The following is a 72,089-nucleotide window of genomic DNA, read 5'->3' as shown; positions in this document are numbered from 1 at the left end:
TATCAGACCAGGCCATGTCAGTCATCTTTCTCCTGCTTCTCTGTTCTTCTCATATCAGACCGGGCCATGTCAGTCTTTTCACATTTTCTTTATCATTTATTTTGTTCATGGCAGACGTGTGCAGTGAGCTCCAGAACACCCTCTGCTGATCTTCTCCTCTCCCCCTGTCATCCTTTGGCTTAGGAACAAAGGATGATCGATTTAACTTCTATGCTTAGAGTGTTATAGGGAATAGTGGTGATGCAGGAAGACAGAATGTTATAGTGAACAGTTGGGATGCAGGAAGACAGAGTGTTTTAGTGAACAGTGGTGATGCAGGAAGACAGAGTGTTATAGTGAACAGTTGGGATGCAGGAAGACAGAGTGTTTTAGTGAACAGTGGCGATGCAGGAAGACAGAGTGTTATAGTGAACAGTGGTGATGCAGGAAGACAGAGTGTTTTAGTGAATAGTGGTGATGCAGGAAGACAGAGTGTTATAGTGAACAGTGGTGATGCTGGAAGACAGAGTGTTTTAGTGAACAGTGGTGATGCAGGAAGACAGAGTGTTTTAGTGAACAGTGGTGATGCAGGAAGACAGAGTGTTATAATGAACATTTGGGATGCAGGAAGACAGAGTGTTTTAGTGAACAGTGGTGATGCAGGAAGACAGAGTGTTATAGTGAATAGTGGTGATGCAGGAAGACAGAGTGTTTTAGTGAATAGTGGTGATGCAGGAAGACAGAGTGTTATAGTGAACAGTGGTGATGCTGGAAGACAGAGTGTTTTAGTGAACAGTGGTGATGCAGGAAGACAGAGTGTTTTAGTGAACAGTGGTGATGCAGGAAGACAGAGTGTTATAGTGAACAGTTGGGATGCAGGAAGACAGAGTGTTTTAGTGAACAGTGGGGATGCAGGAAGACAGAGTGTTATAGTGAACAGTGGTGATGCAGGAAAACAGAGTGTTATAGTGAACAGTGGGGATGCAGGAAGACAGAGTGTTATAGTGAACAGTGGTGATGCTGGAAGACAGAGTGTTTTAGTGAACAGTGGTGATGCAGGAAGACAGAGTGTTATAGTGAACAGTGGTGATGCAGGATGACAGAGTGTTATAGTGAACAGTGGTGATGCTGGAAGACAGAGTGTTATAGTGAACAGTGGTGATGCTGGAAGACAGAGTGTTATAGTGAACAGTGGTGATGCAGGAAGACAGAGTGTTATAGTGAACAGTGGTGATGCAGGAAGACAGAGTGTTATAGTGAATAGTGGGGATGCAGGAAGACAGAGTGTTATAGTAAACAGTGGTGATGCAGGAAGACAGAGTGTTATAGTGAACAGTGGGGATGCAGGAAGACAGAGTGTTATAGTGAACAGTGGTGATGCTGGAAGACAGAGTGTTATAGTGAATAGTGGTGATGCAGGAAGACAGAGTGTTTTAGTGAACAGTGGTGATGCTGGAAGACAGAGTGTTATAGTGAATAGTGGTGATGCAGGAAGACAGAGTGTTTTAGTGAACAGTGGTGATGCAGGAAGACAGAGTGTTATAGTGAATAGTGGTGATGCTGGAAGACAGAGTGTTATAGTGAACAGTTGGGATGCAGGAAGACAGAGTGTTTTAGTGAACAGTGGGGATGCAGGAAGACAGAGTGTTATAGTGAACAGTGGTGATGCAGGAAGACAGAGTGGTATAGTGAACAGTGGGGATGCAGGAAGACAGAGTGTTATAGTGAACAGTGGTGATGCTGGAAGACAGAGTGTTTTAGTGAACAGTGGTGATGCAGGAAGACAGAGTGTTATAGTGAACAGTGGTGATGCAGGATGACAGAGTGTTATAGTGAACAGTGGTGATGCTGGAAGACAGAGTGTTATAGTGAACAGTGGTGATGCAGGAAGACAGAGTGTTATAGTGAACAGTGGGGATGCAGGAAGACAGAGTGTTATAGTGAACAGTGGTGATGCTGGAAGACAGAGTGTTATAGTGAACAGTGGTGATGCTGGAAGACAGAGTGTTATAGTGAACAGTGGTGATGCAGGAAGACAGAGTGTTATAGTGAACAGTGGTGATGCTGGAAGACAGAGTGTTATAGTGAACAGTGGGGATGCAGGAAGACAGAGTGTTATAGTGAACAGTGGTGATGCTGGAAGACAGAGTGTTATAGTGAATAGTGGTGATGCAGGAAGACAGAGTGTTTTAGTGAACAGTGGTGATGCTGGAAGACAGAGTGTTATAGTGAATAGTGGTGATGCAGGAAGACAGAGTGTTATAGTGAATAGTGGTGATGCAGGAAGACAGAGTGTTATAATGAACAGTGGGGATGCAGGAAGACAGAGTGTTATAGTGAACAGTGGTGATGCTGGAAGACAGAGTGTTATAGTGAATAGTGGTGATGCAGGAAGACAGAGTGTTATAGTGAACAGTGGGGATGCAGGAAGACAGAGTGTTATAGTGAACAGTGGTGATGCTGGAAGACAGAGTGTTATAGTGAATAGTGGTGATGCAGGAAGACAGAGTGTTTTAGTGAACAGTGGTGATGCTGGAAGACAGAGTGTTATAGTGAATAGTGGTGATGCAGGAAGACAGAGTGTTATAGTGAATAGAAGTGATGCAGGAAGACAGAGTGTTATAATGAACAGTGGGGATGCAGGAAGACAGAGTGTTATAGTGAACAGTGGTGATGCAGGAAGACAGAGTTTACACCCTTAGAAAAAAGGGTTCCAATAGGGTTCTTCTGCTGTCCCCATAGGAGCACCCTTTTTGTTTCCAGGTAGAACCCTTTTTGGTTCCAGGTAGAACCCTTTTGGGTTCCAGGTCGAACCCTTTTGGGTTTCATGTAGAACCCTCTGTGGAAAGGGTCATACATGGAACCCAAACAAGTTCTACCTGCAACCAAAAGGGCTCTTCAAAGGTTTGTCCCACGGGGACACCCGAAGAACAATTTCTGTTTCTAGATAGCACCTTTTTTTCTAAGAGTGTCGTCCCAAACCACCATCACCACCACCACCATCACCACCACCATCACCACCACCATCATCACCACCACCATCACCACCATCATCACCACCACCATCATCACCACCACCATCATCACCACCACCATCACCACCACCACCACGGGAGAGTTATGTGAACATTGGCTCATTCTGCCTATGTTTCTCTCGCTGTCTGTGTCACACACACACACACACACACACACACACACACACACACACACACATTATATCATACACCCCCACCCTCTTCTCTCTCTCTCCAATATGTCCAGAATTATGGGTATGAATCCAAAAGGTCATGATCTTTCAGAACCATAAAGACGTTCCCTGCTGCTGCTGCGGCTTATAGCCCTCCCACTAGTCATTCTGACAACACCATGCTCCAGGGTGAAGTGTCCCTGAGGTACAGATCTAGGATCAGCTTCCCCTTTTCCAATCCTAACTTCAACCATTACTGCAGAAAATGCTAAACTGACTCAAGTTCAGCGTCTAAGGGCAGCACCCATAGGTCAGTTTCCTGTGAGCAAAGACATGGGTGCGTCCTAATAATATCTCATTCAAGTGGTTTGGTTTTGTCAAGGGATTTGTAAATAAAGGCACATGTTGCGCGCACAGATATAATTAGAAAGACAGACACAAGGGTTGAAGCTGATAGTTCCACAACAAGGGTTCCCACTTCCTCAGTTTGACACATGGCTGGGATCAGGAGTGTGAAGACAGTCTGGCGTGGAGTGATGTTGTGTCAGATACAATACAACATATCTTGTTTCAGCTCCCCTTGAACTATTTGTGGCGTCTCATTCGGAGAAGTGTTTCTGGGACAGTCATTGTCGCTGTCTCTGGTGGTTACTCAAAGCAACTTTGATGAGATGCACTTTGTGACAGCTTGTAACTGACAGTGAGATATCTTCATGCAAATCTCTCGGACGTCCTCCAAGAACATTTCTGTAACATAAAACCAAGTCTATGTGCCTCTGCATAATGATGAGCTACTAGAACACTGTATCAAATCAGATTATACAGTTGGATTTTTCTGCTGGAGGTAGGAGATTTATTTAGACACAGATCTATGATAAGATTATTCTTCCTAAATCCTAAACTTTGTTACTTTTTAGTGGGGGAAATTAGTAATTGAGCTCAGGTCAGTGTCTGAGGGTATGTCCCAATTACCCATCCTGCCTCCGGAAGTGTGCACTTGTTCATTTCTCTTCACTGATTTTAATGGAGATGCCAGGTAAAATATATATGGTGTAAACAAGACCATGCTGTCAATATATATGGTGGAAACAAGACCATGCTGTCAATATATATGGTGGAAACAAGACCATGCTGTCAATATATATGGTGGAAACAAGACCATGCTGTCAATATATATGGTGGAAACAAGACCATGCTGTCAATATATATGGTGGAAACAAGACCATGCTGTCAATATATATGGTGGAAACAAGACCATGCTGCCAATATATATGGTGGAAACAAGACCATGCTGTCAATATATATGGTGGAAACAAGACCATGCTGTCAATATATATGGTGGAAACAAGACCATGCTGTCAATATATATGGTGGAAACAAGACCATGCTGTCAATATATATGGTGGAAACAAGACCATGCTGTCAATATATATGGTGGAAACAAGACCATGCTGTCAATATATATGGTGGAAATAAGACCATGCTGTCAATATATATGGTGGAAACAAGACCATGCTGTCAATATATATGGTGGAAACAAGACCATGCTGTCAATATATATGGTGGAAATAAGACCATGCTGTCAATATATATGGTGGAAACAAGACCATGCTGTCAATATATATGGTGGAAACAAGACCATGCTGTCAATATATATGGTGGAAACAAGACCATGCTGTCAATATATATGGTGGAAACAAGACCATGCTGTCAATATATATGGTGGAAACAAGACCATGCTGTCAATATATATGGTGGAAACAAGACCATGCTGTCAATATATATGGTGGAAACAAGACCATGCTGTCAATATATATGGTGGAAACAAGACCATGCTGTCAATATATATGGTGGAAACAAGACCATGCTCTCAATATATATGGTGGAAACAAGACCATGCTGTCAATATATATGGTGGAAACAAGACCATGCTGTCAATATATATGGTGGAAACAAGACCATGCTGTCAATATATATGGTGGAAACAAGACCATGCTGTCAATATATATGGTGGAAACAAGACCATGCTGTCAATATATATGGTGGAAACAAGACCATGCTGTCAATATATATGGTGGAAACAAGACCATGATGTCAATATATATGGTGGAAACAAGACCATGCTGTCAATATATATGGTGGAAACAAAACCATGCTGTCAATATATATGGTGGAAACAAGACCATGCTGTCAATATATATGGTGGAAACAAGACCATGCTGTCAATATATATGGTGGAAACAAGACCATGCTGTCAATATATATGGTGGAAACAAGACCATGCTCTCAATATATATGGTGGAAACAAGACCATGCTGTCAATATATATGGTGGAAACAAGACCATGCTGTCAATATATATGGTGGAAACAAGACCATGCTGTCAATATATATGGTGGAAATAAGACCATGCTGTCAATATATATGGTGGAAACAAGACCATGCTGTCAATATATATGGTGGAAACAAGACCATGCTGTCAATATATATGGTGGAAACAAGACCATGCTGTCAATATATATGGTGGAAACAAGACCATGCTGTCAATATATATGGTGGAAACAAGACCATGCTGTCAATATATATGGTGGAAACAAGACCATGCTGCCAATATATATGGTGGAAACAAGACCATGCTGTCAATATATATGGTGGAAACAAGACCATGCTGTCAATATATATGGTGGAAACAAGACCATGCTGTCAATATATATGGTGGAAACAAGACCATGCTGTCAATATATATGGTGGAAACAAGACCATGCTGTCAATATATATGGTGGAAACAAGACCATGCTGTCAATATATATGGTGGAAATAAGACCATGCTGTCAATATATATGGTGGAAACAAGACCATGCTGTCAATATATATGGTGGAAACAAGACCATGCTGTCAATATATATGGTGGAAATAAGACCATGCTGTCAATATATATGGTGGAAACAAGACCATGCTGTCAATATATATGGTGGAAACAAGACCATGCTGTCAATATATATGGTGGAAACAAGACCATGCTGTCAATATATATGTTGGAAACAAGACCATGCTGTCAATATATATGGTGGAAACAAGACCATGCTGTCAATATATATGGTGGAAACAAGACCATGCTGTCAATATATATGGTGGAAACAAGACCATGCTGTCAATATATATGGTGGAAACAAGACCATGCTGTCAATATATATGGTGGAAACAAGACCATGCTGCCAATATATATGGTGGAAACAAGACCATGCTGTCAATATATATGGTGGAAACAAGACCATGCTGTCAATATATATGGTGGAAACAAGACCATGCTGTCAATATATATGGTGGAAACAAGACCATGCTGTCAATATATATGGTGGAAACAAGACCATGCTGTCAATATATATGGTGGAAACAAGACCATGCTGTTAATATATATGGTGGAAATAAGACCATGCTGTCAATATATATGGTGGAAACAAGACCATGCTGTCAATATATATGGTGGAAACAAGACCATGCTGTCAATATATATGGTGGAAATAAGACCATGCTGTCAATATATATGGTGGAAACAAGACCATGCTGTCAATATATATGGTGGAAACAAGACCATGCTGTCAATATATATGGTGGAAACAAGACCATGCTGTCAATATATATGGTGGAAACAAGACCATGCTGTCAATATATATGGTGGAAACAAGACCATGCTGTCAATATATATGGTGGAAACAAGACCATGCTGTCAATATATATGGTGGAAACAAGACCATGCTGTCAATATATATGGTGGAAACAAGACCATGCTGTCAATATATATGGTGGAAACAAGACCATGCTCTCAATATATATGGTGGAAACAAGACCATGCTGTCAATATATATGGTGGAAACAAGACCATGCTGTCAATATATATGGTGGAAATAAGACCATGCTGTCAATATATATGGTGGAAACAAGACCATGCTGTCAATATATATGGTGGAAACAAGACCATGCTGTCAATATATATGGTGGAAACAAGACCATGCTGTCAATATATATGGTGGAAACAAGACCATGATGTCAATATATATGGTGGAAACAAGACCATGCTGTCAATATATATGGTGGAAACAAAACCATGCTGTCAATATATATGGTGGAAACAAGACCATGCTGTCAATATATATGGTGGAAACAAGACCATGCTGTCAATATATATGGTGGAAACAAGACCATGCTGTCAATATATATGGTGGAAACAAGACCATGCTGTCAATATATATGGTGGAAACAAGACCATGCTGTCAATATATATGGTGGAAACAAGACCATGCTGTCAATATATATGGTGGAAACAAGACCATGCTGTCAATATATATGGTGGAAATAAGACCATGCTGTCAATATATATGGTGGAAACAAGACCATGCTGTCAATATATATGGTGGAAACAAGACCATGCTGTCAATATATATGGTGGAAACAAGACCATGCTGTCAATATATATGGTGGAAACAAGACCATGCTGTCAATATATATGGTGGAAACAAAACCATGCTGTCAATATATATGGTGGAAACAAGACCATGCTGTCAATATATATGGTGGAAACAAGACCATGCTCTCAATATATATGGTGGAAACAAGACCATGCTGTCAATATATATGGTGGAAACAGGACCATGCTGTCAATATATATGGTGGAAATAAGACCATGCTCTCAATATATATGGTGGAAACAAGACCATGCTGTCAATATATATGGTGGAAATAAGACCATGCTGTCAATATATATGGTGGAAACAAGACCATGCTGTCAATATATATGGTGGAAACAAGACCATGCTGTCAAATGGTGTATTGTAGGCGAAGTCAGGTGCAGGAGAGCAGAGTCTAATGAACGGGCACACTTTTATTATTGTTCCAAAAACGAGAGCACTACATAAATCAAACGCGCTCAAAAAACGAAACATAAAAGTAAAGCGCCTAAACTAACACCACATAACATGAAACAATTACACACAAAACATGATGGGAACCAGAGGGTTAAATACAAGTAGATTGATTGGGGAAATGAAAAGCAGGTGTGTATGGAAACAAGACAAGACAAATGGAGATATGAAAAGCAGGTGTGTATGGAAACAAGACAAGACAAATGGAGATATGAAAAGCAGGTGTGTATGGAAACAAGACAAGACAAATGGAGATATGAAAAGCAGGTGTGTATGGAAACAAGACAAGACAAATGGATATATGAAAAGCAGGTGTGTATGGAAACAAGACAAGACAAATGGAGATATGAAAAGCAGGTGTGTATGGAAACAAGACAAGACAAATGGAGATATGAAAAGCAGGTGTGTATAGAAACAAGACAAGACAAATGGATATATGAAAAGCAGGTGTGTATGGAAACAAGACCAGACAAATGGATATATGAAAACCAGGTGTGTATGGAAACAAGACAAGACAAATGGAGATATGAAAAATGGAGCGGCGATGGCTAGAGAGCCGGTGATGTAGATCGCCGAACGAACAAGGAGAGGAGTCCACTTCGGCGGAAGTCGTAACACATGCCTCCACCAATCCAATGCTTCTAGATGTGTGGGAATTAGTTAACAAGTGCACACTTGAAGAGAAAGAACATAAACTCAGCAAAAATAGAAACGTCCTCTCACTGACAACTGTGTTTATTTTCAGAAAACTTAACATGTGTAAATATTTGTATAGACATAACAAGATTCAACAACTGAGACATAAACTGAACAAGTTCCACAGACATGTGACTAACAGAAATGGAATATTGTGTCCCTGAACAAATGAGGGGTCAAAATCAAAAGTAACAGTCAGTATCTGGTGTGGCCACCTGCTACATTAAGTACTGCAGTACATCTCCTCCTCATGGACTGCACCAGATTTGCCAGTTCTTGCTGTGAGATGTTACCCCACACTTCCACCAAGCCACCTGCATGTTCCCGGACATTTCTGGGGGGAATGGCTCTAGCCCCCCCCTCCGATCCAACAGGTCCCAGACATGCTCAATGGGATTGAGATCCGGGCTCTTCGCACTGGCCATGGCAGAACACTGACATTACTGTCTTGCAGGAAATTATGCACAGAACGAGCAGTATGTTCTGGTGGCATCATGCTGGAGGGCCATGTCAGGATGAGCCTGCAGGAAGGATACCACATGAAGGAGGAGGATGCCTTCCCTGTAACTCACAGTGTTGAGATTGCCTGCAATGACAACAAGCTCAGTCCGATGATGCTGTGACACAACGCCCCAGACCATGACGGACCATCCACCTCCAAATCGATCCCGCTCCAAAGTACAGGCCTTGGTGTAACGCTCATTCCTAAGACGATAAACGCGAAAACGAGCATCACCCCTGGTGAGACAAAACCGCAACTCATCAGTGAAGAGCACTTTTTGCCAGTCCAGTCTGGTCCAGCGACGGTGGGTTTGTGCCCATAGGCAACGATGTTCGGATGTGCCGATCCTGTGCAGGTGTTGTTACACGTGGTCTGCCACTGCATCTCACAGTACAGACATTGCAATTTATTGCCCTGGCCACATCTGCAGTCCTCATGCCTCCTTGCAGCATGCCTAAGGCACGTTCACGCAGATAAGCAGGGACCATGGGCATCTTTATTTTGGTATTTTTCAAAGTCAGTAGAAAGGCCTCTTTAGTGTCCTAAGTTTTCATGACTGTGACCTTAATTGCCTACAGTCTGTAAGCTGTTAGTGTCTTAATGACCGTTCCACAGGTGCACGTTCATTAATTGTTTATGGTTCATTGAACAAGAATGGGAAACAGTGTATAAACCCTTTACAATGAAGATCTGTGAAGTTATTTGGATTTTTACCAATTATCTTTGAAAGACAGGGTCCTGAAAAAGGGACGATTCTTTATTTGCTGAGTTTATTATTGAGACATCATCCTTCAATTTTCTCCCCCTTTAGTTGACCTTTAGTGTCAAGTGACTCATGCAAGCCCCTCTCTCACTTCCTGGTTATTGCCATGGTTACCACCTCATATTGAGTCCCAGCACATTCTCTCTGGGAGGCCTCTGATGCAGCCCTACTAAATTATTTACAACTATCCATATACAGTGCCTTCAGAAAGTATTCATACCCCTTGACTTATTCCACATTTTGTTGTGTTACAGCATGAATTCTAAATGTATTAAATACATTTTTTCTCACCCATCTACACACAATATCACATAATGACAAGTGAAAACATGTTTTTTGAAATTTATGGAGAAGAAAAATCTAATTTACATAAGTATTTACACCACTGAGTCAGTACATGTTAGAATCAACTTTGGCAGCGATTACAGCTGTGAGCCTTTCTGGGTAAGTCTCTAAGAGCTTTCCACACCTGGATTGTACAATATTTACACATTATTCTTTTTTAATTCTTCAAGCTCAGGTAGTCTAGTGGTTAGAACGTTGGGCCGGTAACCAGCAGGTAGCCTAGTGGTTAGAGCGTTGGGCCGGTAACCAGCAGGTAGCCTAGTGGTTAGAGCGTTGGGCCGGTAACCGAAAGGTTGCTAGAATGAATCCCCGAGCTGACTAGGTAAAAGTCTGCCTTTTTGCCCCTGAACAAGGCAGTAACCCACTGTTCCTAGGCCGTCATTGTAAATAAGAATTTGTTCTTAACTGACTTGCCTAGCTAAATAATGGTTAAATAAAATAAAGTTGGTTGTTGATTTTTTTTATTTTTTTTTATTTCACCTTTATTTAACCAGGTAGGCTAGTTGAGAACAAGTTCTCATTTGCAACTGCGACCTGGCCAAGATAAGGCATAGCAGTGTGAACAGACAACACAGAGTTACACATGGAGTAAACAATTAACAAGTCAATAACACAGTAGAAAGTCTATATATACATTGTGTGCAAAAGGCATGAGAAGGTAGGCAAATAATTACAATTATGCAGATTAACACTGGAGTGATAAATGATCAGATGGTTATGTAAAGGTAGAGATATTGGTGTGCAAAAGAGCAGAAAAATAAATAAATAAAAACAGTATGGGGATGAGGTAGGTGAAAATGGGTGGGCTATTTACCAATAGACTATGTACAGCTGCAGCGATCGGTTAGCTGCTCAGATAGCAGATGTTTGAAGTTGGTGAGGGAGATAAAAGTCTCCAACTTCAGCGATTTTTGCAATTCGTTCCAATCACAGGCAGCAGAGAACTGGAACGAAAGGCGGCCAAATGAGGTGTTGGCTTTAGGGATGATCAGTGAGATACACCTGCTGGAGCGCGTGCTACGGATGGGTGTTGCCATCGTAACCAGTGAACTGAGATAAGGCGGAGCTTTACCTAGCATGGACTTGTAGATGACCTGGAGCCAGTGGGTCTGGCGACGAATATGTAGCGAGGGCCAGCCGACTAGAGCATACAAGTCGCAGTGGTGGGTGGTATAAGGTGCTTTAGTGACAAAACTGTGATAAACTGCATCCAGTTTGCTGAGTAGAGTGTTGGAAGCAATTTTGTAGATGACATCGCCGAAGTCGAGGATCGGTAGGATAGTCAGTTTTACTAGGGTAAGTTTGGCGGCGTGAGTGAAGGAGGCTTTGTTGCGGAATAGAAAGCCGACTCTTGATTTGATTTTCGATTGGAGATGTTTGACACCTAGGTACTTATAGATGTCCACATATTCAAGGTCGGAACCATCCAGGGTGGTGATGCTGGTCAGGCGTGCGGGTGCAGGCAGCGAACGGTTGAAAAGCATGCATTTGGTTTTACTAGCGTTTAAGAGCAGTTGGAGGCCACGGAAGGAGTGCTGTATGGCATTGAAGCTCGTTTGGAGGTTAGATAGCACAGTGTCCAAGGACGGGCCGGAAGTATATAGAATGGTGTCGTCTGCGTAGAGGTGGATCAGGGAATCGCCCGCAGCATGAGAAACATCATTGATATATACAGAGAAAAGAGTCGGCCCGAGAATTGAACCCTGTGGCACCCCCATAGAGACTGCCAGAGGACCGGACAGCATGCCCTCCGATTTGACACACTGAACTCTGTCTGCAAAGTAATTGGTGAACCAGGCAAGGCAGTCATCCGAAAAACCGAGGCTACTGAGTCTGCCAATAAGAATACGGTGATTGACAGAGTCGAAAGCCTTGGCAAGGTCTATGAAGACGGCTGCACAGTACTGTCTTTTATCGATGGCGGTTATGATATCGTTTAGTACCTTGAGCGTGGCTGAGGTACACCCGTGACCGGCTCGGAAACCAGATTGCACAGCGGAGAAGGTACGGTGGGATTCAAGATGGTCAGTGATCTGTTTGTTGACTTGGCTTTCGAAGACCTTAGATAGGCAGGGCAGGATGGATATTGGTCTGTAACAGTTTGGGTCCAGGGTGTCGCCCCCTTTGAAGAGGGGGATGACTGCGGCAGCTTTCCAATCCTTGGGGATCTCAGACGATATGAAAGAGAGGTTGAACAGGCTGGTAATAGGGGTTGCGACAATGGCGGCGGATAGTTTCAGGAATAGAGGGTCCAGATTGTCAAGCCCAGCTGATTTGTACGGGTCCAGGTTTTGCAGCTCTTTCAGAACATCTGCTATCTGGATTTGGGTAAAGGAGATCCTGGAGAGGCTTGGGCGAGTAGCTGCGGGGGGGGGGGGGAGCTGTTGGACGAGGTTGGAGTAGCCAGGCGGAAGGCATGGCCAGCCGTTGAGAAATGCTTGTTGAAGTTTTCGATAATCATGGATTTATCGGTGGTGACCGTGTTACCTAGCCTCAGTGCAGTGGGCAGCTGGGAGGAGGTGCTCTTGTTCTCCATGGACTTCACAGTGTCCCAGAACTTTTTGGAGTTGGAGCTACAGGATGCAAACTTCTGCCTGAAGAAGTTGGCTTTAGCTTTCCTGACTGACTGTGTGTATTGATTCCTGACTTCCCTGAACAGTTGCATATCGCGGGGACTGTTCGATGTTAGTGCAGTCCGCCACAGGATGTTTTTGTGCTGGTCGAGGGCAGTCAGGTCTGGAGTGAACCAGGGGCTATATCTGTTCTTAGTTCTGCATTTTTTGAACGGAGCATGCTTATCTAAAATGGTGAGGAAGTTACTTTTAAAGAAAGACCAAGCATCCTCAACTGACGGGATGAGGTCAATGTCCTTCCAGGATACCCGGGCCAGGTCGATTAGAAAGGCCTGCTCACAGAAGTGTTTTAGGGAGCGTTTGACAGTGATGAGGGGTGGTCGTTTGACTGCGGCTCCGTAGCGGATACAGGCAATGAGGCAGTGATCGCTGAGATCCTGGTTGAAGACAGCGGAGGTGTATTTGGAGGGCCAGTTGGTCAGGATGACGTCAATGAGGGTGCCCTTGTTTACAGAGTTAGGGTTGTACCTGGTGGGTTCCTTGATGATTTGAGTGAGATTGAGGGCATCTAGCTTAGATTGTAGGACTGCCGGGGTGTTAAGCATATCCCAGTTTAGGTCACCTAACAGAACAAACTCTGAAGCTAGATGGGGGGCGATCAATTCACAAATGGTGTCCAGGGCACAGCTGGGAGCTGAGGGGGGTCGGTAGCAGGCGGCAACAGTGAGAGACTTATTTCTGGAGAGAGTAATTTTCAAAATTAGTAGTTCGAACTGTTTGGGTATGGACCTGGAAAGTATGACATTACTTTGCAGGCTATCTCTGCAGTAGACTGCAACTCCTCCTCCTTTGGCAGTTCTATCTTGACGGAAGATGTTATAGTTGGGTATGGAAATCTCAGAATTTTTGGTGGCCTTCCTGAGCCAGGATTCAGACACGGCAAGGACATCAGGGTTAGCGGAGTGTGCTAGAGCAGTGAGTAAGACAAACTTAGGGAGGAGGCTTCTGATGTTGACATGCATGAAACCAAGGCTTTTTCGATCACAGAAGTCAACAAATGAGGGTGCCTGGGGACATGCAGGGCCTGGGTTTACCTCCACATCACCCGCGGAACAGAGAAGGAGTAGTATGAGGGTGCGGCTGAAGGCTATCAAAACTGGTCGCCTAGGGCGTTGGGGACAGAGAATAAGAGGAGCAGGTTTCTGGGCATGGTAGAATATATTCAGGGCATAATGCGCAAACAGGGGTATGGTGGGGTGCGGGTACAGCGGAGGTAAGCCCAGGCACTGGGTGATGATGAGAGAGGTTGTATCTCTGGACATGCTGGTTGTAATGGGTGAGGTCACCGCATGTGTGGGGGGTGGGACAAAGGAGGTAACAGGGGTATAAAGAGTGGAACTATGGGCTCCATTGTAAACTAAAACAATGATAACTAACCTGCACAACAGTATACAAGGCATATTGACATTTGAGAGAGACATACAGCGAGGCATACAGTAATCACAGGTGTTGAATTGGGAGAGCTAGCTAAAACAGTAGGTGAGACAACAGCTAATCAGCTAGCACAACAACAGCAGGTAGAATGGCGATTGATTAGGCAGAGAGGGTCGGATTAACTACACACAGAGCCTAAGTGCGGCTGGGGCCGACAGATAAAACATAAACAAGCAGAATGGATTACCGTGATTAATGGACAGTCCAGCATGCATCAGCTATGTAGCCAAGTGATCAGTGTCCAAGGGGCAGCGGTGGATGGGGCAGGGAAGCTGGACTGGCGAGTGTTATCCAGGTTAGAAAACTAACAATGACCAAATAGCTTGTAGCCAGTTAGCTGGTTAGCTTCTGGAGGTTCTTGAGTGTGTTCTAAAAATGTAAAGATAATAGCGGTTCCGTATCACATTGGGTGAGGCAGGTTACCGGAAGGTATAAACAAATTAAAAATCGAGAAGGGATAGAAAGTAAATATGGGTTCAGTGAGTGTTTGGGACGCGGCGATTCAGACGGTTAGCAGGCCTGTGCTAACAAGCTAACAGTTAGTAGACGGTGCTAAACACGGTAGCAGTTAGCGGACCGGGCTAAACAAGCTAGCAGTTAGCAGGCCGAATTTGCAAGCAAGGAGATAGCAAGGGCTAGAGAGGTTAGCCTTTGGGGACGTCGCGATGGGGGTATCTGTTTATTCCTCTTCATGCAGTGACATCGATGGACCGGTCGTGGGTCTGGATATTGTAGCCCAGGAGCTCAAAATGTTCCGTTTGCGATGGGAATCCGGGGATGAAAAATAAAATAAAATAATAAATAGGTCCGTTATGCTCTGGTTAGAGTCGCGTTGTTCGAACTGGCGAGAGCTTTCCGAGCTAAAGGTTAGCTGATGACCGGTTAGCTGAAGACCGCTAGCAATGTTTTGCTGAAGCTGGTAGTTCGTTGGCTAGCTTCAGTTGAGGGGTTCCAGGTCCGAAGTAAATATAAATACTTTAGGAAAAATAGCTACGTTGGGTGAGGCGGGTTGCAGGAGAGTATTTAGAAGAAGTTGAGGTTCAGCAAAAAGTTTTAAAGATATGTGAAGAAAAAAAACGAAAACAAACGATATATACAAGGGACACGACACGACAATACGTCCTACTGCTAGGATCATAGAAGATCATTGCTAGACAGCCATTTTCAAGTTTTGCCATAGATTTTCAAGCCAGTTTAAGTCAAAACTGTAACTAGGCCATGCAGGAACATTCAATGTTATCTTGGTAAGCAACTCTAGTGTACATTTGGCCTGTTTTAGGTTATTGTCCTGCTGAAAGGTGAATTCATCTCCCAGTGTATGTTGGAAAGCAGACTGAAGCAGGTTTTCCTCTAGGATTTTGCATGGGCTTAGCTCTATTCCATTATTTTGATTCTAAAAAACTCCCTTGTTTTTGCCGATGACAAGCATACCCATAACATGATGCACCCACAACCATGTTTGAAAATATGAAGAGTGGTACTCAGTGATGTGTGGATTTGCCCCAAACATAACACTTTGTATTCAGGACATGAAGTTAATTTCTTTGCAATTTTACTTTAGTGCCTTATTGCAAACAGGAATATGTTTACTATGTACAGGCTTCATTCTTTTCATTCTATCATTTAGGTTAGTATTGTGGAGTAACTACATGTACATCATTTAGCAGATGTTCTTATCCAGAACAACTTACAGGAGCAATTTTACTTTAGTGCCTTATTGCAAACAGGAATATGTTTATTATGTACAGGCTTCATTCTTTTCATTCTATCATTTAGGGTTAATTGACTTGCTCAAGGGCACCTCGGCAGATTTTTCACCTAGTCTGCTCGTGGATTTGAACCAGCAACCCTCCAGTTATTGACCAAACTCTCTTTTTTTGTTGTACTTTTTACCCCCTTTTTTCTACCAATTGGTAGTTATTGTCTTGTCCCCTCGCTACAACTCCTGTACGGACTCGGTAGAGGCAAAGGTTGAGAGCCATGCATCCTACGAAACACTACCCTGCCAAGCTGCACTGCTTCTTGACACACTGCTCGCTTAACCCGGAAGCCAGCTGCACCAATGTGTCAGAGGAAACATCGTACAACTAGCGACCGAAGTCAGCATGCATACGCCCTGACCGCCACAAGGAGTCGCTAGAGTGCAATGGGACAAGGACATCCCGGATGGCAAAACCCTCCCTTAACCCAGCTGGGCCAATTGTGAGCCGCCTCATTGGTCTCCCGGTCGCGGCCGGCTGCGACACAGCCTGGGATTGAACCTGGGTCTGTAGTGATGCCTATAGCACTGCGATGCAGTGCCTTAGACTGCTGCGCCACTCGGGAGGCAGGTCCAACGCTCTTAACCACTAGGCTATCTGCTGCCCTACACTGTTGTTGATCCATCCTCACTTTTCTATCACAGCCATTAAACTCTGTAACTGTTTCTAAAGTCATCATTGGCCTCATGGTGAAATCCCTGAGCGGTTTCCTTCCTCTCCGGCAACTGAGTTAGGAAGGATGCCTGTATCTTTGTAGTGGCTGGGTGTATTAAAACACCAGCCAAAGTTTATTTAATAACTTCACCATGCTCAAATTGATATTCAATGTCCTTTTATGTTTTTACTGAATTACCAATATGTGCTCTTCTTTGCGAGGCATTAGAAAACCTTCCTGGTCTTTGTGGATGAATCTGCACTCGAAATTCACTGCTCGACTGAGGGACCTTGCAGATAATTGAATGTGTGGGGTACAGAGATGTTAAACATTATTATTATTGCACACAGAATCAGTCTATGCAACTTATTATGGGACTTGTTAAGCAAATCTTTACTTCTGAACTTACTTAGGCTTGTCACAACAAAGGGGTTGAGTACTTTATTGACTCAATACATTTTTTGTAAACATTTCCACTTTGACGTTATGGGGTATTGTGTGTCGGCCAGTGACACAACATCTAAATGTAATCCATTTTAAATTCATGCAGTTACACAACAAAATGTATTTTACTTTATAAAATGCTTCAGAAGCTTGTAATTTCCACTTTGAAATTTCAACCCCTAAAGAAATGTACATTAATTATAATCAACATAATAACTCACATTTCCTTTTGATTTCCTGCTGTAGAAAACTGTCTCAAATTAAGATCCTACACATGTACTCTTCCTGGGGTCTTCGGGGGTCTTCTTGTGGTCCACACTCTTCCTGGGGTCTTTCTGGAGGCCATCTTCTAATACCTTCATGAACCTTGTAGGGAGTCTATCTCTCTTCAGTTGTTTAAAGCTGGACGTAAAAATGATTTCCCCATACAATAATGCCTCCCCCACACACACAATTACCTACTGTACTGCATGCACCAAGTATTCTGACATGAGATTATCAGGCTGTTATTCCCAGCAAAAGGAAAGGAGGGATTTGTGTGTGTGTGTGTGTATTAATTCCCCCCCCTTGTCCTCCATTTCTTCCATTCACGTTAATCGGTGTTGTGCTCATGCTGTGTGACTTTATTGGGTCAGTGTTCACCTCTAATTGAAATAAATGCATCCAATTTATCTACGTTCTCTGTCCACTGATTTACGAGGCCCGCAGACCAGAGAAGAGGAATGTGGGAAAGTGTGTGTGAGTGTGTTTCACGTTTTATTAGTGGTATGTACAGGATACACATGGTATACATCGTTCAACTGAATGCTTACTTGCTGGTTCCTTCTCCACAATGCAACAACAATAAGAAACGATAAAATATAAGAATGCTAAGTAAAAGTAAAAGTAAATGGCACAGTAGAATATAATAAACATTTTAACATCAGTATAATACAGGAAGGCACAATTTACAGTCCAATATTTACAAGTGTATTTGGGAAGGGGGCATGGGGGGGCAGTGTATAAACAGGAATATAATAAGAGTCTGGGAGCAGCAGTTCTGATGTGTGTAGCATGTGTGTGTGTGTGTGTGTGTGTGTGTGCGTGCGTGTGTGTGTGTGTGTGCGTGTGTGTGTGTGACTGCACACGTGTGTCTGTGACACATTGTTCCGTGCATGTGTTTGAGGATGAATGAACAGACCAGAGATTGGACGGTTGTTAAAACCCAGATTGAAAATGCCTTCACAAGCCATACAGCCATTCCATCACCATTAGGGCTCTATGGACTCTGGTCAAAGGTAGTGCTCTATATAGGGAATTAGGGGACCATTTGGTACTCAGCCATTAGCTCTCCTCCATACTGCCATGGCCCTCCGTACTGCCATTAGCTCTCCTCCATACTGTCATTGCCCTCCGTACTGCCATAGTTCTCCTCCATACTGTCATTGCCCTCCGTACTGCCATAGTTCTCCTCCATACTGTCATTGCCCTCCATACTGCCATTAGCTCTCCTCCATACTGCCATAGTTCTCGTCCATACTGTCATTGCCCTCCGTACTGCCATAGTTCTCCATACTGTCATTGCCCTCCATACTGCCATAGCTCTCCTCCATTCTGTCATTGCTCTCCAAACTGCCATTAGCTCTCCTCCATAATGTCATTGCTCTCCATACTGCCATAGCTCTCCTCCATACTGTCATTGCCCTCCATACTGCCATAGCTCTCCTCCATACTGTCATTGCCCTCCGTACTGCCATTAGCTCTCCTCCATACTGTCATTGCTCTCCATACTGCCATTAGCTCTCCTCCATACTGTCATTGCCCTCCATACTGCCATAGCTCTCCTCCATACTGTCATTGCCCTCCATACTGCCATAGCTCTCCTCCATACTGTCATTAGCTCTCCTCCATACTGTCATTGCCCTCCATACTGCCATAGCTCTCCTCCATACTGTCATTGCCCTCCGTACTGCCATAGCTCTCCTCCATACTGCCATTAGCTCTCCTCCATACTGTCATTGCTCTCCATACTGCCATAGCGCTCCTCCATACTGTTATTGCCCTCCGTACTGCCATTAGCTCTCCTTCGTACTGCCATTAGCTCTCCTTCGTACTGCCATTGCCCTCAGTACTGCCATTGCTCTCCTCCGTACTGCCATTGCTCTCCTTCGTACTGCCATTGCTCTCCTTCGTACTGCCATTGCTCTCCGTACTGCCATTAACTATCTTCCTTACTGTCATTGCCTTCCTTACTGCCATTACCCTCTGTACTGCCATTGCTCTCTGTTGCCACTACTTCCCTGTCTCCTTCACATCGATTCCACATTGGTCCAACACACTGTACCCTTCCCTTCATCACCCCTGTCAATACGGCTGTGTTTCAGTTCTCTGAAGAAGCTATATGAATGACTCATGATATGATTATGTAACCTGAACAAGCTATATGAGTCATGATAATACAAAGAATTAAACAGATTTCTATTTCAAGGTCAACTTGACCAGAGAAAGTGATCAGGCAGGACACGAAGAAATATATGAGACAAGATGTGAGACAAGCCCCTGATTATTGAGCTGATGGCAGGTTATATTGAAGCCGACTGTGGTTCTGTGCCCCCATTTAAACAGAAACCCGACCAACATTCAGCTTTATCTGTGCTGAGTGCGGTCAGGCGTATACTGTAAGAAAATTACATTGTGACATTTATATTCAACCATATCTCTCCCCATCACTGCCATTCTCCTGTTCTGTCACTCGAGACATACAGTAGAGAACGTGTTCGCGAAATCTACCTTGTTAGAAATATTAAATAATTATACAGTGCCTTGCGAAAGTATTCGGCCCCCTTGAACTTTGCGACCTTTTGCCACATTTCAGGCTTCAAACAAAGATATAAAACTGTATTTTTTTGTGAAGAATCAACAACAAGTGGGACACAATCATGAAGTGGAACGACATTTATTGGATATTTCAAACTTTTTTAACAAATCAAAAACTGAAAAATTGGGCGTGCAAAATTATTCAGCCCCCTTAAGTTAATACTTTGTAGCGCCACCTTTTGCTGCGATTGCAGCTGTAAGTCACTTGGGGTATGTCTCTATCAGTTTTGCACATCGAGAGACTGAAATTTTGTCCCATTCCTCCTTGCAAAACAGCTCGAGCTCAGTGATGTTGGATGGAGAGCATTTGTGAACAGCAGTTTTCAGTTCTTTCCACAGATTCTCGATTGGATTCAGGTCTGGACTTTGACTTGGCCATTCTAACACCTGGATATGTTTATTTTTGAACCATTCCATTGTAGATTTTGCTTTATGTTTTGGATCATTGTCTTGTTGGAAGACAAATATCCGTCCCAGTCTCAGGTCTTTTGCAGACTCCATCAGGTTTTCTTCCAGAATGGTCCTGTATTTGGCTCCATCCATCTTCCCATCAATTTTAACCATCTTCCCTGTCCCTGCTGAAGAAAAGCAGGCCCAAACCATGATGCTGCCACCACCATGTTTGACAGTGGGGATGGTGTGTTCAGGGTGATGAGCTGTGTTGCTTTTACGCCAAACATAACGTCTTGCATTGTTGCCAAAAAGTTCAATTTTGGTTTCATCTGACCAGAGCACCTTCTTCCACATGTTTGGTGTGTCTCCCAGGTGGCTTGTGGCAAACTTTAAACAACACTTTTTATGGATATCTTTAAGAAATGGCTTTCTTCTTGCCACTCTTCCATAAAGGCCAGATTTGTGCAATATACGACTGATTGTTGTCCTATGGACAGAGTCTCCCACCTCAGCTGTAGATCTCTGCAGTTCATCCAGAGTGATCATGGGCCTCTTGGCTGCATCTCTGATCAGTCTTCTCCTTGTATGAGCTGAAAGTTTAGAGGGACGGCCAGGTCTTGGTAGATTTGCAGTGGTCTGATACTCCTTCCATTTCAATATTATCGCTTGCACAGTGCTCCTTGGGATGTTTAAAGCTTGGGAAATCTTTTTGTATCCAAATCCGGCTTTAAACTTCTTCACAACAGTATCTCGGACCTGCCTGGTGTGTTCCTTGTTCTTCATGATGCTCTCTGCGCTTTTAACGGACCTCTGAGACTATCACAGTGCAGGTGCATTTATGCGGAGACTTGATTACACACAGGTGGATTGTATTTATCATCATTAGTCATTTAGGTCAACATTGGATCATTCAGAGATCCTCACTGAACTTCTGGAGAGAGTTTGCTGCACTGAAAGTAAAGGGGCTGAATAATTTTGCACGCCCAATTTTTCAGTTTTTGATTTGTTAAAAAAGTTTGAAATATCCAATAAATGTCGTTCCACTTCATGATTGTGTCCCACTTGTTGTTGATTCTTCACAAAAAAATACAGTTTTATATCTTTATGTTTGAAGCCTGAAATGTGGCAAAAGGTCGCAAAGTTCAAGGGGGCCGAATACTTTCGCAAGGCACTGTATTTCTTTGTTTGAACTATTTTTGCTTTATCTAGTGAGTCATTGAAAACACTTGTTTCCGATAATGTCCTGGGTTTCCCTAAACCTGTGTATCTAACATGGATGTTTACTGGATGACCCAGGCCAAAACCTGGGTCATCTCTAAACCTGTGTATCGAACATGGATGTTTACTGGATGACCCAGGCCAAAACCTGGGTCATCTCTAAACCTGTGTATCGAACATGGATGTTTACTGGATGACCCAGGACAAAACCTGGGTCATCCCTAAACCTGTGTATCTAACATGGATGTTTACTGGATGACCCAGGACAAAACCTGGGTCATCCCTAAACCTGTGTATCTAACATGGATGTTTACTGGATGACCCAGGACAAAACCTGGGTCATCCCTAAACCTGTGTATCGAACATGGATGTGTACTGGATGACCCAGGACAAAACCTGGGTCATCCCTAAACCTGTGTATCGAACATGGATGTTTACTGGATGACCCAGGCCAAAACCTGGGTCATCCCTAAACCTGTGTATCGAACATGGATGTTTACTGGATGACCCAGGACAAAACCTGGGTCATCTCTAAACCTGTGTATCTAACATGGATGTTTACTGGATGACCCAGGACAAAACCTGGGTCATCCCTAAACCTGTGTATCTAACATGGATGTTTACTGGATGACCCAGGACAAAACCTGGGTCATCCCTAAACCTGTGTATCGAACATGGATGTGTACTGGATGACCCAGGACAAAACCTGGGTCATCCCTAAACCTGTGTATCGAACATGGATGTTTACTGGATGACCCAGGCCAAAACCTGGGTCATCCCTAAACCTGTGTATCGAACATGGATGTTTACTGGATGACCCAGGACAAAACCTGGGTCATCTCTAAACCTGTGTATCTAACATGGATGTGTACTGGATGACCCAGGACAAAACCTGGGTCATACCTAAACCTGTGTATCGAACATGGATGTGTACTGGATGACCCAGGACAAAACCTGGGTCATCTCTAAACCTGTGTATCTAACATGGATGTTTACTGGATGACCCAGGACAAAACCTGGGTCATCTCTAAACCTGTGTATCTAACATGGATGTGTACTGGATGACCCAGGACAAAACCTGGGTCATCTCTAAACCTGTGTATCTAACATGGATGTTTACTGGATGACCCAGGACAAAACCTGGGTCATCTCTAAACCTGTGTATCTAACATGGATGTTTACTGGATGACCCAGGACAAAACCTGGGTCATCCCTAAACCTGTGTATCTAACATGGATGTGTAGTGGATGACCCAGGACAAAGCCATGGAACTCGTACAACAGCTGCTTTGTTTCACAAATGCCTTTCCTTCATGTACAAAGTATAGATTTTTTAATTGTTTCTCTTTGTGCAGCTGGGATGTTCGTGGAGAGAAGTGGAGAGAAGTAACGCTCCACGTAAGCTCTGAGGCTTTCCTAAATCTCTGCACATGTCAGTCAAGAGGTGAACAGTTCAACAAATGAGGGACAATGCACTATGGCACAGTATTTCTTCTGTTTGTGGAATTGCACCAAACGTTCCTTGAGTCATGTGAGGATTGGAATCTGTTTTCAGCCAAAGTATAACTTCGTCTCTCTCTCCCCATGTCTGTGTTTCTGGTATTGGACATGTGACTGATAGCGCTGTCAGCCGGCCCTGCAATTGGCTCTCCTCCCGTCACCGACTTTATAGACTGCCCTGTCTGGGAGAATGTATTCAGCCATGCATTAAATAGAGCAAGCCGCAAACAGCTGCTGACAACAGCAGAACAAAACAAATAGAACTGGGAATGTTGTTGCTTTCATATTTTCTGGTCACAATATGTTCGGAGTAGGATGGAATTAGATTTTCAATTCTTGAATTGGAGCGTTTGGGAGCGAATCACAATGTTAGATTTTTGTCTGGTTTTATGAGAAAAAAGAGCTCTTGTTAATTTTGAGCTCAAATCAATACAAATGTTAGCCCCTTGGCTAGCATGAGAAGAGTCTTGTTTAAGGTCTGACTGCTGTACCCATAGAACCCTTCTCCAAGCAGTGAACGCCGTCTTCTACGTGAACGCCTGTTTCTAGCTACTTTGGCTTATCAGGCACAAATCTGTCCAAAGGCAGTGGACTCTCTCAACATAATAACTTTAACTTCAACGGCCTCCCAAGTGGCACAGCATTCTAAGGCACTGCATTGCAGTGATAGCTGTGTCACTACAGATCCTGGCTCGATCCCAGGCTGTGTTGCAGCTGGTCGCGACTGGGATACCCATGAGGTGGCGCACAATTAGCCCATCGTCATCCGGGTTAGGGGAGGGTTTGGCCAGCCGGGTTGTCCTTGTCCCATGGTGTATGCTGTCTGTATGCAGGGTAGAGCTGGTGTATGTTGGGTAGAGCTGGTGTATGCTGGGTAGAGCTGGTGTATGCTGCTTGTATGCAGGGTAGAGCTTGTGTATGTTGGGTAGAGCTGGTGTGTGCTGCCTGTATGCAAGGCAGAGCTGGTGTATGCTGGGTTGAGCTGGTGTATGTTGCTTATATGCAGGCTAGAGCTGGTGTATGCTGGGTAGAGCTGGTGTATGTTGGGTAGAGCTGGTGTATGCTGCTTGTATGCAGGGTAGAGCTTGTGTATGCTGCCTTTGTGCAGGGTAGAGCTGATGTATGCTGGGTTGAGTTGGTGTATGCCGTGTAGAGCTGGTGTATGTTGCTTATATGCAGGCTAGAGCTGGTGTATGCTGGGTAGAGCTGGTGTATGCTGCCTGTATGCAGGGCAGAGCTGGTGTATGTTGCTTATATGCAGGCTAGAGCTGGTGTATGCTGGGTAGAGCTGCTGTATGCTGCTTGTATGCAGGGTAGAGCTGGTGTATGCTGGGTAGAGCTGGCGTTTGCTGCCTGTATGCAGGGTAGAGCTGGTGTATGCTGTGTAGAGCTGGTGTATGTTGTCTGTATGCAGGGTAGAGCTGGTGTATGCTGGGTAGAACTGGTGTATGCTGCCTGCATGCAAGGCAGAGCTGGTGTATGCTGGGTAGAGCTGATGTGTGCTGCCTGTATGCTGGTGTGTGCTGCCTGTATGCAGGGCAGAGCTGGCGTATGCTGGGTAGAGCTGGTGTGTGCTGCCTGTATGCAGGGCAGAGCTGGCGTATGCTGGGTAGAGCTGGTGTATGCTGCCTGTATGCAGGGTAGAGCTGGTGTATGCTGGGTAGAGCTGGCGTATGCTGCCTGTATGCAGGTTAGAGTTGGTGTATGCTGTGTAGAGCTGGTGTATGTTGTCTGTATGCAGGGTAGAGCTGGTGTATGCTGTGTAGAGCTGGTGTATGTTGTCTGTATGCAGGGTAGAGCTGGTGTATGCTGGGTAGAACTGGTGTATGCTGCCTGCATGCAAGGCAGAGCTGGTGTATGCTGGGTAGAGCTGATGTGTGCTGCCTGTATGCAGGGTAGAGCTGGTGTATGCTGGGTAGAGCTGGCGTATGCTGCCTGTATGCAGGGTAGAGTTGGTGTATGCTGTGTAGAGCTGGTGTATGTTGTCTGTATGCAGGGTAGAGCTGGTGTATGCTGTGTAGAGCTGGTGTATGTTGTCTGTATGCAGGGTAGAGCTGGTGTATGCTGGGTAGAACTGGTGTATGCTGCCTGCATGCAAGGCAGAGCTGGTGTATGCTGGGTAGAGCTGATGTGTGCTGCCTGTATGCTGGTGTGTGCTGCCTGTATGCAGGGCAGAGCTGGCGTATGCTGGGTAGAGCTGGTGTGTGCTGCCTGTATGCAGGGCAGAGCTGGCGTATGCTGGGTAGAGCTGGTGTATGCTGCCTGTATGCAGGGTAGAGCTGGTGTATGCTGGGTAGAGCTGGCGTATGCTGCCTGTATGCAGGGTAGAGCTGGTGTATGCTGCCTGCATGCAGGGCAGAGCTGGTGTATGCTGGGTAGAGCTGATGTGTGTTGCCTGTATGCTGGTGTGTGCTGCCTGTATGCAGGGCAGAGCTGGTGTATGCTGGGTAGAGCTGGTGTATGCTGCCTGTATACAGGGTAGAGCTGGTGTATGGAAGGGTAGAGCTGGTGTATGCTGGGTAGAGCTGACGTATGCTGCCTGTATGCAGGGTAGAGCTGGTGTATGCTGGGTAGAGCTGGTGTATGCTGGGTAGAGCTGACATATGCTGCCTGTATGCAGGGTAGAGCTGGTGTATGCTGGTGTATGCTGCTTGTATGCAGGGTAGAGCTGGTGTAAGCAGGGTAGAGCTGGTGTATGCTGCTTGTATGCAGGGTAGAGCTGGTGTATGCAGGGTAGAGCTGGCGTATGCTGCCTGTATGCAGGGTAGAGCTGGTGTAAGCAGGGTAGAGCTGGTGTAAGCAGGGTAGAGCTGGTGTAAGCAGGGTAGAGCTGGTGTAAGCAGGGTAGAGCTGGTGTAAGCTGGGTAAAACTGGTGTATGCTGCCTCTGTCTGGTTAACTTTCTGATAGATGTTACACATTCGGGAACCCTCCAAACGCCACGTTACATTAGGATAGTCTCAGTAGGACACAGTAACGCCACGTTACATTAGGATCGTCTCAGTGGGACACAGTAATGCCACGTTACATTAGGATAGTCTCAGTAGGACACAGTAATGCCACGTTACATTAGGATAGTCTCAGTGGGACACAGTAACGCCACGTTACATTAGGATAGTCTCAGTGGGACACAGTAACTCTGCGTTACATTAGGATAGTCTCAGTGGGACACAGTAAAGCCGTGTTACATTAGGATAGTCTCAGTAGGACACAGTAACGCCACGTTACATTAGGATAGTCTCAGTAGGACACAGTAATGCCACGTTACATTAGGATAGTCTCAGTAGGACACAGTAATGCCACGTTACCTTAGGATAGTCTCAGTAGGACACAGTAATGCCACGTTACATTAGGATAGTCTCAGTGGGACACAGTAACGCCACGTTACATTAGGATAGTCTCAGTGGGACACAGTAACTCTGCGTTACATTAGGATAGTCTCAGTAGGACACAGTAATGCCACGTTACATTAGGATAGTCTCAGTAGGACACAGTAACTCTGCGTTACATTAGGATAGTCTCAGTAGGACACAGTAATGCCACGTTACATTAGGATAGTCTCAGTAGGACACAGTAATGCCACGTTACATTAGGATAGTCTCAGTGGGACACAGTAACGCCACGTTACATTAGGATAGTCTCAGTAGGACACAGTAACTCTGCGTTACATTAGGATCGTCTCAGAAGGACACAGTAACTCTGCGTTACATTAGGATAGTCTCAGTAGGACACAGTAACTCTGCGTTACATTAGGATAGTCTCAGTAGGACACAGTAATGCCACGTTACATTAGGATAGTCTCAGTGGGACACAGTAATGCCACATTACATTAGGATAGTCTCAGTGGTACACAGTAATGCCACGTTACATTAGGATAGTCTCAGTAGGACACAGTAATGCCACGTTACATTAGGATAGTCTCAGTAGGACACAGTAATGCCACGTTACATTAGGATAGTCTCAGTAGGACACAGTAATGCCACGTTACATTAGGATAGTCTCAGTAGGACACAGTAATGCCACGTTACATTAGGATAGTCTCAGTAGGACACAGTAACTCTGCGTTACATTAGGATAGTCTCAGTAGGACACAGTAACTTTGCGTTACATTAGGAAAGTCTCAGTAGGACACAGTAATGCCACGTTACATTAGGATAGTCTCAGTAGGACACAGTAATGCCACGTTACATTAGGATAGTCTCAGTAGGACACAGTAACTCTAGGTTACATTAGGATAGTCTCAGTAGGACACAGTAACTCTGCGTTACATTAGGATAGTCTCAGTAGGACACAGTAATGCCACGTTACATTAGGATAGTCTCAGTAGGACACAGTAATGCCACGTTACATTAGGATAGTCTCAGTAGGACACAGTAATGCCACGTTACATTAGGATAGTCTCAGTAGGACACAGTAACTCTGCGTTACATTAGGATAGTCTCAGTAGGACACAGTAGCTCTGCGTTACATTAGGATAGTCTCAGTAGGACACAGTAACTCTGCGTTACATTAGGATAGTCTCAATAGGACACAGTAACTCTGCGTTACATTAGTATAGTCTCAGTAGGACACAGTAACGCCACATTACATTAGGATAGTCTCAGTAGGACATAGTAATGCCACGTTACATTAGGATAGTCTCAGTAGGACACAGTAATGCCACGTTACATTAGGATAGTCTCAGTAGGACACAGTAATGCCACGTTACATTAGGATAGTCTCAGTAGGACACAGTAATGCCACGTTACATTAGGAAAGTCTCAGTGGGACACAGTAACGCCACGTTACATTAGGATCGTCTCAGTGGGACACAGTAACTCTGCGTTACATTAGGATAGTCTCAGTAGGACACAGTAATGCCACGTTACATTAGGATAGTCTCAGTAGGACACAGTAACTCTGCGTTACATTAGGATAGTCTCAGTGGGACACAGTAACGCCATGTTACATTAGGATAGTCTCAGTAGGACACAGTAACTCTGCGTTACATTAGGATAGTCTCAGTAGGACATAGTAATGCCACGTTACATTAGGATAGTCTCAGTAGGACACAGTAATGCCACGTTACATTAGGATAGTCTCAGTAGGACACAGTAATGCCACGTTACATTAGGATAGTCTCAGTAGGACACAGTAATGCCATGTTACATTAGGATAGTCTCAGTGGGACACAGTAACGCCACGTTACATTAGGATCGTCTCAGTGGGACACAGTAACTCTGCGTTACATTAGGATAGTCTCAGTAGGACACAGTAATGCCACGTTACATTAGGATAGTCTCAGTAGGACACAGTAACTCTGCGTTACATTAGGATAGTCTCAGTAGGACACAGTAATGCCACGTTCCATTAGGATAGTCTCAGTAGGACACAGTAATGCCACGTTACATTAGGATAGTCTCAGTGGGACACAGTAACGCCAAGTTACATTAGGATAGTCTCAGTGGGACACAGTAACGCCACGTTACATTAGGATAGTCTCAGTAGGACACAGTAACTCTGCGTTACATTAGGATCGTCTCAGTAGGACACAGTAACTCTGCGTTACATTAGGATAGTCTCAGTAGGACACAGTAACTCTGCGTTACATTAGGATAGTCTCAGTAGGACACAGTAATGCCACGTTACATTAGGATAGTCTCAGTGGTACACAGTAATGCCACGTTACATTAGGATAGTCTCAGTAGGACACAGGAATGCCACGTTACATTAGGATAGTCTCAGTAGGACACAGTAATGCCACGTTACATTAGGATAGTCTCAGTAGGACACAGTAATGCCACGTTACATTAGGATAGTCTCAGTAGGACACAGTAATGCCACGTTACATTAGGATAGTCTCAGTAGGACACAGTAATGCCACGTTACATTAGGATAGTCTCAGTAGGACACAGTAGCTCTGCGTTACATTAGGATAGTCTCAGTAGGACACAGTAACTCTGCGTTACATTAGGATAGTCTCAATAGGACACAGTAACTCTGCGTTACATTAGTATAGTCTCAGTAGGACACAGTAACGCCACATTACATTAGGATAGTCTCAGTAGGACATAGTAATGCCACGTTACATTAGGATAGTCTCAGTAGGACACAGTAATGCCACGTTACATTAGGATAGTCTCAGTAGGACACAGTAATGCCACGTTACATTAGGATAGTCTCAGTAGGACACAGTAATGCCACGTTACATTAGGAAAGTCTCAGTGGGACACAGTAACGCCACGTTACATTAGGATCGTCTCAGTGGGACACAGTAACTCTGCGTTACATTAGGATAGTCTCAGTAGGACACAGTAATGCCACGTTACATTAGGATAGTCTCAGTAGGACACAGTAACTCTGCGTTACATTAGGATAGTCTCAGTGGGACACAGTAACGCCATGTTACATTAGGATAGTCTCAGTAGGACACAGTAACTCTGCGTTACATTAGGATAGTCTCAGTAGGACATAGTAATGCCACGTTACATTAGGATAGTCTCAGTAGGACACAGTAATGCCACGTTACATTAGGATAGTCTCAGTAGGACACAGTAATGCCACGTTACATTAGGATAGTCTCAGTAGGACACAGTAATGCCACGTTACATTAGGATAGACTCAGTGGGACACAGTAACGCCACGTTACATTAGGATCGTCTCAGTGGGACACAGTAACTCTGCGTTACATTAGGATAGTCTCAGTAGGACACAGTAATGCCACGTTACATTAGGATAGTCTCAGTAGGACACAGTAACTCTGCGTTACATTAGGATAGTCTCAGTAGGACACAGTAATGCCACGTTCCATTAGGATAGTCTCAGTAGGACACAGTAATGCCACGTTACATTAGGATAGTCTCAGTGGGACACAGTAACGCCAAGTTACATTAGGATAGTCTCAGTGGGACACAGTAACGCCACGTTACATTAGGATAGTCTCAGTAGGACACAGTAACTCTGCGTTACATTAGGATCGTCTCAGTAGGACACAGTAACTCTGCGTTACATTAGGATAGTCTCAGTAGGACACAGTAACTCTGCGTTACATTAGGATAGTCTCAGTAGGACACAGTAATGCCACGTTACATTAGGATAGTCTCAGTGGTACACAGTAATGCCACGTTACATTAGGATAGTCTCAGTAGGACACAGTAATGCCACGTTACATTAGGATAGTCTCAGTAGGACACAGTAATGCCACGTTACATTAGGATAGTCTCAGTAGGACACAGTAATGCCACGTTACATTAGGATAGTCTCAGTAGGACACAGTAATGCCACGTTACATTAGGATAGTCTCAGTAGGACACAGTAATGCCACGTTACATTAGGATAGTCTCAGTAGGACACAGTAATGCCACGTTACATTAGGATAGTCTCAGTAGGACACAGTAATGCCACGTTACATTAGGATAGTCTCAGTAGGACACAGTAATGCCACGTTACATTAGGATAGTCTCAGTAGGACACAGTAATGCCACGTTACATTAGGATAGTCTCAGTAGGACACAGTAACTCTGCGTTACATTAGGATAGTCTCAGTAGGACACAGTAATGCCACGTTACATTAGGATAGTCTCAGTAGGACACAGTAATGCCACGTTACATTAGGATAGTCTCAGTAGGACACAGTAATGCCACGTTACATTAGGATAGTCTCAGTAGGACACAGTAATGCCACGTTACATTAGGATAGTCTCAGTAGGACACAGTAACTCTGCGTTACATTAGGATAGTCTCAGTAGGACACAGTAATGCCACGTTATATTAGGATAGTCTCAGTAGGACACAGTAATGCCACGTTACATTAGGATAGTCTCAGTAGGACACAGTAATGCCACGTTACATTAGGATAGTCTCAGTAGGACACAGTAACTCTGCGTTACATTAGGATAGTCTCAGTAGGACACAGTAACTCTGCGTTACATTAGGATAGTCTCAGTAGGACACAGTAACTCTGCGTTACATTAGGATAGTCTCAGTAGGACACAGTAACTCTGCGTTACATTAGGATAGTCTCAGTAGGACACAGTAACGCCACATTACATTAGGATAGTCTCAGTAGGACACAGTAACTCTGCGTTACATTAGGATAGTCTCAGTGGGACACAGTAATGCCACGTTACATTAGGATAGTCTCAGTAGGACACAGTAACTCTGCGTTACATTAGGATAGTCTCAGTGGGACACAGTAATGCCACGTTACATTAGGATAGTCTCAGTAGGACACAGTAATGCCACGTTACGTTAGGATAGTCTCAGTAGGACACAGTAACTCTGCGTTATATTAGGATAGTCTCAGTAGGACACAGTAACTCTGCGTTACATTAGGATAGTCTCAGTAGGACACAGTATCTCTGCGTTACATTAGGATAGTCTCAGTAGGACACAGTAATGCCACGTTACATTAGGATAGTCTCAGTAGGACACAGTAACTCTGCGTTACATTAGGATAGTCTCAGTAGGACACAGTAATGCCACGTTACATTAGGATAGTCTCAGTAGGACACAGTAACTCTGCGTTACATTAGGATAGTCTCAGTAGGACACAATATCTCTGCGTTACATTAGGATAGTCTCAGTAGGACACAGTAATGCCACGTTACATTAAGATAGTCTCAGTAGGACACAGTAACTCTGCGTTACATTAGGATAGTCTCAGTAGGACACAGTAACTCTGCGTTACATTAGGATCGTCTCAGTAGGACACAGTAATGCCACGTTACATTAGGATAGTCTCAGTAGGACACAGTAATGCCACGTTACATTAGGAAAGTCTCAGTGGGACACAGTAACGCCACGTTACATTAGGATCGTCTCAGTGGGACACAGTAACTCTGCGTTACATTAGGATAGTCTCAGTAGGACACAGTAATGCCACGTTACATTAGGATAGTCTCAGTAGGACACAGTAACTCTGCGTTACATTAGGATAGTCTCAGTAGTACACAGTAATGCCACGTTACATTAGGATAGTCTCAGTAGGACACAGTAATGCCACGTTACATTAGGATAGACTCAGTGGGACACAGTAACGCCATGTTACATTAGGATAGTCTCAGTAGGACACAGTAACTCTGCGTTACATTAGGATAGTCTCAGTAGGACATAGTAAGGCCACGTTACATTAGGATAGTCTCAGTAGGACACAGTAATGCCACGTTACATTAGGATAGTCTCAGTAGGACACAGTAATGCCACGTTACATTAGGATAGTCTCAGTAGGACACAGTAATGCCACGTTACATTAGGATAGTCTCAGTGGGACACAGTAACGCCACGTTACATTAGGATCGTCTCAGTGGGACACAGTAACTCTGCGTTACATTAGGATAGTCTCAGTAGGACACAGTAATGCCACGTTACATTAGGATAGTCTCAGTAGGACACAGTAACTCTGCGTTACATTAGGATAGTCTCAGTAGGACACAGTAATGCCACGTTCCATTAGGATAGTCTCAGTGGGACACAGTAATGCCACGTTACATTAGGATAGTCTCAGTGGGACACAGTAACGCCAAGTTACATTAGGATAGTCTCAGTGGGACACAGTAACGCCACGTTACATTAGGATAGTCTCAGTAGGACACAGTAACTCTGCGTTACATTAGGATCGTCTCAGTAGGACACAGTAACTCTGCGTTACATTAGGATAGTCTCAGTAGGACACAGTAACTCTGCGTTACATTAGGATAGTCTCAGTAGGACACAGTAATGCCACGTTACATTAGGATAGTCTCAGTGGGACACAGTAACGCCACGTTACATTAGGATCGTCTCAGTGGGACACAGTAACTCTGCGTTACATTAGGATAGTCTCAGTAGGACACAGTAATGCCACGTTACATTAGGATAGTCTCAGTGGGACACAGTAACGCCACGTTACATTAGGATCGTCTCAGTGGGACACAGTAACTCTGCGTTACATTAGGATAGTCTCAGTAGGACACAGTAATGCCACGTTACATTAGGATAGTCTCAGTAGGACACAGTAACTCTGCGTTACATTAGGATAGTCTCAGTAGGACACAGTAATGCCACGTTCCATTAGGATAGTCTCAGTAGGACACAGTAATGCCACGTTACATTAGGATAGTCTCAGTGGGACACAGTAACGCCAAGTTACATTAGGATAGTCTCAGTGGGACACAGTAACGCCACGTTACATTAGGATAGTCTCAGTAGGACACAGTAACTCTGCGTTACATTAGGATCGTCTCAGTAGGACACAGTAACTCTGCGTTACATTAGGATAGTCTCAGTAGGACACAGTAACTCTGCGTTACATTAGGATAGTCTCAGTAGGACACAGTAATGCCACGTTACATTAGGATAGTCTCAGTAGGACACAGTAATGCCACGTTACATTAGGATAGTCTCAGTAGGACACAGTAATGCCACGTTACATTAGGATAGTCTCAGTAGGACACAGTAATGCCACGTTACATTAGGATAGTCTCAGTAGGACACAGTAATGCCACGTTACATTAGGATAGTCTCAGTAGGACACAGTAATGCCACGTTACATTAGGATAGTCTCAGTAGGACACAGTAATGCCACGTTACATTAGGATAGTCTCAGTAGGACACAGTAATGCCACGTTACATTAGGATAGTCTCAGTAGGACACAGTAATGCCACGTTACATTAGGATAGTCTCAGTAGGACACAGTAATGCCACGTTACATTAGGATAGTCTCAGTAGGACACAGTAACTCTGCGTTACATTAGGATAGTCTCAGTAGGACACAGTAATGCCACGTTACATTAGGATAGTCTCAGTAGGACACAGTAATGCCACGTTACATTAGGATAGTCTCAGTAGGACACAGTAATGCCACGTTACATTAGGATAGTCTCAGTAGGACACAGTAATGCCACGTTACATTAGGATAGTCTCAGTAGGACACAGTAACTCTGCGTTACATTAGGATAGTCTCAGTAGGACACAGTAATGCCACGTTATATTAGGATAGTCTCAGTAGGACACAGTAATGCCACGTTACATTAGGATAGTCTCAGTAGGACACAGTAATGCCACGTTACATTAGGATAGTCTCAGTAGGACACAGTAACTCTGCGTTACATTAGGATAGTCTCAGTAGGACACAGTAACTCTGCGTTACATTAGGACAGTCTCAGTAGGACACAGTAACTCTGCGTTACATTAGGATAGTCTCAGTAGGACACAGTAACTCTGCGTTACATTAGGATAGTCTCAGTAGGACACAGTAACGCCACATTACATTAGGATAGTCTCAGTAGGACACAGTAACTCTGCGTTACATTAGGATAGTCTCAGTGGGACACAGTAATGCCACGTTACATTAGGATAGTCTCAGTAGGACACAGTAACTCTGCGTTACATTAGGATAGTCTCAGTGGGACACAGTAATGCCACGTTACATTAGGATAGTCTCAGTAGGACACAGTAATGCCACGTTACGTTAGGATAGTCTCAGTAGGACACAGTAACTCTGCGTTATATTAGGATAGTCTCAGTAGGACACAGTAACTCTGCGTTACATTAGGATAGTCTCAGTAGGACACAGTATCTCTGCGTTACATTAGGATAGTCTCAGTAGGACACAGTAATGCCACGTTACATTAGGATAGTCTCAGTAGGACACAGTAACTCTGCGTTACATTAGGATAGTCTCAGTAGGACACAGTAATGCCACGTTACATTAGGATAGTCTCAGTAGGACACAGTAACTCTGCGTTACATTAGGATAGTCTCAGTAGGACACAATATCTCTGCGTTACATTAGGATAGTCTCAGTAGGACACAGTAATGCCACGTTACATTAAGATAGTCTCAGTAGGACACAGTAACTCTGCGTTACATTAGGATAGTCTCAGTAGGACACAGTAACTCTGCGTTACATTAGGATCGTCTCAGTAGGACACAGTAATGCCACGTTACATTAGGATAGTCTCAGTAGGACACAGTAATGCCACGTTACATTAGGAAAGTCTCAGTGGGACACAGTAACGCCACGTTACATTAGGATCGTCTCAGTGGGACACAGTAACTCTGCGTTACATTAGGATAGTCTCAGTAGGACACAGTAATGCCACGTTACATTAGGATAGTCTCAGTAGGACACAGTAACTCTGCGTTACATTAGGATAGTCTCAGTAGTACACAGTAATGCCACGTTACATTAGGATAGTCTCAGTAGGACACAGTAATGCCACGTTACATTAGGATAGTCTCAGTGGGACACAGTAACGCCATGTTACATTAGGATAGTCTCAGTAGGACACAGTAACTCTGCGTTACATTAGGATAGTCTCAGTAGGACATAGTAATGCCACGTTACATTAGGATAGTCTCAGTAGGACACAGTAATGCCACGTTACATTAGGATAGTCTCAGTAGGACACAGTAATGCCACGTTACATTAGGATAGTCTCAGTAGGACACAGTAATGCCACGTTACATTAGGATAGTCTCAGTGGGACACAGTAACGCCACGTTACATTAGGATCGTCTCAGTGGGACACAGTAACTCTGCGTTACATTAGGATAGTCTCAGTAGGACACAGTAATGCCACGTTACATTAGGATAGTCTCAGTAGGACACAGTAACTCTGCGTTACATTAGGATAGTCTCAGTAGGACACAGTAATGCCACGTTCCATTAGGATAGTCTCAGTAGGACACAGTAATGCCACGTTACATTAGGATAGTCTCAGTGGGACACAGTAACGCCAAGTTACATTAGGATAGTCTCAGTGGGACACAGTAACGCCACGTTACATTAGGATAGTCTCAGTAGGACACAGTAACTCTGCGTTACATTAGGATCGTCTCAGTAGGACACAGTAACTCTGCGTTACATTAGGATAGTCTCAGTAGGACACAGTAACTCTGCGTTACATTAGGATAGTCTCAGTAGGACACAGTAATGCCACGTTACATTAGGATAGTCTCAGTAGGACACAGTAATGCCACGTTACATTAGGATAGTCTCAGTAGGACACAGTAATGCCACGTTACATTAGGATAGTCTCAGTAGGACACAGTAATGCCACGTTACATTAGGATAGTCTCAGTAGGACACAGTAATGCCACGTTACATTAGGATAGTCTCAGTAGGACACAGTAATGCCACGTTACATTAGGATAGTCTCAGTAGGACACAGTAATGCCACGTTACATTAGGATAGTCTCAGTAGGACACAGTAATGCCACGTTACATTAGGATAGTCTCAGTAGGACACAGTAATGCCACGTTACATTAGGATAGTCTCAGTAGGACACAGTAATGCCACGTTACATTAGGATAGTCTCAGTAGGACACAGTAACTCTGCGTTACATTAGGATAGTCTCAGTAGGACACAGTAATGCCACGTTACATTAGGATAGTCTCAGTAGGACACAGTAATGCCACGTTACATTAGGATAGTCTCAGTAGGACACAGTAACTCTGCGTTACATTAGGATAGTCTCAGTAGGACACAGTAATGCCACGTTATATTAGGATAGTCTCAGTAGGACACAGTAATGCCACGTTACATTAGGATAGTCTCAGTAGGACACAGTAATGCCACGTTACATTAGGATAGTCTCAGTAGGACACAGTAACTCTGCGTTACATTAGGATAGTCTCAGTAGGACACAGTAACTCTGCGTTACATTAGGATAGTCTCAGTAGGACACAGTAACTCTGCGTTACATTAGGATAGTCTCAGTAGGACACAGTAACTCTGCGTTACATTAGGATAGTCTCAGTAGGACACAGTAACGCCACATTACATTAGGATAGTCTCAGTAGGACACAGTAACTCTGCGTTACATTAGGATAGTCTCAGTGGGACACAGTAATGCCACGTTACATTAGGATAGTCTCAGTAGGACACAGTAATGCCACGTTACATTAGGATAGTCTCAGTAGGACATAGTAATGCCACGTTACATTAGGATAGTCTCAGTAGGACACAGTAATGCCACGTTACATTAGGATAGTCTCAGTAGGACACAGTAACTCTGCGTTACATTAGGATAGTCTCAGTAGGACACAGTAATGCCACATTACATTAGGATAGTCTCAGTAGGACACAGTAACTCTGCGTTACATTAGGATAGTCTCAGTGGGACACAGTAATGCCACGTTACATTAGGATAGTCTCAGTAGGACACAGTAATGCCACGTTACGTTAGGATAGTCTCAGTAGGACACAGTAACTCTGCGTTATATTAGGATAGTCTCAGTAGGACACAGTAACTCTGCGTTACATTAGGATAGTCTCAGTAGGACACAGTATCTCTGCGTTACATTAGGATAGTCTCAGTAGGACACAGTAATGCCACGTTACATTAGGATAGTCTCAGTAGGACACAGTAACTCTGCGTTACATTAGGATAGTCTCAGTAGGACACAGTAATGCCACGTTACATTAGGATAGTCTCAGTAGGACACAGTAACTCTGCGTTACATTAGGATAGTCTCAGTAGGACACAATATCTCTGCGTTACATTAGGATAGTCTCAGTAGGACACAGTAATGCCACGTTACATTAGGATAGTCTCAGTAGGACACAGTAACTCTGCGTTACATTAGGATAGTCTCAGTAGGACACAGTAACTCTGCGTTACATTAGGATCGTCTCAGTAGGACACAGTAATGCCACGTTACATTAGGATAGTCTCAGTAGGACACAGTAATGCCACGTTACATTAGGATAGTCTCAGTAGGACACAGTAACACCGTGTTACATTAGAATATTCTCAGTGGGACACAGTAATGCCACGTTACATTAGGATAGTCTCAGTAGGACACAGTAACTCTGCGTAACATTAGGATAGTCTCAGTAGGACACAGTAACACCGTGTTACATTAGGATAGTCTCAGTAGGACACAGTAATGCCACGTTACATTAGGATAGTCTCAGTAGGACACAGTAATGCCACGTTACATTAGGATAGTCTCAGTAGGACACAGTAATGCCACGTTACATTAGGATAGTCTCAGTAGGACACAGTAATGCCACGTTACATTAGGATAGTGTCAGTGGGACACAGTAACGCCACGTTACATTAGGATCGTCTCAGTAGGACACAGTAATGCCAAGTTACATTAGGATAGTCTCAATAGGACACAGTAATGCCACGTTACATTAGGATAGTCTCAGTGGGACACAGTAACGCCACGTTACATTAGGATAGTCTCAGTAGGACACAATATCTCTGCGTTACATTAGGATAGTCTCAGTAGGACACAGTAATGCCACGTTACATTAGGATAGTCTCAGTAGGACACAGTAACTCTGCGTTACATTAGGATAGTCTCAGTAGGACACAGTAACTCTGCGTTACATTAGGATCGTCTCAGTAGGACACAGTAATGCCACGTTACATTAGGATAGTCTCAGTAGGACACAGTAATGCCACGTTACATTAGGATAGTCTCAGTAGGACACAGTAACACCGTGTTACATTAGAATATTCTCAGTGGGACACAGTAATGCCACGTTACATTAGGATAGTGTCAGTGGGACACAGTAACGCCACGTTACATTAGGATCGTCTCAGTAGGACACAGTAATGCCACGTTACATTAGGATAGTCTCAGTAGGACACAGTAATGCCACGTTACATTAGGATAGTCTCAGTGGGACACAGTAACGCCACGTTACATTAGGATCGTCTCAGTAGGACACAGTAATGCCATGTTACATTAGGACAGTCTCAGTAGGACACAGTAATGCCACGTTACATTAGGATAGTCTCAGTAGGACACAGTAACTCTGCGTTACATTAGGATAGTCTCAGTAGGACACAGTAACTCTGCGTTACATTAGGATAGTCTCAGTAGGACACAGTAACGCCACATTACATTAGGATAGTCTCAGTAGGACACAGTAACTCTGCGTTACATTAGGATAGTCTCAGTGGGACACAGTAATGCCACGTTACATTAGGATAGTCTCAGTAGGACACAGTAACTCTGCGTTACATTAGGATAGTCTCAGTGGGACACAGTAATGCCACGTTACATTAGGATAGTCTCAGTAGGACACAGTAATGCCACGTTACGTTAGGATAGTCTCAGTAGGACACAGTAACTCTGCGTTATATTAGGATAGTCTCAGTAGGACACAGTAACTCTGCGTTACATTAGGATAGTCTCAGTAGGACACAGTATCTCTGCGTTACATTAGGATAGTCTCAGTAGGACACAGTAATGCCACGTTACATTAGGATAGTCTCAGTAGGACACAGTAACTCTGCGTTACATTAGGATAGTCTCAGTAGGACACAGTAATGCCACGTTACATTAGGATAGTCTCAGTAGGACACAGTAACTCTGCGTTACATTAGGATAGTCTCAGTAGGACACAATATCTCTGCGTTACATTAGGATAGTCTCAGTAGGACACAGTAATGCCACGTTACATTAAGATAGTCTCAGTAGGACACAGTAACTCTGCGTTACATTAGGATAGTCTCAGTAGGACACAGTAACTCTGCGTTACATTAGGATCGTCTCAGTAGGACACAGTAATGCCACGTTACATTAGGATAGTCTCAGTAGGACACAGTAATGCCACGTTACATTAGGAAAGTCTCAGTGGGACACAGTAACGCCACGTTACATTAGGATCGTCTCAGTGGGACACAGTAACTCTGCGTTACATTAGGATAGTCTCAGTAGGACACAGTAATGCCACGTTACATTAGGATAGTCTCAGTAGGACACAGTAACTCTGCGTTACATTAGGATAGTCTCAGTAGTACACAGTAATGCCACGTTACATTAGGATAGTCTCAGTAGGACACAGTAATGCCACGTTACATTAGGATAGACTCAGTGGGACACAGTAACGCCATGTTACATTAGGATAGTCTCAGTAGGACACAGTAACTCTGCGTTACATTAGGATAGTCTCAGTAGGACATAGTAATGCCACGTTACATTAGGATAGTCTCAGTAGGACACAGTAATGCCACGTTACATTAGGATAGTCTCAGTAGGACACAGTAATGCCACGTTACATTAGGATAGTCTCAGTAGGACACAGTAATGCCACGTTACATTAGGATAGTCTCAGTGGGACACAGTAACGCCACGTTACATTAGGATCGTCTCAGTGGGACACAGTAACTCTGCGTTACATTAGGATAGTCTCAGTAGGACACAGTAATGCCACGTTACATTAGGATAGTCTCAGTAGGACACAGTAACTCTGCGTTACATTAGGATAGTCTCAGTAGGACACAGTAATGCCACGTTCCATTAGGATAGTCTCAGTGGGACACAGTAATGCCACGTTACATTAGGATAGTCTCAGTGGGACACAGTAACGCCAAGTTACATTAGGATAGTCTCAGTGGGACACAGTAACGCCACGTTACATTAGGATAGTCTCAGTAGGACACAGTAACTCTGCGTTACATTAGGATCGTCTCAGTAGGACACAGTAACTCTGCGTTACATTAGGATAGTCTCAGTAGGACACAGTAACTCTGCGTTACATTAGGATAGTCTCAGTAGGACACAGTAATGCCACGTTACATTAGGATAGTCTCAGTGGGACACAGTAACGCCACGTTACATTAGGATCGTCTCAGTGGGACACAGTAACTCTGCGTTACATTAGGATAGTCTCAGTAGGACACAGTAATGCCACGTTACATTAGGATAGTCTCAGTGGGACACAGTAACGCCACGTTACATTAGGATCGTCTCAGTGGGACACAGTAACTCTGCGTTACATTAGGATAGTCTCAGTAGGACACAGTAATGCCACGTTACATTAGGATAGTCTCAGTAGGACACAGTAACTCTGCGTTACATTAGGATAGTCTCAGTAGGACACAGTAATGCCACGTTCCATTAGGATAGTCTCAGTAGGACACAGTAATGCCACGTTACATTAGGATAGTCTCAGTGGGACACAGTAACGCCAAGTTACATTAGGATAGTCTCAGTGGGACACAGTAACGCCACGTTACATTAGGATAGTCTCAGTAGGACACAGTAACTCTGCGTTACATTAGGATCGTCTCAGTAGGACACAGTAACTCTGCGTTACATTAGGATAGTCTCAGTAGGACACAGTAACTCTGCGTTACATTAGGATAGTCTCAGTAGGACACAGTAATGCCACGTTACATTAGGATAGTCTCAGTAGGACACAGTAATGCCACGTTACATTAGGATAGTCTCAGTAGGACACAGTAATGCCACGTTACATTAGGATAGTCTCAGTAGGACACAGTAATGCCACGTTACATTAGGATAGTCTCAGTAGGACACAGTAATGCCACGTTACATTAGGATAGTCTCAGTAGGACACAGTAATGCCACGTTACATTAGGATAGTCTCAGTAGGACACAGTAATGCCACGTTACATTAGGATAGTCTCAGTAGGACACAGTAATGCCACGTTACATTAGGATAGTCTCAGTAGGACACAGTAATGCCACGTTACATTAGGATAGTCTCAGTAGGACACAGTAATGCCACGTTACATTAGGATAGTCTCAGTAGGACACAGTAACTCTGCGTTACATTAGGATAGTCTCAGTAGGACACAGTAATGCCACGTTACATTAGGATAGTCTCAGTAGGACACAGTAATGCCACGTTACATTAGGATAGTCTCAGTAGGACACAGTAATGCCACGTTACATTAGGATAGTCTCAGTAGGACACAGTAATGCCACGTTACATTAGGATAGTCTCAGTAGGACACAGTAACTCTGCGTTACATTAGGATAGTCTCAGTAGGACACAGTAATGCCACGTTATATTAGGATAGTCTCAGTAGGACACAGTAATGCCACGTTACATTAGGATAGTCTCAGTAGGACACAGTAATGCCACGTTACATTAGGATAGTCTCAGTAGGACACAGTAACTCTGCGTTACATTAGGATAGTCTCAGTAGGACACAGTAACTCTGCGTTACATTAGGACAGTCTCAGTAGGACACAGTAACTCTGCGTTACATTAGGATAGTCTCAGTAGGACACAGTAACTCTGCGTTACATTAGGATAGTCTCAGTAGGACACAGTAACTCTGCGTTACATTAGGATAGTCTCAGTGGGACACAGTAATGCCACGTTACATTAGGATAGTCTCAGTAGGACACAGTAACTCTGCGTTACATTAGGATAGTCTCAGTGGGACACAGTAATGCCACGTTACATTAGGATAGTCTCAGTAGGACACAGTAATGCCACGTTACGTTAGGATAGTCTCAGTAGGACACAGTAACTCTGCGTTATATTAGGATAGTCTCAGTAGGACACAGTAACTCTGCGTTACATTAGGATAGTCTCAGTAGGACACAGTATCTCTGCGTTACATTAGGATAGTCTCAGTAGGACACAGTAATGCCACGTTACATTAGGATAGTCTCAGTAGGACACAGTAACTCTGCGTTACATTAGGATAGTCTCAGTAGGACACAGTAATGCCACGTTACATTAGGATAGTCTCAGTAGGACACAGTAACTCTGCGTTACATTAGGATAGTCTCAGTAGGACACAATATCTCTGCGTTACATTAGGATAGTCTCAGTAGGACACAGTAATGCCACGTTACATTAAGATAGTCTCAGTAGGACACAGTAACTCTGCGTTACATTAGGATAGTCTCAGTAGGACACAGTAACTCTGCGTTACATTAGGATCGTCTCAGTAGGACACAGTAATGCCACGTTACATTAGGATAGTCTCAGTAGGACACAGTAATGCCACGTTACATTAGGAAAGTCTCAGTGGGACACAGTAACGCCACGTTACATTAGGATCGTCTCAGTGGGACACAGTAACTCTGCGTTACATTAGGATAGTCTCAGTAGGACACAGTAATGCCACGTTACATTAGGATAGTCTCAGTAGGACACAGTAACTCTGCGTTACATTAGGATAGTCTCAGTAGTACACAGTAATGCCACGTTACATTAGGATAGTCTCAGTAGGACACAGTAATGCCACGTTACATTAGGATAGTCTCAGTGGGACACAGTAACGCCATGTTACATTAGGATAGTCTCAGTAGGACACAGTAACTCTGCGTTACATTAGGATAGTCTCAGTAGGACATAGTAATGCCACGTTACATTAGGATAGTCTCAGTAGGACACAGTAATGCCACGTTACATTAGGATAGTCTCAGTAGGACACAGTAATGCCACGTTACATTAGGATAGTCTCAGTAGGACACAGTAATGCCACGTTACATTAGGATAGTCTCAGTGGGACACAGTAACGCCACGTTACATTAGGATCGTCTCAGTGGGACACAGTAACTCTGCGTTACATTAGGATAGTCTCAGTAGGACACAGTAATGCCACGTTACATTAGGATAGTCTCAGTAGGACACAGTAACTCTGCGTTACATTAGGATAGTCTCAGTAGGACACAGTAATGCCACGTTCCATTAGGATAGTCTCAGTAGGACACAGTAATGCCACGTTACATTAGGATAGTCTCAGTGGGACACAGTAACGCCAAGTTACATTAGGATAGTCTCAGTGGGACACAGTAACGCCACGTTACATTAGGATAGTCTCAGTAGGACACAGTAACTCTGCGTTACATTAGGATCGTCTCAGTAGGACACAGTAACTCTGCGTTACATTAGGATAGTCTCAGTAGGACACAGTAACTCTGCGTTACATTAGGATAGTCTCAGTAGGACACAGTAATGCCACGTTACATTAGGATAGTCTCAGTAGGACACAGTAATGCCACGTTACATTAGGATAGTCTCAGTAGGACACAGTAATGCCACGTTACATTAGGATAGTCTCAGTAGGACACAGTAATGCCACGTTACATTAGGATAGTCTCAGTAGGACACAGTAATGCCACGTTACATTAGGATAGTCTCAGTAGGACACAGTAATGCCACGTTACATTAGGATAGTCTCAGTAGGACACAGTAATGCCACGTTACATTAGGATAGTCTCAGTAGGACACAGTAATGCCACGTTACATTAGGATAGTCTCAGTAGGACACAGTAATGCCACGTTACATTAGGATAGTCTCAGTAGGACACAGTAATGCCACGTTACATTAGGATAGTCTCAGTAGGACACAGTAACTCTGCGTTACATTAGGATAGTCTCAGTAGGACACAGTAATGCCACGTTACATTAGGATAGTCTCAGTAGGACACAGTAATGCCACGTTACATTAGGATAGTCTCAGTAGGACACAGTAACTCTGCGTTACATTAGGATAGTCTCAGTAGGACACAGTAATGCCACGTTATATTAGGATAGTCTCAGTAGGACACAGTAATGCCACGTTACATTAGGATAGTCTCAGTAGGACACAGTAATGCCACGTTACATTAGGATAGTCTCAGTAGGACACAGTAACTCTGCGTTACATTAGGATAGTCTCAGTAGGACACAGTAACTCTGCGTTACATTAGGATAGTCTCAGTAGGACACAGTAACTCTGCGTTACATTAGGATAGTCTCAGTAGGACACAGTAACTCTGCGTTACATTAGGATAGTCTCAGTAGGACACAGTAACGCCACATTACATTAGGATAGTCTCAGTAGGACACAGTAACTCTGCGTTACATTAGGATAGTCTCAGTGGGACACAGTAATGCCACGTTACATTAGGATAGTCTCAGTAGGACACAGTAATGCCACGTTACATTAGGATAGTCTCAGTAGGACATAGTAATGCCACGTTACATTAGGATAGTCTCAGTAGGACACAGTAATGCCACGTTACATTAGGATAGTCTCAGTAGGACACAGTAACTCTGCGTTACATTAGGATAGTCTCAGTAGGACACAGTAATGCCACATTACATTAGGATAGTCTCAGTAGGACACAGTAACTCTGCGTTACATTAGGATAGTCTCAGTGGGACACAGTAATGCCACGTTACATTAGGATAGTCTCAGTAGGACACAGTAATGCCACGTTACGTTAGGATAGTCTCAGTAGGACACAGTAACTCTGCGTTATATTAGGATAGTCTCAGTAGGACACAGTAACTCTGCGTTACATTAGGATAGTCTCAGTAGGACACAGTATCTCTGCGTTACATTAGGATAGTCTCAGTAGGACACAGTAATGCCACGTTACATTAGGATAGTCTCAGTAGGACACAGTAACTCTGCGTTACATTAGGATAGTCTCAGTAGGACACAGTAATGCCACGTTACATTAGGATAGTCTCAGTAGGACACAGTAACTCTGCGTTACATTAGGATCGTCTCAGTAGGACACAGTAACTCTGCGTTACATTAGGATAGTCTCAGTAGGACACAGTAACTCTGCGTTACATTAGGATAGTCTCAGTAGGACACAGTAATGCCACGTTACATTAGGATAGTCTCAGTAGGACACAGTAATGCCACGTTACATTAGGATAGTCTCAGTAGGACACAGTAATGCCACGTTACATTAGGATAGTCTCAGTAGGACACAGTAATGCCACGTTACATTAGGATAGTCTCAGTAGGACACAGTAATGCCACGTTACATTAGGATAGTCTCAGTAGGACACAGTAATGCCACGTTACATTAGGATAGTCTCAGTAGGACACAGTAATGCCACGTTACATTAGGATAGTCTCAGTAGGACACAGTAATGCCACGTTACATTAGGATAGTCTCAGTAGGACACAGTAATGCCACGTTACATTAGGATAGTCTCAGTAGGACACAGTAATGCCACGTTACATTAGGATAGTCTCAGTAGGACACAGTAACTCTGCGTTACATTAGGATAGTCTCAGTAGGACACAGTAATGCCACGTTACATTAGGATAGTCTCAGTAGGACACAGTAATGCCACGTTACATTAGGATAGTCTCAGTAGGACACAGTAACTCTGCGTTACATTAGGATAGTCTCAGTAGGACACAGTAATGCCACGTTATATTAGGATAGTCTCAGTAGGACACAGTAATGCCACGTTACATTAGGATAGTCTCAGTAGGACACAGTAATGCCACGTTACATTAGGATAGTCTCAGTAGGACACAGTAACTCTGCGTTACATTAGGATAGTCTCAGTAGGACACAGTAACTCTGCGTTACATTAGGATAGTCTCAGTAGGACACAGTAACTCTGCGTTACATTAGGATAGTCTCAGTAGGACACAGTAACTCTGCGTTACATTAGGATAGTCTCAGTAGGACACAGTAACGCCACATTACATTAGGATAGTCTCAGTAGGACACAGTAACTCTGCGTTACATTAGGATAGTCTCAGTGGGACACAGTAATGCCACGTTACATTAGGATAGTCTCAGTAGGACACAGTAATGCCACGTTACATTAGGATAGTCTCAGTAGGACATAGTAATGCCACGTTACATTAGGATAGTCTCAGTAGGACACAGTAATGCCACGTTACATTAGGATAGTCTCAGTAGGACACAGTAACTCTGCGTTACATTAGGATAGTCTCAGTAGGACACAGTAATGCCACATTACATTAGGATAGTCTCAGTAGGACACAGTAACTCTGCGTTACATTAGGATAGTCTCAGTGGGACACAGTAATGCCACGTTACATTAGGATAGTCTCAGTAGGACACAGTAATGCCACGTTACGTTAGGATAGTCTCAGTAGGACACAGTAACTCTGCGTTATATTAGGATAGTCTCAGTAGGACACAGTAACTCTGCGTTACATTAGGATAGTCTCAGTAGGACACAGTATCTCTGCGTTACATTAGGATAGTCTCAGTAGGACACAGTAATGCCACGTTACATTAGGATAGTCTCAGTAGGACACAGTAACTCTGCGTTACATTAGGATAGTCTCAGTAGGACACAGTAATGCCACGTTACATTAGGATAGTCTCAGTAGGACACAGTAACTCTGCGTTACATTAGGATAGTCTCAGTAGGACACAATATCTCTGCGTTACATTAGGATAGTCTCAGTAGGACACAGTAATGCCACGTTACATTAGGATAGTCTCAGTAGGACACAGTAACTCTGCGTTACATTAGGATAGTCTCAGTAGGACACAGTAACTCTGCGTTACATTAGGATCGTCTCAGTAGGACACAGTAATGCCACGTTACATTAGGATAGTCTCAGTAGGACACAGTAATGCCACGTTACATTAGGATAGTCTCAGTAGGACACAGTAACACCGTGTTACATTAGAATATTCTCAGTGGGACACAGTAATGCCACGTTACATTAGGATAGTCTCAGTAGGACACAGTAACTCTGCGTAACATTAGGATAGTCTCAGTAGGACACAGTAACACCGTGTTACATTAGGATAGTCTCAGTAGGACACAGTAATGCCACGTTACATTAGGATAGTCTCAGTAGGACACAGTAATGCCACGTTACATTAGGATAGTCTCAGTAGGACACAGTAATGCCACGTTACATTAGGATAGTCTCAGTAGGACACAGTAATGCCACGTTACATTAGGATAGTGTCAGTGGGACACAGTAACGCCACGTTACATTAGGATCGTCTCAGTAGGATACAGTAATGCCAAGTTACATTAGGATAGTCTCAATAGGACACAGTAATGCCACGTTACATTAGGATAGTCTCAGTGGGACACAGTAACGCCACGTTACATTAGGATAGTCTCAGTAGGACACAATATCTCTGCGTTACATTAGGATAGTCTCAGTAGGACACAGTAATGCCACGTTACATTAGGATAGTCTCAGTAGGACACAGTAACTCTGCGTTACATTAGGATAGTCTCAGTAGGACACAGTAACTCTGCGTTACATTAGGATCGTCTCAGTAGGACACAGTAATGCCACGTTACATTAGGATAGTCTCAGTAGGACACAGTAATGCCACGTTACATTAGGATAGTCTCAGTAGGACACAGTAACACCGTGTTACATTAGAATATTCTCAGTGGGACACAGTAATGCCACGTTACATTAGGATAGTGTCAGTGGGACACAGTAACGCCACGTTACATTAGGATCGTCTCAGTAGGACACAGTAATGCCACGTTACATTAGGATAGTCTCAGTAGGACACAGTAATGCCACGTTACATTAGGATAGTCTCAGTGGGACACAGTAACGCCACGTTACATTAGGATCGTCTCAGTAGGACACAGTAATGCCATGTTACATTAGGACAGTCTCAGTAGGACACAGTAATGCCACGTTACATTAGGATAGTCTCAGTAGGACACAGTAACTCTGCGTTACATTAGGATAGTCTCAGTAGGACACAGTAATGCCACGTTACATTAGGATAGTCTCAGTAGGACACAGTAATGCCACGTTACATTAGGATAGTCTCAGTAGGACACAGTAATGCCACGTTACATTAGGATAGTCTCAGTGGGACACAGTAATGCCACGTTATATTAGGATAGTATCAGTAGGACACAGTAATGCCACGTTACATTAGGATAGTCTCAGTAGGACACAGTAATGCCACGTTACATTAGGATAGTCTCAGTAGGACACAGTAATGCCACGTTACATTAGGATAGTCTCAGTAGGACACAGTAACTCTGCGTTACATTAGGATAGTCTCAGTAGGACACAGTAATGCCACGTTACATTAGGATAGTCTCAGTAGGACACAGTAATGCCACGTTACATTAGGATAGTCTCAGTAGGACACAGTAATGCCACGTTACATTAGGATGGTCTCAGTAGGACACAGTAATGCCACGTTACATTAGGATAGTCTCAGTAGGACACAGTAATGCCACGTTACATTAGGATAGTCTCAGTGGGACACAGTAATGCCACGTTATATTAGGATAGTATCAGTAGGACACAGTAATGCCACGTTACATTAGGATAGTCTCAGTAGGACACAGTAATGCCACGTTACATTAGGATAGTCTCAGTAGGACACAGTAATGCCACGTTACATTAGGATAGTCTCAGTAGGACACAGTAATGCCACGTTACATTAGGATAGTCTCAGTAGGACACAGTAACTCTGCGTTACATTAGGATAGTCTCAGTAGGACACAGTAATGCCACGTTACATTAGGATAGTCTCAGTAGGACACAGTAACTCTGCGTTACATTAGGATAGTCTCAGTAGGACACAGTAATGCCACGTTACATTAGGATAGTCTCAGTAGGACACAGGAATGCCACGTTACATTAGGATAGTCTCAGTAGGACACAGTAATGCCACGTTACATTAGGATAGTCTCAGTAGGACACAGTAATGCCACGTTACATTAGGATAGTCTCAGTAGGACACAGTAATGCCACGTTACATTAGGATAGTCTCAGTAGGACACAGTAATGCCACGTTACATTAGGATAGTCTCAGTAGGACACAGTAATGCCACGTTACATTAGGATAGTCTCAGTAGGACACAGTAATGCCACGTTACATTAGGATAGTCTCAGTAGGACACAGTAATGCCACGTTACATTAGGATAGTCTCAGTAGGACACAGTAATGCCACGTTACATTAGGATAGTCTCAGTAGGACACAGTAATGCCACGTTACATTAGGATAGTCTCAGTAGGACACAGTAATGCCACGTTACATTAGGATAGTCTCAGTAGGACACAGTAATGCCACGTTACATTAGGATAGTCTCAGTAGGACACAGTAACTCTGCGTTACATTAGGATAGTCTCAGTAGGACACAGTAATGCCACGTTACATTAGGATCGTCTCAGTAGGACACAGTAATGCCACGTTACATTAGGATAGTCTCAGTAGGACACAGTAATGCCACGTTACATTAGGATAGTCTCAGTAGGACACAGTAATGCCACGTTACATTAGGATAGTCTCAGTAGGACACAGTAATGCCACGTTACATTAGGATAGTCTCAGTAGGACACAGTAACTCTGCGTTACATTAGGATAGTCTCAGTAGGACACAGTAATGCCACGTTACATTAGGATCGTCTCAGTAGGACACAGTTCCAAAGAATGAAGTAGCCTGAACTAAGCTTCCCTTTTTGTGTCTTTTACAGGCACTGGTTAAAGAAGTCATGTAAATATTTCACTTTTAACTCTCCCTCTAGAAAAAGAGGAATTGACTGTGAATTTGTCTTGAGCAATTAAAGCTCATCAAATTTTAATGGTGGTCCTAAATGTTTAAATTGCTTTACTCTGATAACCAATCTCCATTTCTACTGTAGTAATGTGAAATGTATAAATTAGATATGCTTCAGGCAAGGCAGGCATTATATCAGATCTATACCGCCCATGTGAGATGTGACGACAATATATCCATCTCCCATAGCGAGAGGTTAAGAGGGATTTCTCAACTCAGTCTATACAGAGCGATGGTTTTAGTCAACTTTGATTCTGTAAGTGAAGAATGTGTTGAAAAAGATGAGTTGAGGACAAGAGGATGTGAAAGGGATTATAGAAGCAGCATAATCAGCCCTGAAGTCCGATTGAAAGATATCATTTATTCATCTAACATGATTCTGATAAGACATTAGCTGAATATATTACCATCTGCTTAGAATAGTAAACAGGAGATCCTATGTTGAAATCCCAGCAGTGGCTCCATGTGACCATCTCGTCTTTAGCAGTAATGTTCTCTAACTTAATAAGCTTACATCTAACAGAGAGAGATTGAGACATACAGTACATTCTACCAGTTGGGGCCTATAAATAGGTGAGCTGCAGTAATAGAGGTAGCTGAACTGTATGTGAGAGATAATGTGTGTTTACTGTTATGTGTGAATACGACCATGAATGGTGCAATTGTAATCGTTTCTTAGAGATGCAGAGAGATGGAGAAAGATGAAGAGTGGGTGTCACGACTTCCGCCGAAGTTGGTCCCTCTCCTTGTTCGGCGTTCGCCGGTTGACGTCACCGGTTTTCTAGCCGTCACCGATCCACTTTTCATTTTCCATTTGTTTTGTCTTCATTGTACACACCTGGTTTCCATTCCCATAATTATGTTCCTTATTTAACCCTCTGGTTCCCCCCATGGTTTTGTGCGTGTTTGTTCTGTGTTAAGCGGTCTCTTATATTTGTGAGCTGGTATAGTTTCCCTGCGTGGAATATTTTGTTGTTTTGTTGAGTAAAGACTGTTATTACTCATTCTCTGTATACACCATGGAGCGATGGTAGAGAGATGTGGTTTAAAAAATAGTGCGTTACTTTTGACCTCTGGAATAGGGGGCCATTTGGGTTGCAACCTACCTCTCTCTGGAAAACAAAGAAAGATGAGAAAGTAGTGTAAGGAATCAGCAGTCAGTACATTCTGTTACAGAAGTACAGCTGAAAACATCCTCATTAGAGGTGTATACAGGAGAGAGAGTAAGTTCAGATGTTTGTTTGTAGACCAGACATGCTTCTCTGTGATGGAAAATAGAAAACAGTGTCAACTCTATATATTGCATTTCTATCTGCAGTGATATGATTGAACGCCACTGAATAAGCAGCCTTGACAGTTCAATGATGATCAAGGCATCATCTTTTATCCAGTCACTGTGGTAAAGTCATGGATGTGGAGGTCTCAGGTTGATATTCACACACACACACTCACGCATGCAAAGAACACACACACACACACACTCACGCATACACAGAACACACACACACGCTCAAAACACACACACACAGATCAAGCACACACTCGCAGAATGTGCTTAGTCTGTGCTGTCATGCTTGACAGCCCGTCCCGTCATGCTTGACAGCCCGTCCCATGAGTGCTGTGTGTCATGAACATTCACAGCCTACAGGATGAACCTACTGCCCCCCCCCCTCACACACACACACACACACACACACACACATACACAAATAAATATACACACTCGTACACATGAACATGCAAGCTCACACGCTAATGTACACACAACTTTGCATAAAAACATGTGCACATACATTGTACAAAATATTGTGCTAGTTCTACTTTTAAAATATAACAACTATTTGCATCAGTTTGAGTATTTCAAACATGAGGTATTCTTATGAATAGTATACGGTATACCTACTTAACTTATGCTGTTTCACAAACACTCATATATTAAGTCCAGCATCAAAAAATGGCTTATGTCCAACTTCATTTGATCAATTCCCAAACTGTTATTATTCGTCAGATCCACTTTAATCTTACTTTCAGTTTTACATTTGTTTACCATTCTTTTATGTTTCTAATTATTAGTCATTTTAACCCACTTTAGCAGGCATTGCCTAACACAGTGCTCATTCCCCTTGCAGTAAGTAGAGGTAGAGCTGCAAGCCTTGTAGGATGCTGCATTTGCCTCTGATATTAAGGGTGATGCATGCGGACTAGCTGATGGTGGGAATGGCTGGTCAGATCAGAATGTCAGTTTGCCTGACAGTTCTGATATCCGTTCATCCTGGTCCATTACACCTCATAGCACAACAGACTGCTTAATACTCATATAGAAATGTACTTTCTTTCTTCAAACATGCATACAACATTGTGTAAAGGTATCATAACATCTTAAAATGTTGAATTACCCACAATCCTCTAACAACTGAGCCACATGGCAAGTTGTTGCAAAAACTTACAATTCTTAACCCTTGTGTGGTGTTCGGGTCTGTGGGACCCATTTTCAATGTTTATTCAAAGAAAAATGACAGAATTAATTATTATTTCAACCTGAGACTCATTGGCCTTGGCTCATTTTCTGTGAAGAACATGTCAAATAACACATTGTCATTGAGCGCACACTGTGCACCTCCCTACATATTTATATTACATATGTGGTGTTCAGGCACACTGTGCACCTCCCTACATATTTATATTACATATGTGGTGTTCAGGCACACTGTGCACCTCCCTACATATTTATATTACATATGTGGTGTTCAGGCACACTGTGCACCTCCCTACATATTTATATTACATATGTGGTGTTCAGGTCCACTGTTCACCCCCCTACATATTTATATTACATATGTGGTGTTCAGGTCCACTGTGCACCTCCCTACATATTTATATTACATATGTGGTGTTCAGGCACACTGTGCACCTCCCTACATATTTATATTACATATGTGGTGTTCAGGTCCACTGTTCACCCCCCTACATATTTATATTACATATGTGGTGTTCAGGCACACTGTGCACCTCCCTACATATTTATATTACATATGTGGTGTTCAGGCACACTGTTCACCCCCCTACATATTTATATTACATATGTGGTGTTCAGGTCCACTGTTCACCCCCCTACATATTTATATTACATATGTGGTGTTCAGGCACACTGTTCACCTCCCTACATATTTATATTACATATGTGGTGTTCAGGCACACTGTTCACCCCCCTACATATTTATATTACATATGTGGTGTTCAGGTCCACTGTTCACCCCCCTACATATTTATATTACATATGTGGTGTTCAGGCACACTGTTCACCCCCCTACATATTTATATTACATATGTGGTGTTCAGGTCCACTGTGCACCTCCCTACATATTTATATTACATATGTGGTGTTCGGGTCCAGTGTGCACCTCCCTACATATTTATATTACATATGTGGTGTTCAGGTCCACTGTTCACCCCCCTACATATTTATATTACATATGTGGTGTTCAGGCACACTGTTCACCCCCCTACATATTTATATTACATATGTGGTGTTCAGGCACACTGTTCACCCCCCTACATATTTATATTACATATGTGGTGTTCAGGTCCACTGTGCACCTCCCTACATATTTATATTACATATGTGGTGTTCGGGTCCACTGTGCACCTCCCTACATATTTATATTACATATGTGGTGTTCAGGTCCACTGTTCACCCCCCTACATATTTATATTACATATGTGGTGTTCAGGCACACTGTGCACCTCCCTACATATTTATATTACATATGTGGTGTTCAGGTCCACTGTTCACCCCCCTACATATTTATATTACATATGTGGTGTTCAGGCACACTCTGCACCTCCCTACATATTTATATTACATATGTGGTGTTCAGGCACACTGTGCACCTCCCTACATATTTATATTACATATGTGGTGTTCAGGTCCACTGTTCACCCCCCTACATATTTATATTACATATGTGGTGTTCAGGCACACTGTGCACCTCCCTACATATTTATATTACATATGTGGTGTTCAGGCACACTGTGCACCTCCCTACATATTTATATTACATATGTGGTGTTCAGGCACACTGTGCACCTCCCTACATATTTATATTACATATGTGGTGTTCAGGCACACTGTTCACCTCCCTACATATTTATATTACATATGTGGTGTTCAGGTCCACTGTGCACCTCCCTACATATTTATATTACATATGTGGTGTTCAGGTCCACTGTTCACCCCCCTACATATTTATATTACATATGTGGTGTTCAGGCACACTGTGCACCTCCCTACATATTTATATTACATATGTGGTGTTCAGGCACACTGTTCACCTCCCTACATATTTATATTACATATGTGGTGTTCAGGTCCACTGTGCACCTCCCTACATATTTATATTACATATGTGGTGTTCAGGCACACTGTGCACCTCCCTACATATTTATATTACATATGTGGTGTTCAGGCACACTGTGCACCTCCCTACATATTTATATTACATATGTGGTGTTCAGGCACACTGTGCACCTCCCTACATATTTATATTACATATGTGGTGTTCAGGTCCACTGTGCACCTCCCTACATATTTATATTACATATGTGGTGTTCAGGCACACTGTTCACCTCCCTACATATTTATATTACATATGTGGTGTTCAGGCACACTGTGCACCTCCCTACATATTTATATTACATATGTGGTGTTCAGGCACACTGTTCACCCCCCTACATATTTATATTACATATGTGGTGTTCAGGCACACTGTGCACCTCCCTACATATTTATATTACATATGTGGTGTTCAGGCACACTGTGCACCTCCCTACATATTTATATTACATATGTGGTGTTCAGGCACACTGTGCACCTCCCTACATATTTATATTACATATGTGGTGTTCAGGTCCACTGTGCACCTCCCTACATATTTATATTACATATGTGGTGTTCAGGCACACTGTGCAACTCCCTACATATTTATATTACATATGTGGTGTTCAGGCACACTGTTCACCTCCCTACATATTTATATTACATATGTGGTGTTCAGGCACACTGTGCACCTCCCTACATATTTATATTACATATGTGGTGTTCAGGCACACTGTTCACCTCCCTACATATTTATATTACATATGTGGTGTTCAGGTCCACTGTGCACCTCCCTACATATTTATATTACATATGTGGTGTTCAGGCACACTGTGCACCTCCCTACATATTTATATTACATATGTGGTGTTCAGGCACACTGTGCACCTCCCTACATATTTATATTACATATGTGGTGTTCAGGCACACTGTGCACCTCCCTACATATTTATATTACATATGTGGTGTTCAGGTCCACTGTGCACCTCCCTACATATTTATATTACATATGTGGTGTTCAGGCACACTGTTCACCTCCCTACATATTTATATTACATATGTGGTGTTCAGGCACACTGTGCACCTCCCTACATATTTATATTACATATGTGGTGTTCAGGCACACTGTTCACCCCCCTACATATTTATATTACATATGTGGTGTTCAGGCACACTGTGCACCTCCCTACATATTTATATTACATATGTGGTGTTCAGGCACACTGTGCACCTCCCTACATATTTATATTACATATGTGGTGTTCAGGCACACTGTGCACCTCCCTACATATTTATATTACATATGTGGTGTTCAGGTCCACTGTGCACCTCCCTACATATTTATATTACATATGTGGTGTTCAGGCACACTGTGCAACTCCCTACATATTTATATTACATATGTGGTGTTGGGGTCCACTGTACACCTCCCTACATATTTATATTACATATGTGGTGTTGGGGTCCACTGTACACCTCCCTACATATTTATATTACATATGTGGTGTTCAGGCACACTGTTCACCTCCCTACATATTTATATTACATATGTGGTGTTCAGGCACACTGTTCACCTCCCTACATATTTATATTACATATGTGGTGTTGGGGTCCACTGTACACCTCCCTACATATTTATATTACATATGTGGTGTTCAGGCACACTGTGCACCTCCCTACATATTTATATTACATATGTGGTGTTCGGGTCCACAGGCCCCGAGGGCAATAAACGTGTGGAAAAGTGTGTGTGTTGGTGAAAACAAGTCCAAATTGAGCAAAAAGGTTTGCTGTGTGCCTTCACTTTGTCTTCCTCCTCCCTGGGCCTGCTGTTTCAACATACCACCAATATCCTGTCTGTCTCCCTGCCTGTCTCCCGCTTTTCTCTCACTCTTTACACTTTGTAGTGTGTGAAACTACACAATGTCTTGCGGGAACCTGCACAATGTTATTACAATACATTATTTAGATACATTGTAAAAAAAATATTTTCCCTCACTCTACCCCAGCCAGGTGCAAATTGGGGGAGGGACACAACAAATAAATAGCTTTGTATGTGTGGCTCCTTACCACAATCAGTCAGCATGGCAAAAATCATCTCTGCTCAGAGGCTGGTGTGGAAGGAACGTCTTCCACTTTGGAAGATGAAGAATTTTCCCGAATATGAGGATCATGCCTCTGTCAATTCAGAGTCTGACAGAGAGTTGGTAGAAAAGGATGAGATTGGCCCTCAGCCAGCCCCAGGACCAGCGAGTCAGCAGCCTGTAGGAGGAGAAATATGGATGTCAGATAATAGTGAAATTGAATGGTCTTCTTGCCCAAGGAATGAGCATGGCTGCCAATGTGATAAGGTAAATGGCAAATATTAACCATGGATGGTGTCTATATTGCTTGCAATTGATATGAGTCAACATCTAAGTATTAAGTATTTTTATGTCAATTGTTATGGCTGTATTGTTTTAAAAACCCAATAATGTTGTGGGTCCATCAGGCCCCCAAACATTGGGTGAATAACAAAAGGGGTTCAATTAAACAGAGTTTCCCTTGTAGTTATTTTTTACACGCAAACAATCGTTCAGATTTTGTTGTATATTACATTATGTACATTTTCTAATGTACTGCTTTTTGAACACAAATGTAATAAGATATTCAAATATTGATGTGAAACTAGAAACCTGCATTTTTATGTGAAAATCATACATTTTTTCACTTGCTCGCACACGCACACACACACACGCGCGCCCGTAGGCTAGATAAGATGTGATCACACCCAAGGCAAGGCAGCAGGTTCCTGTGCTGTGTCTACAGTATACGTGATAGTGTCTGAAAGAATCTTGAATATAGTGCACTGTAAAAAGACCATTCTGGAACACAAAAAAATATTTTTGAGTCATGGCCTCCCATACTGTTCAATCATCACCATTGCAACATGGCACGACTCCTGTCAGGGCTTAGTAAAATGTTATTGATTACCCTTAGCCTCCTGAAACAGTCTGAATGACTCCCTGTGGACACACACACCTAACTTCACCTCTCTTACACACACACAGGAAGTTAGGAGGAAGGAAGTGTGTGTGTGTGCGCATTTAGTGCAGTTGTATTGGAGGAGCTGTTTAATCTCACTCAATCCTACAGAGTTGTCCTGTCCTCTGAGGGCCTCTGCGTAGCTGCACTGGTCCTGCAGTGGAGGGGAGGGGGGTCAGGTCTGGGCCGGGGGGCTGTGGGGTAGTAGGCTAGCCCTGTCCAGTCTGGCTGCGCCAATGAAGGTAGTGATGCTCTGGTGGTGGGTGGGACCAGTGGGGTGCGCTGGGTCTGGGACTGGGTCTCCTTGGTGTTGCAGTGGGTGGTCATCTGTCCTATGTCAAGTGAGGCATGGGGTGTTTGTCTACCAAGTGTCACGTCCTGGCAAACATCTCTCTCTCTCTCCTCTCTCACTCTCTCTCTCTTTCTCTCTCTCTTCCCTCTCTCTTCCCTCTCTCTTCCCTCTCTCTTCCCTCTCTCTTCCCTCTCTCTTCCCTCTCTCTTCCTCTCTTCTCTCTCTTCCTCTCTTTCTCTCTCTCTCTCTCTCTCCTCTCCTCTCTCTCCCCTCTCTCTCTCCCTCTATTCTCTCTTTCTCACCCTCTCTTCTCTCTCTCTCTCTCTTCCTCCTCTCTTTCTCACTCTCTTTCTCCTCTCTTTCTCACTCTCTCTCTTCTCTCCTCTCTCTCTTCTCTTCTCTCTCTCCTCTCTCCTCTCTTCTCTTTCTCACTCTCTCCCTCTCTCTTTCTCACTCTCTTCTCTCTTTCTCTCTTTCTCACTCTCTCTCTCCCTCTCTTCTCTCTTTCTCACTCTCTCTCTCTCCCTCTCTTCCTCTCTCTTCTCACTCTCTTTCTCTCTCTCTCTCTCTCTCCCCCCTCTCTCTCTCTCTCTCTCTCTCCCTCTCTTCCCCTCTCTCTCTCCCCCCTCTCTCTCCTCTCTTTATCTGGATGTGTGAAGCCCCACTTGAACACAGAACAGGAAACGCTGCAACTCCTTTGATGTAATCATATACTATTAATCTAGCCCTACAGGGGACCTGTGTGTGTCTGTGTGTGTCTGTGTGTGTCTGTGTGTGTCTGTGTGTGTCTGTGTGTGTGTCTGTGTGTGTCTGTGTGTGTGTCTGTGTGTGTCTGTGTGTGTGTCTGTGTGTGTCTGTGTGTGTCTGTGTGTGTCTGTGTGTGTGTCTGTGTGTGTCTGTGTGTGTGTCTGTGTGTGTCTGTGTGTGTCTGTGCATAATTGAAAATGTGCTTATGCTTGTGTGAGCACAGAAATTTCTAAGACCCAAATTACCTCTTTCTGTTTTCTGGAGGATTCTTGACCCAGTTTGGTCTCAAACGCCCAACTCTCAGAGTTGGTTTGGGGACTTTGGGTGTAAGATGTATTTTGGAGGGAGAAGCTCTGATGAGTTGTAAAGTACTGTATATAGTGGCACAGTTTCAGGTTGGAAAAGAGGTTGGCTGGTCAGTACTAAAGTAAAGCCACCTCTAAATAGACGTGACACAAGAAGGACATTTGATCTGAATCATATTAACATAAGCCTATTTTAGTTGATACCTATTTCAGGTTATACCTACGGTATTCAGCTTGTCAATGATCTAGTTTATGCGCTCAGGAGAATATAGGCACTCACATGTGCACACACACACACACACACACACACAACCTTGAGGGGACACAACATTCAGTCACATTCCAAATCCTATTTTCCCTAATCCCTAATGCTAAACATAACTCTAACCAAATCAAGATCTAATTTATTTGTCACATACACATGGTTAGCAGATGTTAATGCGAGTGTAGCGAAATGCTTGTGCTTCTAGTTCCGACAATGCAGTCGGAACTACTCTTACCCTAACCATAACCTTGACCCAAAAACCTAACCTTAACCCTTACCCTAAACCTGGCCCTAGCTCCTAACCCTAAAACTAACCCTAGCTCCTAACACTAAAACTAACCCTAGCTCCTAACTCTAAAACTAACCCTAAAACTAACCCTAGCTCCTAACCCTAAAACTAACCCTAAAACTAACCCTAGCTCCTAACCCTAAAACTAACCCTAGCTCCTAACCCTAAAACTAGCTCTTAGCTCTTAGCTCTTAGCTCTTAGCTCTTAGCTCTTAGCTCCTAGCTCTTAGCTCTTAGCTCTTAGCGCCTAGCTCTTAGCTCCTAGCTCTTAGCTCTTAGCTCTTAGCTCCTAGCTCCTAGCTCCTAGCTACTAAGAGAGACACAGCTGCATGTGGCATCTCACATTTTTCAACATATTTTTTTTACAAAAGGATAGATTTGGAATTAGATAAACTTTGATTTTTCAGCAGGTACATATACAGGATGCTACCCTCCACAGCATGGCCTTCACTCCAGATCAAAACTCCAAACCTACAACCTAATTTTAATCTAAATTAACCAGAGAGATTACTGCTTCCAAGGTTTTATTTGTCCAAGCTATACAGAGGGTGCTCTAGCAAACAAACAGCAGAGACCTGAGGACACCATCCAACCTGGAACTGAGTGAGTAGTGTTTGGTCTGATGCTGTTTTGAAAGCCAAGAAGAAAAATAAAAAAAGAAAGTACATCACAGTGATATATTTGACTTTATGGGGACTGAATGCTGAGTTAAGGCTCCCAGGCTTGCAAGGACAGACCAGATACAAATTCAATCAGCACTAAGGTGTGAAGTAAAAGGTGTCGAGGCCTTTGGGCCCATCAAGTGTCAGGAGTCTTTGAAGCATCCTCTGAAGCCCCCTCCTCCTGTTCAAAGACCATTCACTGGTATTTTCTACAAGAAATCTGCCTCCAGAAACAAAAGCATCTCCCCAGTGGGTGTGACACCTGCTCCTGTTGCCTGCTGCACTGCTGCTTGGATTCCACCTGGCGATCTGTTCACCGTCTGCCCTGGTCTGTCTCCCCCTGTCTGGTACAGGTACACCACCACACTCACCCCTCTCTGTTCACCGTCTGCCCTGGTCTGTCTCCCCCTTTCTGGTACAGGTACCTCCACCACACTCACCCCTCTCTGTTCACCGTCTGCCCTGGTCTGTCTCCCCCTGTCTGGTACAGGTACACCACCACACTCACCCCTCTCCGTTCACCGTCTGCCCTGGTCTGTCTCCCCCTGTCTGGTACAGGTACACCACCACACTCACCCCTCTCCGTTCACCGTCTGCCCTGGTCTGTCTCCCCCTGTCTGGTACAGGTACCTCCACCACACTCACCCCTCTCTGTTCACCGTCTGCCCTGGTCTGTCTCCCCCTGTCTGGTACAGGTACCTCCACCACACTCACCCCTCTCTGTTCACCGTCTGCCCTGGTCTGTCTCCCCCTGTCTGGTACAGGTACCTCCACCACACTCACCCCTCTCTGTTCACCGTCTGCCCTGGTCTGTCTCCCCCTGTCTGGTACAGGTACCTCCACCACACTCACCCCTCTCTGTTCACCGTCTGCCCTGGTCTGTCTCCACCTGTGTGGTACAGGTACCTCCACCACACTCACCCCTCTCTGTTCACCGTCTGCCCTGGTCTGTCTCCCCCTGTGTGGTACAGGTACCTCCACCACACTCACCCCTCTCTGTTCTCCGTCTGCCCTGGCCTGTCTCCCCCTGTGTGGTACAGGTACCTCCACCACACTCACCCCTCTCTGTTCTCCGTCTGCCCTGGCCTGTCTCCCCCTGTCTGGTACAGATACACCACTTACAATGGCTAGCCTCAAGTCATTATATGTATACATTTTTTCTTGTGCATTTTGCTATTTGCCTCATGACTCCTGCATACTTTGTTGTCTATAAACGTTCTTTACCCAACCATGGGACAGACTGTTTGTTCCCAGACTCTGGACTCTCTCTATTGGTTACACAGACTGTTGGCCTCCCATCCCATTCTAACCACCTCTCGCTGGCTTTGTATTCATGTTACCTGATGAAATTGCTGTACAATATGATCTTGTTGCCATCTGATGCACATTCAGATGTCATAAATCAGCACTGCAGAGCTCTCCCTGTCCTATGCCGTAACTTGATTGTATTACTGTTGATGCATGTACACCCTGGCCCATCTACTGTTGCCAGCCCCAATTCTGACTCGTGCTCTGATATCTGCTTCACTGATTTCTGCTCTTGTAAAAGCCTGGGTTTTCTGCATGTTAACACTAGAAGCTTATTACAGTACCTAAAATGGATCAATTGAAAGTGTGGGTTCACAGCTCCAATCCAGATGTGTTGGTCATTACTGAGATGTAGTTAAGGAAGAGTGTTTTGAATACTGATGTTAACCTTTCTGGTTATATAATTTTTTTGTCAAGACAGATCTTCCAAAAGTGGGGGAGTGGAAATCTTTACCAAGGATCACCTTCACTGCTGGGTTGTCTCCACCAAGTCTGTCCCCAAACAATTTGATTTGCTGGTTTTAAACATTAATCTTTCAAATAGCACCCAGCAAAAGTCACCAAAGAGCTATCGTCCTCCATCAGCACCGGCCTGTACCCTACCTGCCCTAAACTCTCTCCTGGCCCCTTACACTAAGTCTGAATTTGTCCTGCTAGGTGACCTAAACTGGGACATGCTTAAACCAGCTGACCAAGTCCTAAAACAATGACTCTTTAAATCTTTTTCAGATTATTACCAATCCCACAAGGTATGACTCCATGTTATCCTCACAAATAATCCTGATAGGTATCAGTGTTTTCTGTAATGACCTTAGTGATCCCTGTTTTACAGCCTGTGTTCGTAATGGCTGCTCAGTGAAACGACCTGTCATAGATGTTTGCAAAAAAACTTTAATGAGCAAGCCTTCCTGGTCTCTGTGAAATGGTATAGAATCAGCTTGATCCCCTCTGTCGAAGACGTTTGGACCTTCTTTTTTGATATTTTTAGAGGTATTGTTAACAAACACGCCCCCCATAAAGATAATTAAAAACAGGTTCAGCCCCTGGTTCGACCGTGATCTTGCAGAGTTACTCCACCTGAAGAATTGAATTTGGTGAAAGGCTCGGCACACACATACTCAGACTGACTGGCTATAGTTCAGGCAAATGAGAAATAAGTGCACTCAGGCTATCCAGAAGGCCAAAGTTAGTTACTTTAAGGAGCAGTTCTCTCTCTGTGGGTCTAACCACTAGGCAGTAGCCTAGTGGTAGCCTAGTGGTTAGAGCGTTGGACTAGTAACGCTCTAACCACAAGATCGAATCCCCGAGCTAACATGGTAAACATTTGTCGTTCTGCCCATGAACAAGGCAGTTAACCGCCTAGGCCATCATTAAAAATAAGAATTTGTTCTTAACTGACTTGCCTAGTTAAATGAAGGTAAAAAATAAAAAAAAGAAGTTCTGGATCAACAACATAGCTCAGGCAGTAAGAAGCTCTCTCATCCATTTATATGCAGATGATACAATCTTATACTCAGCTGGCCCCTCCCCGGATTTTGTGTAAAATGCTCTACAACAAAGCTTTCTTAGTGTCCAACAAGCTTTCTCTGCCCTTAACCTTGTTCTGAACACCTCCAAAACAAAGGTCATGTGGTTTGGTAAGAAGAATGCCCCTCTCCCCACTGGTGTGATTGCTACCTCTGAGGGTTTAGAGCTTGAGGTAGTCACCTCATACACTGTCCTTCTCTCAGCACATATCAAAGCTGCAGGATAAGGTTAAATCTAGACTTGGTTTCCTCTATCGTAATCGCTCCTCTTTCACCCCAGCTGCCAAACTAACCCTGATTCAGATGACCATCCTATCCATGCTAAATTACGGAGATTGGCAGGTAAAGGTGCTCTCGAGCGGCTAGATGTTCTTTACCATTCGGCCATCAGATTTGCCACCAATGCTCCTTATAGGACACATCACTGCACTCAATACTCCTCTGTAAACTGGTCATCTCTGTATATCTGTCGCAAGACCCACTGGTTGATGCTTAATTATAAAACCCTCTTAGGCCTCACTCCCCCCTATCTGAGATATCTACTGCAGCCCTCAACCTCCACATACAACACCCATTCTGCCAGTCACATTCTGTTCAAGGTCCCCAAACCACACACATCCCTGGGTCGCTCCTCTTTTCACTTTGCTGCAGCTAGCGACTGCAACAAACACTTAAACTGGACAGTTTTATCTACATCTCTTCATTCAAAGATACAATCATGGACACTTTTACTGACAGTTGTGGCTGCTTTGTGTGATGTATTGTTGTCTCTACCTTCTTGCCCTTTGTGCTGTTGTCTGTGCCGAATGTTTGTACCATGCTTTGTGTTGCTACCATGTTGTGGTTATGCTGTGTTGCTACCATGCTATGTTGTCATGTGTTGCTACCATGCTATGTTGTCATGTGTTGCTACCATGCTATGTTGTCATGTGTTGCTGCCATGCTATGTTGTCATGTGTTGCTGCCATGCTATGTTGTTATGTGTTGCTGCCTTGCTATGTTGTCATGTGTTGCTGCCTTGCTATGTTGTCATGTGTTGCTGCCTTGCTATGTTGTCATGTGTTGCTGCCATGCTGTCATGTGTTGCTACCATGCTATGTTGTCATGTGTTGCTGCCTTGCTATGTTGTCATGTGTTGCTACCTTGCTATGTTGTCATGTGTTGCTGCCTTGCTATGTTGTCATGTGTTGCTGCCTTGCTATGTTGTCATGTGTTGCTGCCTTGCTATGTTGTCATGTGTTGCTGCCTTGCTATGTTGTCATGTGTTGCTGCCTTGCTATGTTGTCATGTGTTGCTACCTTGCTATGTTGTCATGTGTTGCTGCCTTGCTATGTTGTCATGTGTTGCTGCCTTGCTATGTTGTCATGTGTTGCTGCCTTGCTATGTTGTCATGTGTTGCTGCCTTGCTATGTTGTCATGTGTTGCTGCCATGCTGTCATGTGTTGCTGCCTTGCTATGTTGTCATGTGTTGCTGCCTTGCTATGTTGTCATGTGTTGCTGCCATGCTGTCATGTGTTGCTGCCTTGCTATGTTGTCATGTGTTGCTGCCATGCTATATTGTCATGTGTTGCTGCCTTGCTATGTTGTTGTCTTAGGTCTCTCTTTATGTAGCGTTGTGTTGTCTCTCTTGTTGTGATGTGTGTTTTGTCCTATATTATTTATTTTTAATTTTTAATCCCCCATCCCCACATGAGGCCTTTTGCCTTTCGGTAGACCTTCATTGTAAATAAGAATTTGTTCTTAACAGACTTGCCTAGTTAAATAAAGATTAAATAACAAAAATAAACCTTAACATAATTCTAACACTAACACTAATCCTAACCTTAACCCTAAACCACCTAGAAATACCATTTGGCCTCGTGGGGACTGACAAAAGGTCCCTAGTTGGTCAAATTTCTGTCTAGTGTCTAATCTTTTATTTTTATTGGCCAGTCTGAGATATGGCTTTTTCTTTGCAACTCTGCCTAGAAGGCCAGCATCCTGGAGTCGCCTCTTCACTGTTGACGTTGAGACTGGCGTTTTGCGGGAAATATTTAATGAAGCTGCCAGTTGAGGACTTGTGAGGCATCTGTATCTCAAACTAGACACTCTAATGTACTTGTCCTCTTGCTCAGTTGTGCACCGGGGACTCCCACTCCTCTTTCTATTCTGGTTAGAGACAGTTTGCGCTGTTCTGTGAAGGGAGTAGTACACTGCGTGGTACAAAATCTTCAGTTTCTTGGCAATTTCTCGCATGGAATAGCCTTAATTTCTCAGAACAAGAATAGACTGACACGTTTCAGAAAAAAGTTATTTGTTTCGGGCCATTTTGAGCCTGTAATCGAACCCACAAATGTTGATGCTCCAGATACTCAACTAGTCTAAAGAAGGCCCGTTTTATTGCTTCTTAAATCAGGACAACAGTTTTCAACTGTGCTAACATAATTGCAAAAGGGTTTTCTAATGATCAATTAGACTTTTTAAATTATAAACTTGGGTTAGCTAACACAACGTGCCATTGGAACACAGGAGTGATGGTTGTTGATAATGGACCTCTGTACGCCTATGTAGATATTCCATAAAAAAATCTGCCGTTTCCAGCTACAATAGTCATTTACAACATTAACAATGTCTACACTATATTTCTGATCAATTTGATGTTATTTTTATGGGGAAAAAAATGTATTTTCTTTCAAAAACAAGGAAAGTGAACGGTAGTGTATGTTAATATTGTAAATATATCACTATGCTTTGGCAAAATGTCATGTTACGTCATGCCAATAAAGAACATTGAATATGAGAGAGAGAGAGAGAGAGAGAGAGATTGTGTGTCTCAATGCTAGAACCCATAATCCCTTGTGTGCTGGTTTATACTCCCAAGAGGTCTAGGGGTCTTTACTCCCAAGGGCCCCTATAGGAATAGAGTGATCATTGGGCCCTAGGATGGTACTGTGAGGTGAGGAGAGTCATGTTTTGTCCAACAGGTTGCTGTGATAGAGAGCTATACATAGAGAGTGATACAATGACATGTTGGGTAGCTATGCTTCAAACATCCATTAAAATGAGAAAACGTCTCTCTCCTTTGACAAAGATTTCCCGGACACAAATTAGGCGCTGGCCTAAAAAGCAATCTCAATAGAAAATGCATTTTGTCTAGGATCATTCTAGGCTGCAGATAGCCTAGCAGTTAAGAGTTTTGGGCCGGTAACCCAGAGGTCGCTATTTTGAATCACCGAATTGACTTGTTGAAAAATCTGTCGATGTGCCCTTGAACAAGGCACTTAACCCTAGTTACTTTGGATAAGAGCGTCTGCTAAATGACTAAAATGCCATCTGTGTTTGGGAAACCGCCCCAGAAAGTGTCAACACTCGTGGATTTATTTTAGGTAAGAATTGAGGGTGAGCTTTAGGACCAACTCCGGTGTTTGAGGTGTGTGTGTGATGTCTGTGTGATGGAGCATCATTAACACCTCAACACACAACATAATATCAGGTGGGAGAAATACTGACAAAACATCTTCCATCTTATCCATGGCTTTACTAGGCTACATATGCCATTCATGTGGATGGGGAAATTAATTGACTCTGATGCCTGAAGTGAGATTACGATAAGATGAGGCCATAATGAAGTTAGCGTGGATGAGCTCATTAGAGAGAGAGAAAAAGAGAGAAGATATAGGGGGAAGAGAAAGAGTAGCAGGGTGTAGACTGGAAGAGAGAAGGGCAGAAAAGATAGAACAAGAGAGGAAGAAAGAGATGATAGACAGAGATGGGTAGGAGATAGACAGAGATAGGTAGGAGATAGACAGAGATAGGTAGGAGATAGGTAGGAGAGAGAGGGGCAGAAGATAGAAAGTGGAAGAGAGTGAGCTGAGCTGTGAGGCCTTATGCAGTCTGCACTATTTATGCAGTATTCTGCACTATTTATGCAGTATTCTGCACTATTTAACACTGTCTGGGCCCATATGAACTTCACATCTAGATCAGAACAGAGTTCTTTCAAAAAGAGAGAGCATATCTCTGAGACGGAGAACATTTGATGTCTCTGCTCTCTTCAGTACATCAGACAGATAGACAGAGAACATGCTGAGGCTCTGCTTTTGTGTGTGTGTGGGTGCGTGTGTGACATTTCACCTCAGCTAGGTTTTAACCCTGATGAGGACAGTTTTAAAAAGATTCACCTCGTGGAAAGTCGCCAACCTCTGCCGGCGAATCCTGTTCAGCCTGAGGAATAGAAATAAACAGCATTCCAGATATTGAAATGGAGAAGCTCTGAATAATTCAATAGGGCCGCCTCATCTCTCTCCCTGTGGGTTTAGAGGAGATATTGGTGTAAAATATGCACAGATTACATGTCCAGCATCTGATGGGATATGCATACATGTTTCAATGAGGCACAGGCTTGTGTCCTAAATGGTACCCCTATCATCCATATAGTCCACTACCTTTCACCACAGCCTAATGGTCAAGAGTAGTGCATAGCATAGGGAATGGGGTTCCATTTGGGACACAACACAGTTTGCCAGGACTTCTAGGTTTCTGTGATGAAGTTGGTGACAGATGAGATGATGGCCATTGGTCAAATCTCATGACACCCTAGTCATTAGTGCACTATTTTTGTCCAGAGCCTCATGTGGCTCCATATGGATCTGGCCAAAGGTAGTGCACTAGATAGGGATTAGGGAGCAACATACCTTGAGTATACCAAACATTAGGAACACCTTCCTAATATCGAGTTGCATCCCCTCCTTTTGCCCTCAGAACAGCCTCAATTCGTTGGGGACATGGACTCTACAAGGTGTCGTTCCACAGGGATGCTGGTCCATGTTGACTCAAATGCTTTCCACAGTTGTGTCAAGTTGGCTGGATGTCCTTTGGGTGGTGGACCATTCCTGATACACACAGGAAAGTGTTGAGCGTGAAAAAGCAATTATTGACATAAACCAGTGCGCCTGACATCTACTACATATCCTGTTCAAAGGCACTTCAATCTTTTGTCTTGCCCAGTCACCCTCTGAATAACACACATACACAATCCATGTCTCAGGGCTTAACAATCCTTCTTTAACCTGTCTCCTCCCCTTCATCTACACTGATTGAAGTGGATTTAACAAGTGACATCAATAAGGGATCATTGTTAGCAACATGTCAACTATAGGGCAAAACAGACTGGGTTGGTTTAGATTGTTGACAACATAGAAACTATATTTCGTCTCCAATATTTATTGAAAATATAAATACATTTGCAGAATGAGCACTTGTTGTCTCTCAAATACATTGTTACATTTGTTGGTTAGCTAACTAGCAAAGTTTTGCCATATTACCTACGATTCCTCACATGGCAGCTTCTATGTCATTGTTGCTATCTATCTGGCCACCCAGAATCACAAGACCACATGGCCTTCTGCCCCATTGAAGCCTGAGCATCGTTCTGGTGACGTTGTCAGCCAACCCGTTCTATAGGGATCTGACCTGGATCTGACCTGGTCGTAGTGCACTATATTGGAATGACACATACTGTAACACCAGTCAGAGAGGAAATCTGACACAACCATTTGAGATGTTGATCATGTTTCCTCAGATTTCCTGTCTGACTGTGTGTTAAAGTATGTGTCATCTGGTACAGATGAGATGTGTTATCAAAAGGATTAGAGAAACTAGGCTGTTCTATTCTTCCCCCAGCAGCCCTCCCTGGCTGGTACTCTGCTGGATAGAAAACTGTGTGTGTGTGTGTTCATGCCTACACACACACACACACACACACGTATTCCACTTGATATCAGTACTCTCAGCACTGCAAGAAAGAGCGCCTCTTAGTGAGATTGCTTCGGTAGTGAACCCAATTGCTGTGAATCATCTTCACATCTGTTGAGATGAAATAATTGACACTTGGTGTGATGTACATTTTTAAAATTTGATTTGATTTTGATTTGATGTGAACTCTATGGTAGTGCTGTGAACACAGCCGGGTGATTTAGGACAATAACACTTTTATGACCATCTCTCTTTCTCTGGCACACACACATGCACACATGTGTGTATGCACGCCACACACACACGGCCATGTTGTGGCCTCTGTATCCCTATCAGTGGCTTTATGGACACATATGGACACAGCCATCAAACCTCCCTGCATGAATACTGCACTGCCAAGAGGCTGGCTGCTAGTGTGGTGTGTGTGTGTGTGTGTGTGTGTGTGTGTGTGCGCGCGTGTGTGTGTGTGTGTGCGTGAGAGGTGACTGAGCTGCTGTGATACCGGACTGCCAACAGAGGGACCATCTGCAGAGCTGGAGCTACTGGTGAGCTGGGAAGAGGAGGAAGAAAGGAGAAGTATGGATGACGGGGTATGAGGCAGAGGGAGAGAGGGAGGGAAGGAGGGAGGAAGGAAGGTGGGAGGGACAGCCTCTGCAACAGCAGGATTTTACCACACAGGTAGGAGGGAGAGATGGAAATATGTAGAGATGGAAGGATGGAGGGAGGAAAGGGGGGTAGGGAGGGATGAGGAGAAGGAGAGATGAAATGAAGGAGGGAGGGATGGGGAGACATGGAGAGTGGTTGAGATGGAAGGAGGTAGGAGGGATGGGGATGGACGAAGGAAGGGAGAGAGAAAGAGGTAGATACGGAGGGAGGGAGGGATTGAAAAAGATAGACGGTGGGAGGGAAGAAGGGAGGGAAAGAGGGAGGGATAGATGAAGAGAGGGAGAGACGGAGGGAGTTACGATGGAGAGAGGTAGAGATGGAAGGAGAGAGGCAGGGATGGAAGGAGAGGTAGGGATGGGGAGGAGAGAGGAAGGGATGGGGAGGAGAGAGGAAGGGATGGGGAGGAGAGAGGAAGGGATGGGGAGGAGAGAGGAAGGGTTTGGGAGGAGAGAGGAAGGGATGGGGAGGAGAGAGGAAGGGTTTGGAAGGAGAGAGGTAGGGACGGGGAGGAGAGAGGTAGGGACGGGGAGGAGAGAGGTAGGGACGGGGAGGAGAGGTAGATACAGAGGGAGGAAGGGATGGGGAGAAGTAGAGATGGAAGAAGACGGGAGGGAGAGAGGGGAGAGAGAGGGAGGGAGACAGTGGGAAAGAGAGGGAGGGGGAGAGAGAGTGCCTACACATCAGCCTCTGATTCCAAAGGTTGCCAGTTTGAATCCAGCGATAGAGTTGTTTTTGAGATCTTTGTTTTAAGCCTATCCCAAACCTGACCTTAACCATTCAGTTAATGCCTAACCTTAAGGTTTATGTCTAACCTTCATCTTCAACATTTCCAAATGTAACATTTGCAACAACGTTTGAGAAACATGGATGAACGTCTCATTCTGACGTGAAACTGTGAGAGCTATTTGGAAAATGTTACAGTATTAAAGCAAGAAAACTTTGCAATTTTATAAAATCGTCATGCAATTCTACTCATTTTCCCATGGGGTGGAGAGACATTTCTGCAGTTTGAAAGTTAATTTCCAGCAATTGTACACATTTTGTGATGACTTATTCCATGTAAATAGAATATCTGAATGAGAATGATTAACAAAATCAAAGAGGCCCCCTGGAGGTCAGGGCCCCTGGGCATATGCCCTGCGTGCCCGGCCAGTATTCAGCCATGATTACTACAAGTTTAGATATCTGGCTAGACTAACTACCAATCAAAAATTTGCTGACATGGCTAATTGAGCAACTGTCAGTGACAGACATAACAAGAGAAAACATTGCTGACACAACCAAATTTCAAATTGCATCTGGTGTATTCTACTATTCTTACTCTCAGTAGTAAGTTGAGACCCAGACTGAGTTCCTAAAAAGAAAACTAGCAGCCGGGGACCCTAACCAATAACTCAGGCCCCTTATCCCTGGATCCGGCCCTGCCCACCCACACACAAGCATTCAAGACAGTAGCAGTACAGGTACATGTCAAAATGTATAGACTCAGAAATGCTTCTGAATTTCAATGTAAGTGGGTGTCTTTTGCTAACAGCACAAGAGAGAACCTGTTTTGTATGCAGTGCTATTGTGCTTGGATCTCACCTTTAAAAGGCTCTGACTGTAATTTAAAATGGTATTATTTTCTGTACTGACAGGCTGTGCATCGCTGGTATATTCATCTCAGAGATTCAGGTTGTATACTGACACAATGGTTGAGAGAACACTGTCTTTTTTAATCACACATCTTTACCTCTTTCCCTATCTAAACCTTGTCTGACCTGGCTTTCATCCTGTCATCCGGAGTCGAGGCACGTTCTGTCTCAGACAGAGGGTGTGTGTCTGTGTTTTTGTGTGTAAATGCCAGTGCTGACTAGCACCCGCACCCCAGATTGCTTGTAAGTCATCCCTCCTCCATCCACATGGCTCAAAGAGCCACCTCCACCACCCCAACCTGTCCTTGACCCTCTGCCCCAAACACATCCGCCCCCTTCACGCCTCACAGGCCTTCACCACCATCAAAAGTCTCACACACACTGTCGCATCCCACCTGCTGATGAGATTTCCATGGGCCACTGCCAGGCTCTGATTACATGTATGGGCACACAGGGAGTGTGTTGAGTGTGTGTGTATGGTTGCATATGTGTGTGTGTGTGAGAGGGAGAGAGAGAAAGAGAGTGAGTTAAAGAATAAGGATAAAGCAGTCCCTCCAGGATTCTGCGATTGAATCAACAATACCCTCCATATTATACGAGGGCTTGCTAATTGACCAATCACGGCACTATTTCCACATAAACCAGTCAAATAAATGTCAGAATTGCCACAGCAAAAGCAGTGATTTTTGACCACAAGCATGAGAAAAAAGTTGAATTGAATGCTAGCTGAATTGTCCCAATACCTGCAACACAGAGAGCAATATTTGTCAGGCTAAAAGGCAAGCCAACCACTTACTAATCAGGACAACCGTCACAGTCAACGTGCTCTACAATAAATGACCTACCCATGAGAGCCAATCAACTTCAGGCATAACAGAGTAACTCACCCTTTAGTGCAAATAATTGCATTAGAGTAATAATAATAATCTTTGTGCGGAAGTTCAATCAAGTTGGATTCCTCCCTGTTCTGGAGATTAGCTGGGCCCAGATAG

Source organism: Oncorhynchus clarkii, chromosome 6 (genome assembly GCF_045791955.1).
Source record: "Oncorhynchus clarkii lewisi isolate Uvic-CL-2024 chromosome 6, UVic_Ocla_1.0, whole genome shotgun sequence".
In the NCBI taxonomy this organism is placed as follows: domain Eukaryota; kingdom Metazoa; phylum Chordata; class Actinopteri; order Salmoniformes; family Salmonidae; genus Oncorhynchus; species Oncorhynchus clarkii.
The sequence above is the reverse complement of the archived record's forward strand: the minus strand, read 5'-3'. Positions refer to the sequence as shown.